This window comes from Maniola jurtina, chromosome 8, assembly GCF_905333055.1.
Source record: "Maniola jurtina chromosome 8, ilManJurt1.1, whole genome shotgun sequence".
Classification (NCBI taxonomy): Eukaryota; Metazoa; Arthropoda; class Insecta; order Lepidoptera; family Nymphalidae; genus Maniola; species Maniola jurtina.
This window is the reverse complement of record NC_060036.1, coordinates 14,761,703-14,833,791: the sequence shown is the minus strand read 5'-3', so window position 1 is coordinate 14,833,791 and position 72,089 is coordinate 14,761,703. Positions and strand designations below refer to the sequence as shown.

Genomic DNA, 72,089 nt, shown 5'->3' with positions numbered 1-72,089 from the left:
ATATGTCTATTTGTTAGGAAAATACTATTAAAGTCCGTACATACACGCATCACTTTAAAGCTAAATCTCATAAATATGGTACACAAAACGAACATACCTATTATGCTACAATTACATAAAGCTAGGACTAATTATGGTATGTAAACTACCTAGCTCTACTACATAATGTACTTGCCGAAACTCATACTGGAGGAAAAATCTTTTACAAAGTTTAAAGTTTAATCAAACAGTGTCAAACACCATAGATATCTTAGCTAGATGTAGGTATAGTTTGTTAACGAATATAACGTGTTTTGACTTTTTATATTATTGTATAGTCACCATACCTTTAAAGATTATGTTTTCTTCTATATTTATATTTAGAATCGGGAGCGATTCTTAATATGAATATGTGTAAGTGAACTTCTTGTCCTTTTGATAAAATAAACTCTCTAAACTTAAAGTTAATCGCCGCCAGTTCTCGATTTAAATCACAAAACATTTTCATACACTTTCAACGCAATAGTTTTACGCACATATTTTCTTCTTCCCTTCTTATTGGAAAATCGCGGATTCCGAGCCTTGGCGCGTCTCTCTTCTACCGGGATACATATGTGATTGTCCTTATTTCCCTCCAGATCCAAATTTTTAATGACCCTTATCCTAGGGTTCTTTCCCTCCAGATCCAAATTTTTAATGACCCTTATCCTAGGGTCTACCTCCTTCCTCCTATAGGACTTTTTGTCCATAGCCCGTAACCTCGGGGCTTTCCTTCCTTGGGACTTTGTGTCCCTGACCCATACCTAGTTTTGGGTCTTTCTTTTCCTCATTTATTCATTTCCAACATCCTTGGATCCTGCAAACATAAAACACTTTGAGTAGACCGTTCATTTAATTTTGTTTCATAAGCATCCATCATAATACAATCCGACCTAAGAGAAGTAATTTTACTTGGTAACCTAGAAAACCTATTATCATTATTATAATTTAGTTTTCTCCAGTTCCGTACCCCTCGAAGGGTGCCTACGAGACCCTATTTTCTAAACCTCTGCTCTCCGTCCGTCTGTCCGTCTGCACGTGCGTCACGGCCTGAACCGTGAACGGCGTATCGTAAACCGTGATAGTTAGAGAGTTGAAAGGAACGTGATTACGGATGTATGAAAATCCTATGCCTGGTTGCTTCCAATTCAAACTTTTTCTTTTAATGCAGATTACGCTTCCCATATTTCTTACAATTACTTTTTTTTTTTTTTTTTTTCCTAGCAAAATCCACATTCTGAAGTATTAATGGACAATGTTAAACAAACGCCAGGGTACAGTAGTTGCGTCACTTGTGCCTCTTAACCATATAATATCTACATGCAAAAAGAATCTTTGATTTATAATTTCACATGATACTTATATATTTTATTTTAGCCATAATATGCACCATATGGCGTACTTTGTCGTTTCGAGTAACATAAGCAGAACTACCAAATTCGACCCTGGGAACGACACAGTCGCGACTCGCCGCCGAATGATACCTATTAGTTTATCATTAATTCCTTTTCATAGAGAAAAGCGATATCAACATAATAGCAGGAAAAAAAATGAAATAAATATTCCGTTCGATACATCTCTATTCTCTACGACATCAAGATCTCTATCACAAGCTGATCGATCATAAAGATTAGAAGAAAGTAGGTACCTTATACATTATTTTATATGTTAACCGTAATGACCCGCATCTGTTCGATTTTCCTTTATTCGTTTCGTAAAAGATTCGTCCTCGTACGTCCATCATCATCATCATCGTCATCTACATCGTCATCATCATAAGGTCACTGTTGAACATAAACCTTCCCTAGTAAGCACCACACGTACTGTCCTCAGCCTTCCTCATTCAACCCCTGGTTCCTATTGATACAAACCACTAAACCCCCCCCCCCCCATCAAATGTGTACCTATCTACATCCATCCATCATACCCAAATGCAGTGCTGGTTGATGTGATGAGCGACAAAGTGTTAACCTCTTCAATACGTCATGGAACTGTAGGAATAGCCATGGAAGACCTCCAAACCGAACGTTGATATTTTGTGTAAGTGGTCCCACGAGTCAAAAAAAAAATATTCTTGTCCATAAAGGAACAAGCCACGATATAGATTCTTCTATCGGAACTTAAATATTCCAATCACTGCATGTATTCCAACTAATCAGTTTGCTACTGTATATTTGAAGTTGATAATAAATAAAAATGTTAGCTTAATTAAATTCCTATGATAATTCGATTTTTGGTGCATCAACCAGCTTCACCTATTATGTAAAATTAAATATATATATTTTTTTTAAATTACCGGCTGTGCATTTTAAACTAACCTAATCAAAATATACTTTCTTACTAATAACTTAATCTTAAAAATTTTCCAGAGGATCCTTCCGCCTCAAATTAACTCAATGATAAAAATGAACAGGAAACTTTAAATGTTGTAAAATCCAGCCAATGCTTCGTACCTTGCCTTATTAATCCAATAGGTACTTCTTTGGATTTTGTCAAAACAAAATACTTTTACTTGTTGAGTGTATAATAAATAAATAATGTAATAAATCAATTAACTGTTAAAGCTAATAACTTTTACAGAAAGCGAACCTCATGATATCTCTTATGAGTTTTAAGCGTAAAATTACCACGCCGAAAACAAAACATGAGCTGACAGTATTCTTATTTGATATACATAATCCAGTAATACTATATCTATCTACATAATTCGTAAATATGTATGTATAGTTTGTAAGTTACTATTTCACTTTATGCTGTTTCAATGCTTTAAGTTATTATTTTTATCTTTGTCTCATTTTTTTAGTTTAGCCTCATTCTATTTTTAAACTTACTATTTCGCTATAATATTTACAAGTAACCTCATCGAAGACTACACGGTCTTCTGATAACCCAACAAGCATTTATCCAACAGCTATCGCTTTCACCCGAACGGAGGTTCCCTGAAATATACTGAGATAACAATACCTAGTTGACACATGGATGTACAAGAGCGGCAACAAGCTATGACCCCCTCTAGTCATAACTATATCTTTATGATTGTAACATTTCAAACAGTGAAAGTATGTATAAACGATTTCGTCCATAGGACATGCGCTCTAAAGAATGTTAATATAATTATCAGCAACTAAAAGCTTGAAGAAACTAATAGGTACAACTTGTCTTTGAAGTATGAAAATATGCACATTTATCAAGTATACCAGTTCATCAAACATTAAAGTACGCATTTATAAAATGATAACTCACTTATTAATCAAGATAACTACCTGTTTATCAAACCTACCCTACCAAATATAAATAACTACTCACCAAATGTAATACTTTATAACTTAAGTAAAAATATGAAACAAATGTGCATCAACCACATACATACACTCTTCAAATTCATCCACTTATCAAAATGTTATATAATATAACCATTCACCAAATCCATTATATACTTAGTTCATTAAATAGCTTAGTCAAACTTTACTCCACTTGCCACGATTGCAAATTTTCCAAAATAGTCAGCCGCAAACATTGCAGCTCATCTCACTTGATAATGCATCCCTCCCTCAGAAAAACAGGCATTAGGAATGTCTTTCCAAGACGCGCGAGAGACAGCCACCGTGGCTTTTCGCGAGATTTAATCCAAATTGAACTAATGCCTAAATAAATGTTTTAATTAGAGGGCGATTGCTTTTGCAACCTCTAACCGTCCAATCAAACACCGAAAGTATTCAATAATCCGAGACGTAAATAAAAACCCGTCAGAACACCGTATTTATAAAAACAGAGACAAGAAAAAGATTCCTCCTCGCAATGAGATCGCGTGACATCCAACAAGTGAATTATCGACTTTATTACACAACTTATCCTCAACATGTTTTACATCATTTCCTACAATTGAAATCTTTCTATTTTAAATACCCTAACTACAACTTCATAATCCAACCAAAAATCACACTAGATTTATCCCTCGGTCCCACATCTTTAATGCTTTTTTTTTTCTGTTTCGGTAACTAAAACAAAAAAATATATATATACTCATGTTATAAAACGTTGTCAAAGCTTTCCTGAACGCGCTAAATAAGCAAAAACATAAAATCAGGCGAAATGCCAGACCAGCCGAAAAACCTTCAATGCTTAATCAGCCTAAAAAAAAAATTATGATCACTATTCATATTATCATGAGATACTACCGGCGCTGCTAAGCGAAATTTATAAGGCACCGCATTTCGATTTTATCAAACAGACTGATCAATTTCGAGAGCACAACAAACGTGGTTTCCTGAGAGTTTCGTTAACTAAATGCATATCGAAACTGAACTATCGCGAAGCGAGTCAAGCGAGCGTGAAATTTTTTTAAATATATTTCTGGGATAATGTCATGCCACAAACGCGAGCGTAGTGCAAAGATATTTGCCTAAAATTTCTTTCGTACAACAAAGAAAATAGTATTTTGGTAGTAGGTACTTATTATCGCGCCCTGCCCTAAGGGCAGTACTGTAGGTATATTACCATTAAAAAAAAACTTACTCTAATTTTAATAGAACATTTGCCAAGAATTTAACCCGCCAAGCGATGTTAATCCAATAAAAACAAAATCATATTGCATTTAAATGCGGCAGTACACAGTTAATTGCGTGAATACAGGTAAACAAAAAAAAAAACCCCGCTGCCCATATACTATACCTACCTGCTACTCGTAGTACTCAAATTATTGTGCCAGTATTAAAAGTAAATTAGCTGTTATCTAGCGTGGTAGACTACGGCCTAAACCCTTCTCATTCTGTGAGGAGACACTTGTTGCTCAGTAGTGGGCCGGCCATGGGTTGTTCATGGTGAGCTGTTATCAGCAAAGTTATGTTTGAAACTCAAACATTACGCGTTTCAAGTGGTAAAAATAGATAAATGAAAACATTTCTCCTCACTTTTGTAAAAAAAAAAAACACTTATTTATGCACCCCGTATTTTAAAACTATCTGACTACCTACCTAGTACCTACCATAATTTTAAATTTAGTTAAAGAATAACCAGATAAGATAAACCTACTTTTACACCCATTTTAGGATTTATATTTCTCAAAATGCTCAATTTATTAACCCTGGTCACTATTACTTTATTACAACGGATCACCTTCATTTTTATCAATTAACATTTTATATCCCCAATCACTTAGTAACCATTACAAGTAGAGACGGATTATTTCACTGGCAGGCGTAAAACGAAAAGCTATTTCATGTAACTTTTTCTACCTTATCCCAAAGCGGTTTACAAAAAATAATAATTTCACAAAACAACATTCAAGATGCCCAATGAGTGCTGTGTGATAATATCGCGTCACTGTGTGCTAGAAAAAGGAAAACATCTATCTATACAATGAGTGCAGCAAACGATTGAACCTAAATCCAGAACCTACCTTCCGTAAAACAAAACCACTATGAGAAAATAAATCCCTATCGTAACTCTTAACCAAACTAATTCGGCACACGATTACAAGTGTGAAGATTGAAATACCACGTTCCGTGAGATATTCACCTGTGAAATCATTTAATGAGAAATAAAACCCCGGCAGGACATAGTAGATACATCCTGAAAACTATTTAAAAGTAACAATAACGCCCATCATTAAGTAAACCACACTTTTTATATTGTTTAACACTATGTTCACTATCTATTCCATTGTACCCACGATACAGGATAACCTAGTGCGGGTACCACCACACAGACACAGGAAAATTGTACAAGACTGTATTTTGTAAATAAACATTTTTCATTTTTCATTGTAAAATAAGCCTTCTAAATACCTCAATGTTATTTAAACCACAATTTGAAGGTCGATCGCATTTGTATAACCAATATACAAGATGAATTATAAACATGTGGGTAATTCTAGGTATCATAACGTTATATAATTTCCATTCCAACTCGGAGCAAAGCTTTCTAACAAAATGATAACTAAATGTAGAACAAACAAAACGAAAACCCACACAAATAAAAAAAAAATTACCATTAATAGGTATCAATAAAAATAAAATCATGGAAAGATCCTACCCGTTTATCCAGAAATCCTTTGATGCCATGACTAGGTACTTTGATATATTGAGGCCCAAATATTGGCCTTGTGCTCCAAAATGTCTGTGGTCTACTAGACCTCCACTTCTTTCTCGTTCCTCTGTATATTTCCACTTGTTTCTCTGAGTCGTGAGCGTGACAAGAAAATATTATATTTTCTTGATGTCCCTCTTCTGACCTTTTGGGTAAGGTCTGACGAAATCACAAACACAATCGTTATGATAAATTATTATACTTTTATTTCATATTTAAATTTATTAACTTTTACATTTTGTGTCAAATAAATGTTGTTCCTCTTACGTTAGTATATTTTCGAATGTCGTCGTTTTAAAACCACTCTTACAGGTAACCTCTCCACGTTTATTAGCCACTCCCCTTTTTATCTTATCGTTATCGGCCAATCCAAATTGTACAATGAATAAACTTAGTGACTAATATACAAATCATCAAGCTCGTTTCACAAATCATCTAAGTAATAAAGATGTTTTCATCTTATATATTGATTACAAATATTATCCTTTATTATGCTACAATTCATCAACTAAAAACTATAAGAATTTTATATACAGTACGTTTATCGATCAGATGTTGAACAACTTCAGCCAATCAATGACGCCTTCTAATATGATGTTATGATTTGTTATGATTTGAGTGGCGCCAACTATGTTTTATAGATAATTAATATGGGCCAAGCTTACAATTCATTGGTCATAAGTTTTGCCAACCAGCAATGTATTCCAAACAAAAGATTGTGATGGTTTGTCCGAATTGGGGAGTTGAGGGCGAAATGGCAATGGAGCGGTAATAGGCAAAGTTAGTTTTGAGTTGGTTTTTCATACTACCCCCTAATGGTCTCAGGTTTGATGTACGACTAGAGTGACCACATTATTGCAGACGGTATGAATTTATACCTGTTTTTTATTGTGTTATCTGGTACTTAATAGCAATCATATTTTTTCGCTTTGTGTTGCAAATAGGTACAGCAAATCATAATAATTCTTCGGATGGAACACACACACATCACATTTTCCATCAGGTGTGATTGTGGTCAAGCGCTTGCCTATATTGTCTATACTAATAAATAAAATTGGAGTGTCTGTCTGTAATTTCGAAATAAGTACCGCATATTAAGGTCATATGGTTATTTGAACGATACTATAACTGAATCACACGTTTTTAAAATTTTTGTCTGTCTGTCTGTCTGTCTGTCTGTCTGTCTGTCTGTCTGTCTGTTTGAAAAGGCTAATCTTGGGAACGGCTGAACCGATTTTGACGGGATTTTCACAGACAAGTAGAGAATTGACCAGGGAGTAACATAGGCTACTTTTTAACCGACTTTCAAAAAGGGAGTTGTGTTTTTCTACCTATGTACACCGAAATCTCCGAGATTTCTGAACCGATTTGCGTCATTTCTTTTTTAATCGATAGAGGAACTTTGCGACATTGTTTCATAAAAAATTTGGAGTCGAACTCCTCAATCCTGATGCTGCAGGGGATCTGACCAATCCAAGCGCGCGAAGCTGCGGGCATCAGCTAGTTTAAAATAAAGTTGCTGGAGTCAGGAATATAGATGGAGAAATCTATGCTTGGAGTTTCTCCACGTATTACTTATATCAAAAATGAGGGGATTAGTAGGAGAACCAGAGTAACCGACTTAGTTAAACGGGTTGCGAAGCTGTAGTGGCGATATATTTCGATATCCTACTTCAAAAGACGTTGGGGTCCCAAGGCGCTACAATGGTGACCTTGCACTGCGGAAGCACATAGTTGGTAGATCTACCTCTAGGTGGACAGAGTTGACCACATCAACAATCAATCAAGTTGAGAGTTGGCCTGATTGAAAAGAGCAACCGCCGAGTTTCTTGCTGGTTCTTCTCGATAGGAACGGCATTCCGAACCAAAAGCACTTTTCTATTGTATTGTATTCTATTCTATTCCATTCCATTCCACTCTACTCCACTCCGCTCCACTCCACTCTACTCTACTCTATTCTATTCTATTCCATACATCAAACGAGCTGCAGGGAGCCGCTGGATGACAGGTGGATTCTCATCTCATCATTCTCGTTGACGACTCGTTTGATGTCGTCGGTCCATAGTGGGCTGGGTCTTCCAACTCTGCGCTGTCCGGTAGGTAAAACTCCTTGCCCTACATAAGCTACTAGGTGGGTACCTATAATAATTCACGTAACTTAATGCGTAAGCTATATTGTAACACAATACCAACAAGCCATCAAGCACAATACCTCTGCTCGATTGCGCGCAATTGTCGACAATCATCGTCAATTCACCCGCGCTCGCTCCCACTTTCACTTCTCACCGGTACTAGCGAGCCGACAAGTGTATTACCAACCAGTTTACTCAATGTACCTAATATTGTAACACAATACCAACAAACCATCAAGCACAGTGCCTCTGCCCCCACTTTCCCACGTTTGGGCTTTAGTCAAACAGAGAAGACCCACGCAGCAAGCCCCAACGACAACTGTACATAGTTTAATCACCATCGGATAGTAGGTACCTATAGTATATGCAGTAGTATTAGTATCCTACAGTAATACCTAGTGGTATTATGGTCGAACGCATAAGGGATAAACAGACAAAGATACATTCATTTTTATGATTCTACATAGATAGATAGATAGATGTTTTAGGTCCAATATTTTTCTAAAACACAAAACAAATAAACTTTACCTACACTGGCGCCAGTTGAGCTTACTCCTGAATTCATAATATTATTATTAATTTAAAGGTGGCTTCTCACGGTGCCTCAAACTTCAAACCAAACTTTTGAGCTAACAAAACGCCTTGTCATACTTTCGACGTGTGATCACGTGTTTAGAGTACGAAACGCTACTTAAGTGGCAATCTTCTCAATATATAAAAGGAAAAGGTAACTGACTGATTGATCTATATACGCACAGCTCAAACTACTGAACGGATTGGGCTGCATTTTGGCATGCATATTGCATATAGTTATTATGACGTAGACATCTGCTAAATAACGATTTTTGAAAATTTTACCCCTAAGGGGATAAAATAAGGATCGCCAGCACGTCACTTTTTGACGCAGTTTTGTACGTTGAGAGTGGGCGCAGGATAAAGATACTTTTTTATTTATTTATCCTACGCAAGCTCTTGACCACAATCACACCTGATGGAAAGTAATGATGTGACCTAAAATAGGACGCGTTTACCAAGAAGATGCCTATTCAGTCTTGTTTTAAAAGATACGCTCATATAATATCACGCCGTGAGAACCCAGCTTAATTTATACAAATACCATTATAATCTATCACGTTCGCGAAAGAAATGCTCGTTTTACAGAACACGTGTGTAAAATAAAAATATGTTGAGCAAATAAATACGCGCCTTCGTTGAACTTTGTTTATTATCTATACCGAATTATGTTTGTAAGGTGAGCTAGCATGTTTGCTCATGACATAAAATGGTTCCGTACCAAATTCAAGTTCAATTAAAATTCTTGGCACCATTTCATTTTGAACTGGCAAAATATTAAAACATAAACAGAATTCAATTACCTACGTAATCATTTATTGTATAATTATTGTACCTATCGTGAAATATGAATAAATTCGGTGTATAATATCTCACATATTTAAAAAACAGCACCCTGGATTGAATGCGCATTTCACGTAAGTAGATGCAGAGCAGAAAGCTGAGTTTTCTTTTCTTTACCTAAACCCATTCCGGGTGGTGTCATAAATAAACATATCTATACTATCCATACTATCTGTCTGTCTGTTTGACTGTCTGTCTGTCTGTCTGTCTGCTACCTTTTCATGGCCCAACAGTTTAACCAATTCTGGGTTAGCTTATATCTCGGGGACGGACATCGGCTACTTTTTATCCCGGAAAATCAAAGAGTTCCCACGGGATTCCTAAAAACCCATCCGCTTAACCGATTTGTATGAAATTTGGAACCGAGGTAGCTTGCGTCCCTATAATTAACATAGGACTTTTATCTTGAAAAATCAAACAGTTCCCACGGGATACTTAAAAACCAAAATCCATGCGGACGAAGTCGCGGGCATCCTCTAGTTATTATTAAATTACAATTATAACAGTATTGTGTTTGTTTATGACACAACCGTCAAGTAAATTCATTTTCTTTCTTTCTTTCAAATTCTTGTATTTACTCATAAGTCATAAGTTACCAGAAAATTGGTTGGGACTTTATACAATATATAAAAATATCAATATCAATGTATGTATATATATCTTTTATTGTGAATAGTGTTTCAAACATGCGGATCTCCAAAACATCTACCTATAAATCAAGATGTAGGTAGGTATGTGCGGTGGGAAAATATTTACGTTTCAGCGTAAACGTTACCTAATCGTGTTTTATTAATCCCTTATAGCTGTTACGAATATCATAATTAATACGACTTTCAGTGCGGTACGAGAAAACATTTTTTTTTCTTGATTTAGTTAGGGAGTTTTTTACTTTTATAGGGACAGTCAGCACCCGCCTATAGTCGCTAGTACTGGCGGGTGGGCGGGTGCAAACTTAGCTTTGTTGCTGACTGTACATGTCAGCCCCTTTATAATCTAAGAAGGTAAGCTAAATGAAAAAAAAACCTAGCAAAATAATAATACACAAATCTAACAAAAAAAACCGGCCAAGTGCTAGTCAGACTCGCGCACTGAGGGTTCCGTACTCGGGTATTTTTTCCAACATTTTGCACGATACCTAAATCAAAAACTGTTATACATAAAAATAAATAAAAATCTGTTTTAAGATGTGCGGGTAAAGCCTTTTCATATAATAACCCACTTGGTATAGTTACCTTATTTTGAAAATTGAAACAATTAAAAAAAAAAATGATGTAACCACAAACTCACAGTTTTCTGATTTATTCCTTCCTGTACTTATTCTATAAGATCTACCTACCTGCCAAATTTCATGATTCTAGGTCAACGGGAAGTACCCTATAGGTTTCTTGACAGACAGACAGACAGACAACAAAGTGATCCTATAAGGGTTCCGTTTTTCCTTTTGAGGTACGGAACCCTAAAAAGAAAAAGAAAAACAAGTTATCGTAAAACTGTGGTATAGGCAAATAATATTTTCAAAAGTAGCAAGTTCCCATCATTCTATTCTATTTCCAAAGCCGTATACCTAAAATGGCCACCAATACATCAGTAGCCAGTTTATAGGCACCATAATATAGGCACCATAAAGCCATACCGGCCATATTACCTGGCCAGTTAAAAGAGCCACAAGTTCTCCATTTATTCTTAACTCCCTGCGCTGATTTAAACCACTCGGATAACAATTTATAGTGCTCGTAAACCTTTGTCCGCTTTTATCTACAACTAGCACTTGGCCCTGACTTTTGTTTTGATGGATTAAAATTAAAACCCGGCCAAGTGCGAGTCAGACTCGCGCACCGAGGGTTCCGTAGTAGTTTCCGTAAATTAAAAACTATTATGCATAAAAATAAATAAGAAGCTGTTTTAGAATGTCCAGCTAAATCCATTATATTATGATACCCCACTTAGTATAGATATCTTACTTTTAAAATTGATATTGCTAATTTATTTGTTCATGAACATGTTTAAATTTTATTTGTTATGTAACCACAAGTAACCACAAATTCACAGTTTTCGGATTTTTTCATTTACTTGTGCTATAAGACCTACCTACCTGCCAAATTTCATAATTCTAGGTCAACGGGAACAACCCTATAGGTTTTTGGACAGACAAACAGACAGACAGACAAAAAAGTGATCCTATAAGGGTCCTTTCCTTTTGAGGTACGGAACCCTAAAAATATGTTCGATAGGTCGGTATTTTGCGATCTAGATCTCTACTTATTCTGAGAGAATAAGTCCTTGCTTAGCAGTGTAAATAATGATAGGAAACAGGATTAACAGGATTTACATGAGAATGAAAAAGCTGTTTATAGAAGTGTGGGTTGTTTGATGGTTTTATTTTTTCCATTCATATTAAATCAATAAACGGACATGATTGGACAACTCGCCAACCATACTGTAAGGTTATTTTTAAAAATTGATTTGAGTTGTCAAAAATAATATAAAAAATTATTAATTTATCTAATGCAGGTAGTTTGATAAAATCGATATTTGGCTCATTCGATGTCATACAATCTGTTGCTAGGAGGCCAACAAGATTGAACTTGCATAAATACGGGTGTTTCGAAGGTTTTAGTTTAGTCTCCTTCTGAGATTCGGAGCGATATCGCATATTTTCGGTATTTGGATTGTGAACTGAATAATTAGATGTTGTGATAGCAATCACGCTCTAGTTAAATTGTTTATTTTGGCATTAGTTTGTTTAGATTAAAACTCTCGGATAACCTCTACACATTGAACTTGTGTTTTTTGTGTTGGTTATGGGAGGACATTCCAATAATTCGATAAAAATATTTAAATAATACCGGCTTTTCTGAGTGACACCAATAATACGCACCTATTGTAAGGTATGCAAGTAGCGCGTGTATGTATGGAGGTACTACGAGTATGCAGTGTGCATTACTCAGTGCACACTTCAAAGACTTGTCGCTCCTCTCCGCGGCGATTGTTTATTGTGACGACTTAAGTTGCGGCGCGCGAGGTGCAGTATAATGGACTTGCAGTTAAACTCTACGAAGCGTTGAACGATCTGATAATAATGGGGCTTAAGGAAGATCCAGAAAAGATAAATAAATCCCCTTTTATTTAGGACTATAACTTAAGAGGGCTCTCTCCGTCACTCGTTTCATACCATTTCATACAATCGTAGTTCCAATTTCATTTGAATACTAAGCAACCAAAGTCCATGAAATTTTGCAGACATATTCTAGAAACTAATATCTATGTCTGTGGTTTTCCAGATTTCTGTTAAAATATTCGGTTTCAAAGTTACGCGGTCTTAAAATTTTCATACAAATCTGTGAGCCCCTGTAATTTTAAAACTACATATTTTTAGAAAAATCTAAAACACCACAGACACAGATATTAGTTTCTAGAATATGACTGCAAAATTTCATGGACTTTGGTTGCTTAGTATTCAAATGAAATTGGAACTACGATTGTATGAAATGGTATGAAACGAGTGACGGAGAGAGCCCTGTTAAACATAGCATCTAAGTACATCCTACTAATATTATACACGCGAAAGTTTGTATGTATGGATGTTTGTTACTCTTTCACGCAAAATCTACTAAACAGATTTGGCTGTTTTTAATGGAGATAGATTATGCCCTGGATATTAACACATAGGCTACTTTTATCCCGGAAAATCAATGAATTCCCACGGGATTTTTAAAAACCTAAATAGCTACTCTGGAACGAAGTCGCGGGCATCAGCTAGCTGTTCTACATAGTACTAAAGACAGAAACACACAGAAAATGTATATTCTTGTGTTTAACTCGTTCCTGAGGATGCTCCGGTGTCGGAGCGAAACGTTCGTCGAGCGTGGTGTTGCCTGGTAGTACTTACTAGGTCTTGCTTGGTGGCTGGCTTTTCCTGCATGCTTAGCAGTGGGAGGATTATGTTGTACCCATTGTCGTAGTATGCAAATTTGCCTTTTTCAATGGCATTTTTTGCATAGATAGGTATAGTTGAAGACCTGAAGAGTGAAAGTTCCCACGTAATTTTCGGAAACCTACATCCACGCGAACGAAGTCGCGGGCATCAGCTAGTAAAACGTACCTAACGGAATTAGTTACCAATCAAAATGTACAAGACAATAAAAACATCAGCTTTCGTAAGTCACTCATGACTATCAAACGTTTAATCGCCTCGCATGATATCAGCAATGAGCATTCATCTTGCAAGCGCTTTGATTCCCACTGGTACGCGCATTAAAGCATTACAACTTATGACTCTAATAATTTTTGTCCCTTATACCATTCGCTTTCATCGTCACGCGTGACGGATGTGTGGAACGTAGACCTAATTCTATTTGTTACTTTGTAACTAGATTTTATTACGATTCTACTTTATTGTGTGTAGTTAAATCGAGAGTCAAAGTTTGTGGCCATATTTTTCATACAAATAACACACCCAAGGAATAAAATGACTCAGAATTCCACCTACAAACTACCTAACTACCTAATGCGAGTCTAAATAACATAAAAAGTGTTTCTACGAGCATGTCCGTCATAGGTTTTGAAACCATCCACCAGATGTGCCCCAAACCGATTTTATTAAAAAGGTAATAATGCGAAGATAGATTAGCGTAGTAGCACACGCCGAGTATCTATCCGCTAGTTAAATTAGACAACTCAATAAGAATTATCACCTTTTGTAAGTCACTTACGATCATGATAGCAGCAATGAGCATTTATCTTGCAATCTCTTTGATACCCACTAGTTAAAACAACTTACGACTCTAATAATTTTTGTCCCTTATACCATTCGCTTTCATCGTCACGCGTGACGGATGTGTGGAACGTAGACCTAATTCTATTTGTTACTTTGTAACTAGATTTTATTACGATTCTACTTTATTGTATGCAGTAAATCGAGACTGAAATCGTCGGTGAAGAACACGTGTTGCCAGGTGGAATATTCTGAGTAACTCGCGTGAGAGCAGTGCAAACTTGAGACAGTCTTGTAGCATAAATTCATCATAATCACTATTGAACTCTACTCTCTCAGACTGAAAAGAGTTTAGGATACAGTCCGCCACGCTGGCCTTGTGCGGATTGGCCTTCAGTATGTAAACAATTAAATCAATAAAACCGAACCCCCGACCTTCAGAATAGGAGGCTGACATCGTTAACCACTAGATTATCACCGCTCTATAGCATAATATATTACCAAGCGATATTCATTACCTATATAAGCGGTACCTAATAAAAATCTTTGTGTTTCATCGGAATTCAAGGAAACTTCGCCAAAATCGGTTAAACGCCCTGAAAAGCTAGTAGACAGACAGACAGACACATTTTAGCATTTATAATCTTATAGTATGGATATTACTGGGTGGATGAGGAAGGCGGAGGACCGTGTTTGGTGGCGCGCTCCTGGAAAGGCCTATGTCCAGCCGGAAAGGAATATTACTGAAGTGAAAACCAAACAAAACTTCGCATAGTACTGCAATTCGTCTGCAAATGTTTTCAGGAAACATGAAATTAAGAGAAAAAGTGCAATTTATTGAAGTTTCATAGAAAACGCAGGTCTGTGGTGTTCTATAAAAGCTCTTGTAAACTACAGCGTGTCACGGGTAAGTCTTGTTTAGAGCGACAGGTGACTTTGTGCTAATAATATACTAATGCAAGTGATGCAGGAAGACGCTGCAGAGAAACTTACTTTATTTATACTATTCGCAGAACTAAATGCAGGAGCAGGTTTTTTTTATATTTTGAATAATCTACATAATAAATAGAAAATGAGAAACTGACTATCAGATTAACGTAGTAATTCGAATAATGAATGAATATATTTACTTACTTTTAATTTACACCACAAAAATCAATAAGTAGGTACAGAGAAAACACCTCGGCAATAAAACACCTACCCAGCTGAGTTTGTTGCGGGCTTCTTTTCCGACCAGGGCGCGTTTGGACCCTGGTAATCTAAGTTTTTTTACAAATTCCACAAATGTCAATCAAAAAATGTACAATGGTAGCAAGGAGCTAATGGTAGGTACCTATCCAATTTAAATAAATACATGCAAGACCAAAATATTGGCAGGTATGATTTGACGACCTAATGATTTTATTGCTACCTATCTCTAGCTAATGTAAGGTTATTTTTAAAAATTGATTTGAGTTGTCAAAAATAATATAAAATTATTAATTTATCTAATGCAGGTAGATTGATAAAATCGATATTTGGCTCATTCTATGTCATACAATCTGTTGCTAGGAGGCCAACAAGATTGAACTTGCATAAATACGGGTGTTTTGAAGGTTTTAGTTCAGTCTCCTTCCGAGATTCGGGGCGATATCGCATATTTTCGGTATTTGGATTGTGAACTGGATAATTAGATGTTGTGATAGCAATCACGCTCTAATTAAATTATTTATTTTGGCATTAGTTTGTTTAGATTAAAACTCTCGGATAACCTTACACATTAAACTTGTGTTTTTTTGTGTTGGTTTTGGAGAGGACATTCCAATAATTCGATAAAAATATTTAAATAATACCTGCTTTTTCTGAGTGACGCCAATACTAAGTATGTCCAAAGTATGTAGGTACCTACATTTTACCTGACAGAAGACTTATGCCCAGTAATGGGCGGCGATGGCGAATAATCAGGATGATGAATTTAGCTGCAAAACACGCAAACACATAATTCGGGAGATTCGAAGAAAAGATAATAATAATATTACGACAAAGTCACCAATATCTGACCTCACCTCAGCAAGCGAGCGCGAAATCAAAATAAAAGTCAGGGCAACAATAACATAAAATCCTCGCTCAATGGGAGTCATCCCCGAATCAGATGTAGGAGCAGCAGCGCGGGGGTGACGGCGATTGTCAGAATAACAATGGGCGGCGGGCGCAGACAATGCGCCGTGGTCGAAACAACCGGACTCTTTGTTGGGGAAATATGGGCAAAGATTATGCCCCAACAGATATGTATCTAGTTTCACTTATGTTGGATAATTTACGAGCGATTAGCGTAGTGTCCACGTTGGGGATCTCTCTGAGGGACAAAATTGAATAACGAGGAAATCCGTAGGAGACCCAGAGTGACCGACATAGCTCAACGAAATAACCAGCTGAAGTAACAGTGGGCAGGACACGTCTGTCGCAGAACTGATGGCCGCTGGGGCAGACTTGTTCTGAAGTGGCGACCGCGTATCAGCAAGCGCAGTATGGGACGACCTCCAGCCCGCGAGACTGACGATCTTAAAAGAATAGCAGGAAGTGGGTGGGTTTGTCGACGAAGAACTACAGTCAGTACTCAGTACGAGTTTATGATGATGATGATTTTGTCGTATCTGCACAGTTTCTTACTCTTTGCCAATGAGCCTCGGATGAAAGGTGCTACAGCGCGAATGAAACATACCTTCCTCGGACAATAGCAGGCTTTAATACGCCGATTTATCCCTAAACATTGTAGGCGTACATTATTCATTACAAAACAACTTCTATTGCATAGAAAAGACGGCTCAAAGTATATCAGCAAGTGATCCTTGGTTGAGTGACAACCTAGACGCTTTAAGCACGTTGAAGGTGCTCAATTTTGAATCTGTTTGAAATAGTTTAATCGACCCATATTGTGTAGGTAATAGGGGTAATAGGTACTATGTCTTTGGTCTTTGTCTATTATTTATTGAAAGTATAAAAGTAGTACTAGGTATCTAGTAGTAAGTAGAAACTGCTCATCGGTATTCCATTGGAAAATTACATACTTCAATTTATAGTGGGATCATTTTGAGAACTCTCTCTTCATAATAATATATGCTTTATGTCACGCCAAAAGTATGATTTTAGTCCTTAATTTAAGGATGAACCGAACTTTTGAAATGGCGTGTGACTTCTAAAAATGTTTGCATCATAGCCAATCAATCAATCAATCAGACTGTTTGCGTCCACTGCTGGACATACCTATGCCTTCCCAAGAGCGCGCCACCACACACGATCCTCCGCCTTCCTCATCCAACCACTTCCCGCTATCTTCTTGAGGTCGTCAATCCAGCGGGTTGGAGGTCGTCCCACACTGCGCTTGCTGATACGCAGTCTCCACTCCAGAACACATCTGCCCCAGTGGCCATCAGTTCTGTGGCAAACTTGGCCTGCTCACTGCCACTTCAGCTGGCTAATTCGTTGAGCTATGCTGGTCCCTCTGGTTTCCTATGGATTTTAACCCGCTCCATGGCACGCTGAGCGACTAACTATGCATTATAAACGTCGACAAAACTAACGAAAACATGAATCCTCATTCCCTTTTCCATAAACGTATGTATATTTTGCGTCATTTAATGAGACGGAAAGCCCGCTTCCGTGTCGACGCATATTAATATTTGTTTTTGCTAGATCTCACAAATGGCGTCGCACCTAACAGAACAGGTGTCACACGCGTCTCATCCCGCGAGAGATGTTTCCATAGCATTAGATTAGATTAGCATTTCCATCTCTTCTAATTTTAATTGATTTCTAGAATTCCGTACCACAAAAGGAAAAACGGAACCCATAACGGATCACTTTGTTGTCTGTCTGTCTGTCCGCCTGTCTTGTGGCGCAGTGGTAAGTGCTGTGGTCTTAGTAGTGGGCGGTCCCAGGTTCGATTCCCGGCAGGGTTTGGAATTTTATAATTTCTAAATTTCTAGTCTGGTCTGGTGGGAGGCTTCTGCCGTGGCTAGTTACCACTCTAACGGCAAAGCCGTGCCGCCAAGCAATTTAGCGTTCCAGTACAAGGCCATGTTGAAACCAAAGGCGTATGGGTTTAATGAAAACTGCCATACCTCTTCCAGGTTAGCCCGCTCCCATCTTCCACCACCATCATCATCTTACCACCAGGTGAGATTGCAGTCAAGGGCTAACTTGTATCTGAATATTAAAAAAAGCTACTGTATTATGACAGCGGAAGACCGTGTGTGATGACATGCTTTCCAAAAGGCCTATGTCCAGTTGTGGACTGAAATGAATTTGATGAAGAAAAAAAATTATTCTAATTGAAATCTTACACGTGTATACAACCAAACGCATTAGTAACAAAACGTTGATATTTTCGATTACCTCCACAAACCTTCGCTGATTAATTTCTTCATTTTGCGCGACTTTTCTAAATGTTTCTTTGATATAAGAGTCACCTATTGCTTCATACGTTGGCGTTTACTGAACACTGAATTCATCGCTGCGTCTTGATGGATGATGCTATTCGTTACACGCAATTTGTTTAATTCGTTCATATATTTCGTAACTCATTTTAAATGCAGGTAGGTATATTTTTTAGTGATCCGTACTTAAAAATAAGAATGGGAGAACTTAAGGAACAACTTTTGCCTGCATGTCTGTCTATCAAGTTCACTTGATTCAGAAACTGTATAAGCTACAAAACTAAAGCACAAGAATAAATAGAAACATGTTATCCAAATATTACATAAGTCCGTCAGTTAGTCTGCTTTTTCTTTTATACATATCACACTAATGTTATCCCCATATTACATATTACATAATATGTGTGTATGTTTGTTACTCCTTCACGCAAAAACTGCTAGACGGATTTGGCTGAAATTTGGAATGGAGATACATGATATCCTGGATTAGTGCATAGGCTATTTTTATCCCGGAAAATCAAAGAGTTCCCACGGGATTTCAAAAAACCTAAATCCACGCGGGCGTAGTCGCGGGCATCGGCTAGTATTTAGATAAAATGTTTAGGATTCCCAACACTAAACCACAATAAAACATCTTTGTAATATTTTTGATTTCGCTTCTTTACAAGCATGGGAAATAAGACCTAAGTACGTTCGACGGAACACGGATTGGGTGAATCAATTCGAACTTGTCCGTTTTGTTTAACTCATTTTAAATATTATTTTTTTACCGTGTTGTTGCCAATTTGTGGTGGAGACGGCAGGTGTGTGGTGACATTACAAAGTGCTGGTGGACTTTTATATCAAATCACTATTTAAAAATAATTTAATTAGCACATAATGCTAAGCAAGTCTAAGCTAAGCAGTGATAGCCTAGCGGTTAGAACGTCCGCCTCCTAATCTGAGGTCGGGGGTTCGATCCCGGGCGCGCACCAATAACTTTTCAGTTATGTGCGTTTTAAGCAATTAAATATCACTTGCTTTAACGGTGAAGGAAAACATCGTGAGGAAACCTACATGCCTGAGAGTTCTCCATGTTCTCAAAGGTGTGTGAAGTCTGCCAATCCGCATTGGGCCAGCGTGGCAGACTATGGCCTAAACCCTTCTCATTCTGAGAGGAGACCCGTACTCAGTAGTGGGGCGGAAATGGGTTGATCAGGCACATAATGCTACTCATCTGAGAGACTGCAGTCGGCGCCAAAATAATTCATGTGAAATTTTTATAAATGCAAATTTTCATCGTTTGCGATTTTATTACATGACATGATGAATAGATCTATCATTCATTGTCTTTTATGTTGAATAGTAGAATTAGAATAGTGGATTTAGTATTTTTAAAAATCTCCTGGGAACTCTTTGATTTTCCGGGATGAAACGTTGCCTATGTCAATTTCCGGGACGCAAGCTACCTCTGTTCCTTTCATATAAATTGGTTAAACAGATGGGTATTTATGTATCCCGTGGGAACTCTTTCATTTTCCGGGATTAAAAGTAGTTTATATCCTTCCCCAAGACGTAAGTAACGTAACTCTGTACCTTTATCCGTTGAACTGTAGGGCCGTGTAAAGCTAGCAGACTGACAGACAGACACACTTTCGCATTTATAACACTATAATATAGTATGGATTTGTCCTTTTTGTCACCTATGCAGCTAAACCGCACACATCACCTGCTAATGCATCATGTCAGTATGGCCGTTACGCTAAATCGGTGCCGCCCGTGGCGCATAAATCACCTGATGGCAGCTATGGAGAATCGAGTCAGTTGAGCGGCAAATATTAAACACTACACTTACTTGTCCTTTTGGTCCTTTTGCTGTAAGTACAAACGGCGCAACAAGAACCATTTATCACTATAGTTCGCTATTGCTTGACACACTCTGTTTTATTAATCCATACAAATATCCATACTAATATTATAAATTCGAAAGTATGTCTGTCTGTTTGGTAGCGTTTCACGCCTCATCGTTGTTTAAAACTGCAGAGTTTGACGAAATTTGATACAGTGATTGCTTACACCCAGAAGAAGGACATAGACTTTTTATATTGCCACGGGCTCAAAAACCCTAAATTAAGTGAACGAGTCGAGTCGCAGCTATTATCTATTTGGAAAAGTGAAAGCTTGCATGCCGAGGATGGATATTTTATAACAGAAAAACAAACAGTTCTCAGAGGATTCAAAAAAACTGAAACGAAGTCGGGAGCATGGTATATATTTGATAACGATTTTTCCTTTTTTAGGGTTCCGTACACAAGTAGCGGGCAAAAGCTAGTAGCAAATAAACAAGAAATTTAGTGCGACCTCACGGAACATTAATTTCTCCAAATCACAACTCCATAACTCTATAGCCATTGAAGCTATAGACACACTCATAAATACGGCCGCCGCTAGCCGTCGATTTGTCAGCTGTCAACCTGTTGTTTAATTGCGCTCCCCCCTCCCCCCACTCGCCCCGAGCACCTTGATTAAACGTCCGGGGACTATATTCGTACCGGGGACTTAGTTATTTTGTTTGGACTGCGATTTGCTTCTAAAATTATTTATTTTGCTCCAACGTCTGTCACTACGCTAACTTATTTTTAACTCCAAGTACCTATACCGACGATTACTATTGAGTAGTTTATGTCTTTATTATTAGCTGATAGTAATTATGCACTTTTGACTTATTTCGCGGTTTAACGACATAATAATATTGTAAAACTTAACTATTTATAAGAACTAAAAAGTAAACATTTTCACATTTGAAAATGATGTAGGTAGCTAGTGTTACTCGGGATGATGTAAGGATTCTAACGATACGCCATACATCCAAATCTGTTCGGGCGTTTAGAAGTTATGGTGAAATAAAGAAACGCACATAGGTACATAAAACCCTGAAAACATTATAACACTCCTTTTTTTGGGCAGTCGCATTATTCTGAAAAGACACCTCCTTACTTATGTCTGTAGCAATACCTACTAAGCTATATGTATGGAAATCTTTGTAATAGACCCCGCATGGCTTAATATTGCCACAACATGTGTTGTGGGCTCTTCTCAGACCTGGGCGCGTTTGGAACCCTCGTAACTTTAGTTTTAAGTTTAATTAATTAATTATCACCATTGTATCATCTTACATATCCAACAACTGAAGTTCAAAAAGTATACCTACCTAAATATTACCTATTTTGAATAAAATGATTTGAATTTTTTGATGTCTATTGCTAATTTTCCTTGGACGTCTATTGCCTGCGTAGACGATGTCTAGATGTCTTTTAAAACCACAAAAAAACTGGGAAAATATATATATTTTTTTAAATATAAAATTTGATATCTGCACCATTTACATTGAAAACCATTTGTTACACAAAAACGAGCATCCCAATGTAAAATGTACAAAGAATTTGTAACATCCGAAAATAGTATTTGTAAAAATATGAGACGCGATGAGCCGAATAGCGCCGGCCGATTTGTCACATTGACACACGGCTTCCTTGTTGCCGTACACCCCGCGACCGAGCCTCTGTACTGCCCTCAGCTAATTTAAACCGATTTCCAAAAAGGTGTATCAAAATATGAGACGCGATGAACCGAATAGCGCCGGCCGATTTGTCACATTGACACACGGCTTCCTTGTTGCCGTACACCCTGCGACCGAGCCTCTGTACTGCCCTCAGCTAATTTAAACTGATTTCCAAAAAGGTGTATCAAAATATGAGACGCGATGAACCGAATAGCGCCGGCCGATTTGTCACATTGACACACGGCTTCCTTGTTGCCGTACACCCTGCGACCGAGCCTCTGTACTGCCCTCAGCTAATTTAAACTGATTTCCAAAAAGGTGTATCAAAATATGAGACGCGATGAACCGAATAGCGCCGGCCGATTTGTCACATTGACACACGGCGTCCTTGTTGCCGTACACCCCGCGACCGAGCCTCTGTACTGCCCTCAGCTAATTTAAACTGATTTCCAAAAAGGTGTATCAAAATATGAGACGCGATGAACCGAATAGCGCCGGCCGATTTGTCACATTGACACACGGCTTCCTTGTTGCCGTACACCCCGCGACCGAGCCTCTGTACTGCCCTCAGCTAATTTAAACTGATTTCCAAAAAGGTGTATCAAAATATGAGACGCGATGAACCGAATAGCGCCGGCCGATTTGTCACATTGACACACGGCTTCCTTGTTGCCGTACACCCTGCGACCGAGCCTCTGTACTGCCCTCAGCTAATTTAAACTGATTTCCAAAAAGGTGTATCAAAATATGAGACGCGATGAACCGAATAGCGCCGGCCGATTTGTCACATTGACACACGGCGTCCTTGTTGCCGTACACCCCGCGACCGAGCCTCTGTACTGCCCTTAGCTAATTTAAACCGATTTTCAAGAAGGTGTATCAAAATATGAGACGCGATGAGCCGAATAGCGCCGGCCGATTTGTCACATTGACACACGGCTTCCTTGTTGCCGTACACCCAGCGATCGAGGCGAGCCTCTGTTCTGTCCTTAGCTAATTTGAACCGATTTTCAAATACATTTAGCCCCTATACTGCCCTTACAATCAGTTTATTTTCATCCATAGGTCTTGAACAAAGGATTTTTCGAGGGCGCGCTGCCACACACTGCCCTTTTTCTTTATTATTCAGTCATTTTCTACCTCCTTAATAAGGTCAACGGGTCCTAATTTTAATCAATTGTTAAATGAGCGGATGTCTTTGTGTGAGAACATATGACATGCTTTGAGCCGAATAGCGCCGAAATGTCACGTTGACACACTGGTCAGTCGGTCAAATCGGCCCGTGTGTCACAGTGACAAACGTCACATTGATCTACTGACCGATTTGTCACATTGACCGATTTATACCTAATCAGGATGGTGGATATTTTTATCCACAAAGAGCCAGTTTAATAACTTATTGTATTTTATTTTATCACTCTTTATCCTTTTATGCCCTGGTTTTCTCGCAGCATGTCGGTAAACTCGCGTCGCCGAGGGTACAGTCCAGTATGACACACTGACCGTTCCGATCTGATTTACAGTCGGCGGCTGGTACCTCCATAATTCAATACTTTTGATTATTCCCATGCACAATAATCGTTACCGTAACTTTAGCAGTTATACAATATTGCAATATACATAGTTCTAAAGTTTAATATTGACAAGGAGTTTTATCCATCCATACTAATATCACTGCGAAAGTGTGTCTGTCTGTCTGTCTGCTAGCTTTTCACGGCCCAACAGTTTTTAAACGATTTTGATGTTCATAGGCTCTTATTCCGGAAATTCAAAGAGTTCCCACGGGATTCTAAAAGGTCCATCTGTTTAACCGAGTTATATGAAATTTGGTACAGAGGTAGCTTGCATCCCGGAAACTTTGTATCCCGGAAAATCAAAGAGTTCCTACTGAGCTTTTGTCTTTGTCGTCTGTATGGGATAACGTAACGTAGCCCTATACTAACTTCTCTCCATGGATAGAGTATTGGTAGGTACAGTCAAAGGCCATAACTCGTGTAGCACCCTAATGATCATATTCGCGTGGCACGGTTATTAAAAAGGTCATAAGTGCGACAGGTTTTTTAAGCAATAGTTTCGCGGAATTGCTACTCGACTTGTGAAGCCGACCGTACCTACTTCACGGTTCTGAACAGTTCCAGTGGATATTTGGGTCACTGATCGTTCCTAATATCTCACCCTGTATTGTATATTTACGCTAGAAACGTGCTCAATAGCTCAGGTTCATTTCCCGGTTCATAACTTTCAGTTAAAGAGGTACTTCGCTTGATGCGGATTTGTGCTCTAGATTTTTTAGCCTCACCGATAGCATAAACTCATTTAGTCTCATTTTACTGTATTTTAAACTGTATTTTCTGGATCTTAAAGTCTATATTCTGTTGATTGGATTAAGTACAGTTTGTTTATTAGGTTTCAGTGTAGAGTGGTGAAAGAGATGTATTTATGATAATGAGTACTTCAAAAATCGCTGGTAATCCAAATTGGTGTTATTTATACATAAGTGGGCAGTATTGGATGGTGTTGCAATTTTTCATAAGTAAGTAGGTACCTATATTGAAAATTCTTGGTGGTTTTAGTAAATCATTTTTAGGGTTCCGTATCTCTAGAGAACCCTTATACGATCACTTCGTTGTCCGTCATTCGTCAAAGGATTATTTAGAATCATGATAGGTAGCAATGTCTTATCCATCCATACTATCTATTCATCCATACTATCCAATCATCCATACTTCCATAGTAATATTATGAGATAGTGTGTCTGTCTGTCGATCTGCTAGCTTTTCGCGGCCTTACAGTTTAACCGATTTTGATGAAATTTGGTTCAGAGTTAGCTTACATCCCGCGGAAGGGCATAGACTTTTTATCCCGGAAAATCAAAGAGTTCCAACAAGATTTTTAAGGAACCTAAATCCACCCGGACGCAGTCGCGGGCATCACCTAGTAGCACAATAAATTGAAATCCGTTTTGTAACATCACAAAAAGATTTAAAAGTGGGTTTTCTTGTACGATCGTACGGAACTCTTCGTATGCAAGTCTGACTCGCACTTGATCAGATTTTGTTATTAGACTGTGGTGTAAACAGATTGAGATTTAAGAGTATTATCATGGGTGGTGTTTATTTTTGTTTCCCGATAGATCACCCCATATAAAGAGATTAACTAATATATTTGTAGATATTATTAGCCTTAGCCTAGCCTTAGCATTAGCCAGGTAGTTTAGACGTCCGCCTCCATTCGAGAGGTCGGGGGTTCGATCCTGGGCACGCACATAACTTTTCGGAGTTATGTGCGTTTTAAGTACCTAGTTAATTAAATACCACTTGCTTTAACGTGGAAGAAAACATCGTGAGGGAAACCTGCATGCCTGAGTTCTCCATAATGTCCTCAATGGTAAGTATGTGAAGTATACCACACTGAGCCAGTGTGGTCTAAGCCTTTCTTAATCTGAGATGAGACTCAGTAGTGAGCCGGCAATGGGTTGATCATGATGACGATGATGACCTATAAACATTTAAACCAAGACCTCACCCCCAAAACTCCATGGTAGTTTATTACTTTAGATAAGTCTAAGAAGAAGGAAGCGTCGAGCTTGTGTCCGGACGGCCGTGTCCGGTCGGAGTCCGGTTAGTTTCCGGTCCCTGATTACCTTAGCCTCATTTGGGAGCCTCGCGTGACCTCAGATCTTCTACTTTGCTGAAAATGTACTTACTTACCAAGGTTTTAGGTAATGACGTCAATAGTCATTACAAAGCCGAGTTGGTATCCAGAGTTATGAATAGGTAAATATTTATTGAAAAAAATCAGATTTAGATTTATTAGGTAGGTACCTAATCTAGTCTCCGTGATAGAATGAAATAGGTTTTTATTCAAGTAGACTTTTACAAGTGCTTTTGAATCGTCAAAATAATTTACCACTGGTTCGGAATGCCGTTCCTACCGAGAAGAACCAGCAAGAAACTCGGCGGTTGCTCTTTTCAACAGGTTAATTGTTAGGTCTTTTAATAGGTTAGTTGTTAAGAGGTCTACCTTCTATTCGGGTGGTTGGGGGTTCGATCCCGGGCACAATTAAAATAAAATTTCTTTTGCTGTAACGGTGGTTTGGAAATTTATAATTTCTAAATTTCTAGTCTGTTCTGGCGGGATGCTTCGGCCGTGGCTAGTCACCACCCAACCGGCCAAGCCGTGCCGCCAAGCGATTTAGCGTTCCGGTACGATACCGTGTAGAAAACAAAGGAGTATGTATGGTTTTGACGAAAACTGCCATACCCCTTCCAGGTTAGCCCGTTTCCATCTAAGACTGCATCACCACTTACCACCATGTGAGATTGCAGTCATGGACTAACTAATTGTATCTGAATTTAAAAAAAAAAAAACAAAATTTTCTTATGCACCTATCAGAGTAAAAAATAACTTTGATGATTCAACTCATTAATTTAATACTTTATTACAATAAGTAGCCTTCAGAATTCAACCTGGTCAGTTTTGACGACGATTTGACGATTATTTACGATCTGGGTGTGAGCCAAGCAAAAATTCCTGTAAATCCATACTAATATTATAAATGCGAAAGTGTGTCTGTTTGTCTGTCTGCTAGGTACCTTTTCACGACCCAACAGTTTAACCGATTCTGACGAAATTTGGTACAGGGTTAGCTTATATCCCGGGGACGGACATAGGCTACTTTTTACCCCGGAAAATCAAAGAGTTTCCACGGGATTCCTAAAAACCCATTCGCTTAACCGATTTGTATGAAAGGTACCAAGGCAACTTGCGTCCCTGTAATTGACATAGGCATTTTATCCCGGAAAATCAAACAGTTCCCACGGGATCTTAAAAACCCTAAATCCACGCGGACGAAGTCGCGGGCATCCTCTCTGGTTAGAAATTTTTGATTTCTTTGTCACACTCTGTACACCTACCGAAAATCTAGAGACTAGATCTTGGCTGCAATCAGACCTGCTGACAAGTGATGGTGGTGGATGTTGAACAGACACTTTGGTTTTTAGGTACCTATAATTTCATATAAGCACCTAGCCATATTAAGTATAGTAAGATTAATAGTAGGATCTTAGTAGGATTTGAACTTGTGGAATTGAGATCATACACTTTTAGTCCATTTTCTGTTTATAAATGCTGCGTCGGCGCTTCCCGGAGTCCCGTAGGAATGTCATTGTCTCCACTATTTATAGATCGCACATGTCAGGCCCGCTTATAACACTCGCTATTTTTATTATGATTTATTTCGGTGTCTCATCTTGGTTTTAGCTAAGCGCCTCCTACCACGAATTAATAGTCGCTTTAGGATTAATTGCAGATGTTTTTAATAGTCTAATCCATACTTCCATACTAATATTATAAATGCGAATGTGTATGTCTGTCTGTCTGTTAGCTTTTCACGGCCCAACAGTTTACCAGATTTTGAACATACTATGTACTTTTTATCGCGGAAAATCAAAAAGTTCCCACGGGATTCTTATAGACCCATCAGCTTAACCGATTTATATGAAATTTGGTACAGGGGTAGCTTTCATCCCGGAAATTGACATAGGCAACGTTTATTCCAGAAAATCAAAGAGTTCCCACGGGATTAAAAAAAACTAAATCCACGCGAACAAAGTCGCGGGCATCATCTGGTACTCCGTACTAAGTAAAAATTCCGTAAAAATCTGTAAGTAGGTAAGTACATTTGTATGGACTGAGTACTATAATTATGTCGAATGTGTGAATATCGCCAACTTCACTGTAAGTGTCTGTTAAGTTAATAACTTAGGTCTAAATACACTGGTTTTCTAGACCTATAAACCTTTTTTGGAATTAAATTCTTTAGAGTAGGTAAATGCGTAAAATAAAGATCTTGTTCATTAAACAACTGATGCTATAAGCATTTCCCCCGGCACCGCGTGCTATTATCATATAAATGCTTCACTTGGGCACAGGGACCCCCAAATAAAAACCCAATCGGTGCGCAGTTAAACGTAGAGTAGATTTCATCAGAGGAAATTGACTATACCTGTGCAGTTATTACGAGTATTCTTCATTATATTTACCTTACGTTTCATTCTTTTTTCCTTTCCGGCTTCCAGAGAGGGAGGATTTGGAAAATTCAGTTTTGAAGCGATTCTACGCTGAAAATTGGTCGACTGCTTTTATACTCAATCGTCAGCTTTTATGTGTATTATTAATTTCTCATGTTCGATTTACCAAGATGCTATAGAAGGAAAATCCTGATTTCTGTTTTTCTCACTGATTAACGCATTAATGCCTAGCCCAAACCCTTGGACCTAGAAGCCTAAAAACTTGCACAAAAGTTCTCTTTTTTGCAAGTTTTCAAGAAGAAGAAAGGAAGAATTTTTGGAAATTTTCCCGGGATTGGAAACTTCTAAATCCTCACAAAACAAAATCTAAACCGCGGGCGTTTGATAGCTACTACTATTACTCTGTGGCAGTATTTTGAGATAAGGGCTGATCTACCGGCGCTGAGGGAGTAACTTGATTGACACGTGTTTACCTTGTTTTACCGGTTTTGATTGGATCGCAATTTTCTTATAGGAGAAAAATGACTGAGATTTTGGCATTGATTAATGGCTTTTGATTGAGTACTTTTTGTAACTATTTTTGGCTACTCTTTAGTGTTTTTTTATGGGGAAACTGGAAAAGAGAGGTTGAATATGACCCCTTTCCATTATTCACATAGTGGTAGGAGTTCTGTTGGGATAATAATGCAGTTGGTTCACAAATCCTTCCGCACACAACTCGACTCAAGAAAACGAAATTTCGATTCTTATTTTTACGTTCCTAGGAATCGAAATTTCTTTTCAGTTATTATTAAGTTAGTTAGCACGGAGGAAACGAAAAGTCCAAATTCGAACCTCCAAAGTCGGTCACCTTTCCAGTTACCGACTTGGGTCAACGTTGCTCAACTATCGCAATCGATTGATAAGTAGTTAAGGAAGCGTTGTTACAACTAGGCAATACCTCCGTACCTCACCCACAGAATAAAGATGTTATGTCACGTAATATGAGTGAACTAGAGTGAAGAAACTCATGGTTTTGACCCTGTCAAAATCTGTCAAAAATAAGGGTTTCCTACGTAAAATCATAGAGACCTATTTTTTTTAACAGCCTACCTAGCGTCAAATGTAGCTAACATTTGACACCTGCCAGTGTAGGTGAAGCCTCGACGTTTTGTTACAAGTTTCCCAACTATCGTGAACCGTGCTATAGATCCATACAAATATTATAAATGCGAAAGTGTGTCAGTCTGTCTGTTTGCTAGCTTTACACGACCCAACAGTTGAACCGATTTTGATGAAAAGTACAGAGTTAGCTTGCATCCCGGCAACTTTTATCCCGGAAAATCAGAGTTCCTACAGGATTAAAAAAAATTAAACCCAAGCGGACGAAATCGCGAGCATCGTCTAGTGTTACAATATTTAAGAGGCCGGTAAAGGAGCCATTAGGAAAAGTAGCGGGGAGTGGCTAGTATTGGTACCTATAACGTGCGACGGATGCGCGTGAGCAGCCATAAAACCAGTTCAAAGCGCTGTATACCGCTTTACGACGGTACTAAAGCATTTGATGCTACACGACACTTTCCTGTCAGCTAAGAGCTTGTTGAAAACATTGTAGCCTCGTAAATCATGAAAAATTGGTGGATATGTGAATTGTTACACAATCATCATCACGGTATAGTGCCCGGCAAACAACTTGAGCATTGATGCGATTGGCTGGCGAATGGCGGGTGCACGCGATTGGTTGATCAGTCTGCGCGGGTGCACGCGATTGGTTGATATGTCGACTTTCGCTTCCCGGATTCGTCAACTTTTTCCCACTACACTGCTTCAGGTCCAAATTATTTGCCGGGCACTATCACGAAATAAAGACCGCTGACAAACAGACGGACGGACGGACGGATAGCGGAGTCTTAGTAACAGGATCCCGTTGGCACCGTTCGGGTACGGAACCTTAATAATGACCGCTAAAAGTTTTCAGTAACTGGCATGTCTATGAAGTCTTATCATTATCCGAGTTCTCTGACACGCTCTCTAGTTTTTAAAGTTCCGTACCTCATAAGGAAGAACGGAACCCTTATCCGATGCGTTTTTTGTCTGTCTGTCTGTCCATCTGTCATGTCTGTTTATTAGGTACTTATTTCTCATTGCACTTCGAGCCAATATACTTAGATACCTAACTATACTACCTAGGTAGGTACTTACCTACATTGCAGACGTAGGATTATTAGATTTAGTGCACCGGGTATATCGGGCGAGATTTAATGATTCCACGAACCGCACCGGATCTGAATATATTGAATTTACACTGTAAATGTAATAAACTAGTCTAATTTGTGTATTTAAGCGATTTTGTACCTTAACGTCTAGTGTGTAGAAATTGAAATAGAGTAAGCGGTTATTATACATATAGGTAGTTTATTATATAGATAGTTAACTGCGTGGAATGACTCAATTTGATTTCTCTACTTTACTACTTATTTAGTTATTTAAGAAGGTTCAGTACATAATTAATAAAGACGTTTTAAGGTCCTGTAGTAAAATAAGGAACCCACAGTTTCGTCTAGTCCATCTGGCGTTCTTTGTGAAAGTGTGTTTGTTTATTCGTTTGTTGGTTTATGGTTTGTTCTTCAGTCACGCGCTAACAGATCGACGTGTTTTTGTACATGGTTATATTTAAACACCTAGAGAGTGAATTAAACTACTTTTATCTCAATAATCATAGAGTTCTTACGGGATTTTTGAAAATCTTAGTCCAGTTTTCCCCTCAATTTTAACTTTCAAGTCAAGTGTGAATAGACATTTCCTTCAAAAAACAAGCGCGCTTCATCTTAGGCTGCATCATCACTTGCCAGCAAGTCTAATTGCAGTCAAGTGCTAGTCTATACTTACCTACCTTAAAAAAACCACGTGAACGAAGTTGCAGACATCAGCTGTTAGTTGTGGTTAAAGAATTTATTATTTTAAACAAACCTTTGAGCGTTTCGGCAATGAAAGTGTATGAATTTGTTAGTGATTCTCTCAAATTGTTGTAGTTTTAGGTGTATACCTAGTTTAATTTTAATTTAGATTGTACCGATAGGGCTGGCATATAGGACACCTATAAAAGCCCCTTAAAAATATTAGATAAAAAAAAAAAAAGAATTTATTCTCACAAGATTTTTTTTTTTAAGTCGAGTTTTAAAGTAGTATTAGCATGAATAGCGTAGGAGTTCGCTCCATCACTCCTCCTACACACCTGTAGTCTACATACCTACTATATCCCACAAGTATGTATGATACCTTTACAACATTTTCCAGCGCTCTGATTGGTGGAAGGCTCTCTCACCTGTGCTACCTCAGCGCTCCACCAATGGGGAGGCGCACACCTGTCGGATCGATAGCGAGGCGTGGCGCACCTGGAGTCGTCGCGGTTGAGGCGATACGTGGCTTTGGAATAAGGCTTTTGTGAAGAAAAATATGGTTTAGAGTCTAAACTTTAGACTTTAGACCCTATGTGATACGTTTTATCTACATTTCCCATTCTTATCCACGCTAAGTTATTACATATATTCTAAGTTACATTTTCCATTGGACCACTGTTGCCGATACTGATGATTTTTCAGAGCTTGATGGTGCTTATGTACGATTTCGTCTACGTGGGTTTAGTTTATATCAGTAGGTAGGTATTTAAGTTGTATAGAAGTGTGGTTTGATGTGTTGATTGATTTGGAATGGATCAATCTGAAATGTAGATTCTGATATTTTTCTCTAAATTGACGGAACTGCATTTCTCCTCATAAGGTATGTAAATCAAAATCGAAATCAAAATATTTAGTTTCAATTAATCGCCAAATACATGTATGTACTACTGGTTCGGAATGCCTTGACACGCACTAGGTACTTATAGGTAAGTTTAAGGTATATAGGTAAAGTAAGGTACCAGTTTTTTCTTTTTGTACCTAGGTGAATTACCTAGGTAACTGAAAATCTGGTGACATCGCCACCCGCCAGTGTGTACAGGCCCTAAAATGTAATGATCACGTCACACGATATCCGCTAAACGCGCCTACACGACACGGGCCTCAGGCAGATGACATTAGGAATCTGTTAAGGTCAGGCTTTCATATTATAAAATAATATTTCGGTCCTATTATATTATTATAATAGATTATATTATAGAAGACTACTGGAATATTATAGACTACCTAGTATAAACTAGTGGAAACCCACGGTTATTAATTTTTTAGGTAAGTATGCATATCTGCCACCTATATTTCTCTAGTTTAACGATGTTAAAATAATTAATTTATGGTTTAGGTACTCATTAAACACTAGCTTATGCCCACGACTTCATCCGCTTGTCTACACAAATTTTAAACCTCCATTTTACCCCTTTAGGGTTTGAATTTTCAAAAACCCTTTCTTAGCGGATGTCTACGTCATAACAACTATCAGCATGTCAAATTTCAGCCCGATCCGACTAGTAATTTGAGCTGTGCGTTTATGGATCAGTCAGTCAGTCAGTCAGGCTTTCCTTTTTATATTATCTAATTAAATAAGATAATTAAGATTGAAATTGAAATTTTTAGTCGAAAGTCACGGTACAAGTAGGACTTGTAAATTTTTTAAGCCGCAGTCTTCGCCTTAACGTATTAAACTACCTCCGCCCCAAGGGCGTTATATTTTTTCCCCGATCCCGATCCGCCGGTAAATTGCTATCCGATAGCGGCCAGGTCGGGAAGGGCAATTAGAAGCCGCCTGCTTCATAAATCCTAAACTTTTATATTTTTTAAAGCCATAATTCCGCATAAGGACCAGTAAAAGCCATAAAATGATACTGATAGGTACTTACCTGAGTATGAGTGTTAATATGTGTTATCTAAAGGTTATTAGAGTCTTCATTATTGGTTTCAAATTACCTAGATCTAAGTCTATCTAAGTAAGTACTTACATAATGTTGAGTGAGTTTGAAATAGGTACCTAATGAGCTATCTAAAATTATTAAGACATGCAAAATAAAATTTATTACATAGTTAAGTAGGTACTTACCTACCTAGATACTTAACAAGATAATGCCCGAGACTGCGTTTTCGTGTACCTATTTTAAATCCTAAGGGAGCTTTTTGATTTTCTGGGATGAAGAGTACCTTATCCGATGAAGAGTACGGGATGCAAGCCATCTCTGTATCAAATAGTTGATAGATAATATCCGCGATTTCGTCTTCGTGGAATTAGGTTTTTAAAAACCTAGTGGAAGTTGTTTAAATTATCGAAACAAAATGTAGCCTTTTCTGTACCCGGGATGCAAGCTACCTGAGTAGCAAATTTCATCAAAATCGGTTTAACGAATGGGCAATGAAAAGATAGCAAAAAGAGTAGGTAGGTAGGTAAGTAGCTGTAGAAAGATGACTACAAACTTTCACATTTTTAATCTTAGTACGGAAGTATGGATGTCAACTATGATGTTACCTGTTCAAAATGTCGATCAGTAACCTGTCCATTTTTCGCTTCCACAGTAGGTATAGAGTAAGGGAGACGTCCACCGTCCACGTGCCAAGTCTAAAAGCGACAGAGATGCAGTTAGCGGCGTCAAGGTGTGCGGAGATGTCGCGCGTCTCAGATGACGGCAGTTTGTTTTGGCAGTCGTGGCGCCCGACTTGGTAGCGCTGTGATTGGTGCTCTTATTGCTGATATCGATATTTTTTTAATTTACCTGTAGGAGATTCTACAGGAGCAGGGAGAAAAAATGGCGAATGCTCGGGAGGCGTATAACATCTGCCCTCAAAGACGTTGTTTCGTGATGACCACGACCGCTCTGTCAAGAGTGATACGACGAAGACGGAGATTCTAAAATAAAATAAACATATTTTTTATTCAATTTAACTTTTACAAGTACCTACCTACTTTTGAATCGTCAAAAAAGAGGCTACAAAGCTAGTAGACAAACCTAGTCAAGGGAATTTCTAAATAATTTTAAGCGCATACCCATCATAAATGGCAGAATCAGTAGGCTTCAAACCTGCACGCGATAGGTACTTGAGAGAGATTGTAGGTTTGATTACTGCCGGTACAGTAATCGATAAACTATTAATAAATTACTAATCAGTAAATGATTAGATAATAATAGAGCTCTTTTTAACAACGGAACTGTATTTAATAAAGGTAATGATAAAACTATCGATATCGGCATTTACTTTCGCTATATCTGCCACACACTAACCTACAATCGCACGCAGCTTAGGTAAGAAGTCCACACGTCGTTTGTGCGCCGGATTTCCACCGCGTGTTAAAATACTCTGTAATGTGCTTTAGATAACACGGGTAAAAAAACAAGTAAAATGCAAGTCGGACTGGCACACGAAATGTTCCTTACCACCGTACAAGAAACAACAATAAGTATTTAATTCTTTTTAATTTACATGGCGGCCATTTTGAAGTTTCATTTACACATTCTGTGAAAATTTCAACTCTCTTTCTATTACAGTTCACGTGATATAGCCCACTGACAGACAGATGGACAGACAAACAGATCGGCAGACAGACGGACGGACAGCGGAGGCTTAGTAGTTGGGTCCCGTTGGCACCGTTCGGGTACGAACTACGGAGCCCTAAAAACGTACCTCAAATAAGACAGTAGGTACAGTAATTAAAAAAAAGAAAAACTAAGTATCGAGTATCGATATAGATATTCCTCCCTCTCTCTAACAAGTCGCACGCAGGTAAGACGTCCACACGTCGTTTGCGCGCCGGATTTCCGCCGCGCGCTAAAATACCGTGTAATGTGCTTTAGATAACACGTGTAAAAAGAAATGTTGGCAAGCTGTCCACCTATCACCTGGTTCTGGGTTTTATCTTGATTTTGTTAATGAGAAAATGGTTTTCAAGACTTTTTGGCAAGCGCTGCTGTTCCGTGATATTTGAGTGATGTTTGAGATAATACCTTTAAGCATAAATAATGGTAGTTGGCAAGTCTTTGTTGATTTTTTATCGGCGCTTTATATTAAGTAATACTAGCTGATGCCCGGACTTCGTCCGCGTGCATTAAGGTTACTAAAATCCCGTGGAACTATTTGGTTTTCCGGGATAAGCCCATGACACTCTCTATGTCCTCAACTATATCCATTCAAAAAATAACGCCGATCCGTTGCTCATTTACGATGTGATTGAAGGACAAACCAATAAATAAACACACTTTCAAATTATGATAAGACTTCGGTCTCCTAGTCGGGGACTCCAGAGTTTGGTCTCTAGCTTTTTGGAGTTTGTGCGTTTTGAGAAATTAAATATAACGGGGAAGGAAAACATTGTGAGGAAACCTGCATATCTGAGAGTTCTCCATAATGTTGTCAAAGGTGTTTGAAGTCTTCCAATCCGCACTTAGTTAGCGTGGTGGACATGGCTGGCCTACTTATACAACTTTTACTACTAATTAGAATAGATAGAAATTCATGTGGTGGAAGCCTTTGGCCATGGCTAGTTGCCACCCTGCCAGTAAAGATGTGCCACCATGTGATTAAGCGTTCCGGTAGGTACGATGCCGAGTAAAAAACTTTTAGGAGTATGGCTTTATTAAACTCAAACTCAAAATCTTTTATTCAAAGTAGGTACTATTTATTGTACTCCTTTTAATGGTCAGAATTGTTAGATTTGTAAGATGATAATATAGTGGTAATAATTAATTACACAAACTTAAAACTACGAGGGTTCCAAACGCGCCCAGGTTTGAGAAGAGCCCACAATAAACTCATACCCCTACCAAGCCCGCTTCATTAACATTTACCAACAGGTGCAGAAATCGCAATTCGCGTTCAAGAGTTAAACTGCAGTAATCAAATATTATAAAACATATTTGCGAGTAAAGTCTCGGGTTGGAACTTATCTTAAAACGTCTAGTTATATAAAAAGCTATTGTTCTAGAGACAATGATTTTTTTTCACATTTTTAAAATGGCATAACATACTTTTCGAATCAACGAGAAATTCGATACGCGACAAAAAATACATTCAAGAAGTAGGTATTTGCCAACAGGAAGATGAAAATTTGAATGAACAGAAAAACGATAGAAAAATAAAAGGTGGATGTGACGGGTCTGCCCGCGAAATTCAAATTTCATTTGGTTTTTCGCAATTTGTAAACTAACACGACAAAGTAGGCTTATGACATTCTATTTGCGACAGTAACAGTATCATCACCTATTTATATAAAAATCTTTACTTGAAAGGGTCCAGTTTAAGAAATTAGCTCTAGTATCAACTCACAAATTAGTCGATACTAGAGCTAATTTCTTAAACTGGACCTTATCAAGTAAAGATTTTTGTATAAACACGTGGAAATGATACTGCCATTGTCGCAACTAGAATGCCATAAGCCTACTCTGTCGTATTAGTTTACAAATTGCGAAAAACTAAATAAAATTTGAATTTCGTGGGCAGACCCGTCGCTTGCCCCTTAACCTATAATACAATACAATAATATGAAATAAGTCTTTTGTAAATAGAGAGTTGTCTAGTGTATATCAAATTTTAAATAAAAAGAATAACCTTTCCTTTTGGTTTTGCCAAGTTGGGTAAAAAAGTTCCTGCTTTAAGTCTAATAATTGACTTTATTAAAAGCAACAAAGTTTATCATTTGGTTTGATTTCAGTGTCTAAGACTATGGCTTAAAATCCTTTTTATTCTGAGAGGACGTGTTAGTAGGTACTTACTGTAGGCCGGCGATGGTTTTTTTTTTTTTTCACAATTAGGCAAGCACTAATCTCTATAAGAGATCTCTACCAGTGACTCTTACCTTACTCTTAGAGGTACCTAGTACCTACTATAGGAAGAAAAAAAGGTAGGTACAACAAAGTTAAAAGGTGATTTGAAATGATGATGATGATTAATTTCAAGTGCTGTTACGCATATAGGAAACCTTTACGTCTCATTGCTAGGTCTTTATTTCTAGTTAATTAGAATGCCTAGCGCTCTAGCACCCAACATTGTTATCGGCAGTTAATGGATATTGCCGATTGTCAGAATACATTACAGTTCGTTTAATTGTATCTTAATTTTAGTGACCATTAAGAAGATATGCACGTATCCAGCGCGCTAGGCGTGTCTAAGCGTCAGCGCACACCAAAGACTTTCTATAATTGCGACAGAAACTGCAAGAAGGTTTGACGACCTCCCTGGCGCAATGGTGGGCACTTATAAATTGGAGGTCATGGATTCGATTCATTCATACAAAGTATATAATAAATTAACTTAAATAAAATAATTAACTTAAATTTGTGCTTACATCACGAAAAAATCACACTACGCTTAGTCACACATCAAAAGTGCCTAAGCGTAGTCCCAAATCGCCATTAGTAAACATTCGTGCATAAATACAGCGCATGCGCACACCGCTGGTGACCCGATTAGTTATAGTATAATAGCTACATTTGAATAGTTGATGTCAAATTGTAGAGCTATTAAATTTATTGTAAACATGGCCAAAGTTGTCTAAAAGAACGACCCGATTTCGATACTTTGATATAAAGACATAACTTACATTCTAAAAAAGAGTTAAGCTACTTATCACATAAAACTTACCTCATATTAAATGTAAATTCCCTCAATGTAGCTAGTGTGCGCATCCTCTAGCGTCTAGGTGTGAACCAAAAGGTGCCAAAGCGTAGTGCCAAATCGCCGTTAGTAAACAGACGTACATAAATACAGCGCATACGTGCACCGCCGGTGATCCCATTAGTTAGAAAGAGTCTAATAGCTACATTTGAATAGTTACATTTGAATAGTTACGGTCGTTGCGTGGTGAACTAGATAGGTATTTTAAATTGTAGAGACACCTTTGTGCGTCGCGATACATTGTAGCGATTGGTAGTGATGTATTTATTCACTTAAATATTTAATGCTCCTACTGGCTTAAATACTACTTATAGACTATGATGCCAGCGATTTCTTTCGCATGAGGTTAGGTTATTTATAAGGCCCGGAATCCACCAGAACGAAGATGGGTGGAAGCACTTTTAATATATTTTTTTAAAATTTATGATAAACTAGCTGATGCCCGCGACTTCGTTCGCGTGGATGAAGGTTTTTTAAAATTCCCGTGGGAACTCTTTGATTTTCCGGGATAAAAAGTAGCCTATGTGCTAATCCAGGTTCTAATCTATCTCCATTCTAAATTTCAGCCCAATCCGTCCAGTAGTTTTTGCGTGAAGGAGTAACAAACATACACACACACACACACACACACATACAAACTTTCTCCTTTATAATATTATGATAAATGATAAATGATAAATATAGGCTACTGTTATTAAGGATTACCATTTCTAACAGAACGGGAGGACCATGGGACGCATTTTCCAAGAGGATGCCTATTCACTATAATTGTTTTATACCAAAAATCACAAGCGTTTCCAAAAATGTTTTCATGCACAATAACAGTAAGTCAAAGACAAGAACCACTCTTTCCAAAACGTCCTAATGGCATTCCTTGCATTTTATTAGAAATAAAGAGTAACAGATAAATTACGACGAGACGGGCAAACAGCTGCCCGCGTCGTGTCCGTGGCATACGACCGACAGATTACCTGAGAAATATTACTTATAGGCCAGGAGCTAGTGGTCATTTCAATTTAAGAGTTTATACTGATCAATAGTTTACCTACTTAAACTACGGCGAGACGGGCAAATTATCAGCCCGCATCGTGTCCGTAATATATGACCGGTAGATTAAATGAATTTTTTTTTCTAGTTAGACAGGAAGTGTTTTTTACCTGTCTAAAAAGATTCCTATTGTTATAACAATCGGTTTTTCTGTGACCTTTCAGGTTTCAGAATTTTCCTCGAACTATTGAGGCTCATTAACATCAACATAAACCTAACTGCATAGTGCAAAAGAAGATTACAATCAATTTTGAGCTTCAGTACGAAGTTGCATAGTAAATATTAAAAGTTTAGGTATTGCTTGTGAAAAAATGTCTCTTTCAGGTAAGAACCAGCCCCTTGTAAAAACATTGGCATTAGTGAAGTAGCATCAACCAAATAAAAAAATCATGATATTGTTTCGTTGGAGCAAGTATTTAAAATCTTGTGCTTTGTCTCGCTTACTCATACTGACAAAATTACGCAATGCCCAGCCATTAATATTCGTTTCTCCAGTTTCGTTTTTGAGAGTTAGGTCACCATTCAAAACGGTCGTAAAGAAACTTCTCTTCTCTGGAAAAACTCTGGACCCTTCATCGACTATAACATCGGACGGCTCCTTGACTATAAAGTCGTCTTGAGAAAAGTGTCGAGAAAAATGTAAAAAAGACGGCATCGTGCCAAAACTGTCCCGAGCACATCAAGGTGTTTATTAAAGTCCGTTCACGCGAGCAGTGTGCGTCAAAACGATCATGTTTAATTTGCCCCACTTCCATGTCGCATTGATAGTAATAATTTACACTAGCTGATGCCCGCGACTTCGTTCGCGTGGATGTAGGTTTTTAAAAATCCCGTGGGAACTCTTTGATTTTCCGGGATAAAAAGTAGTCTATGTGCTAATCCAGGATATAATCTATCTCCATTCTAAATTTCAGCCCAATCCGTCCAGTAGTTTTGCGTGAAGGAGTAACAAACATACACACACACACACACACACACACAAACTTTCGCTTTAATGATATTAGTGTGATTATGCTCATAAGTTTTTCGAATTCTATGATTTCTATTAACCCGTAATAGAACTTATACTGATGTATGGTCGGTGCGCGTAGTGGTTAATACGCCGGCGTCGTACCTATATTTTGGATAGTCAGAGGTTCGATTTCAGGAATTTTTAATAATTAAATATTGCTTGCATGAACGTGGAAGGAAAAAAAGAAAGAAAACTGTTTATTTGGTGCCACAAAAATAAGATAACAATATGATATGTAAAATCGAAATAAAATGAGATGCGTGGTGTGTGGTACCAAAATGGACTCCATTCAGCATTTGCTGCAACATCTTGACATCCAACATCTTGACAAAACCTGCATGCCTGAAAGTACTTTATAATGATGATGATGATGATGAATAAGTTTTATTTTACAAAACTTAAATCCACGCAGATGAAATCGTGGAAAAAAAGCCACCCACAATATCAAGTGTAAATTACACAATCCTACACCTCTTTCATAACAGAAAAATTAAAATTTTCCTTTTCCCTCCACGCACCTAATAGCTTTGTATCTCGCCTGACACCAAAGTCACGCCAACAAAGGTGACAAATCCCACATCCCGCAAGAATGAAAGCGCCGTGATTAAAAACCGGCGAAAAAAGGTGAGCGCGGAAACAATGGCCGCCGCGGGCGCGCGACGCTCAATCTGTTACCGCCGCGTCGCCGCGCCGCCTGTCACCCGCCGCGCTGACACTGACAGCTGACAACACCTGCAATTCATTCAAAGTAAAAGTCCAACGCATTTCTCTTTTGTTGAACAATTTTTTAGGGTTCCGTACCTCAAATGTAAAACGGAATCCTTATAGGATCACTTTGTTGTCTGTCTGTCTGTTTGTCACAAAAGATTATTTCAGTAACTATCAAAACTATCCGCATGAAATTTGGAAATAAAAATTTGCAAAGAGAAAGAGGGAAAAATTAGGGGTTTGAAATTTCAAAGTAAGATAACTAAAAAAGTAAGGTAAAGAAACAGATTTTATTTATTTGTACGCATTATACCTAGTTTTTGATTCATCGTGCAAAAAGATATACCTACCAATATTTTTCATTATCATAATCACACACACTGGTGGTTGTGAAACAGGCCTTAGGTCAAACATTTCCCATGATACATAAAAGCCTTTTTCACTCTCAGAGACTTTAACTATACCTACCCCATGGAAAAATCAGCCAATCGATTACTTATCTTCTCCACTTTCTATTTCCCAAAAATCAAAATAGGTAAAACAGTTAAAACTTTACAACACGTTTTTCCTTTTATCTCAATGTTAAAATACCTACCTGTTATATTTTTCTTCTTTTTCGAAGTATTGTTAAATTTATGTAGAACTATTCCATGAATAAATAACTTTAATATTTGGTACACAGATAGTTAGTTTATATTGTTGTAGGTTAATGAAGCTATAGTGTCCTTTGATGTATGAAGATGAAGAGTCGCATGCGATCACAAAAATGAAATCTATTGCTCAATTACGAAAGAATCTACAACTACAAAAGAATCTTTGAAGAACACCTCAAATTAACGTTCCAGTTTCAATCTACTCTTGTATGAAACTATTTCGTCCTATTTATTTTCATTTTCAAAATTCCCGAATAGAATAGATTTTTTTTTTTCAAATAAATTTTAAGGTACAAGTACATATTTTTGAATCGTCAAATACATTTACCACTGGTTCAGAATGCCTTCCCTATCAAGGAGAATCAGCAAGAAACTCGGCGCGGCGGCGGTCCAGTAGGAACTTGTTGATTGTTCAATGATTTTCCAGAATAAAAAATATCCTGGTCCGTATCCAAGATACGAGCTATCTCTGTTCCAAATTTCATCAAGAATAGTTCAGCTGTTGATTCGTGAAAAGGTAACAGACAGACGCACTTTCAAATATTAATAAATGGACTCTGGATAACAGCTGTTTTTGTGTTTGTTTTGTAGCATTAAGGTTTAAACTTTGATCAGTTAAAGGTACAACTACTGTTTCACTGAGAACATGAAGTAGGGCGCTGATTGCTGGAAAATAACAGTTTAGAATTTCGCTTGTTGTTGATATATGCTTAGTTCACCATCATCATCATTATCAACCAATAGACGTCCACGGTCTTAGGCGACGCTGCCGCCATTCACAGGCTCCCTCCAATTCGTTTGATGTCATCATCCCTCTAGTGGATTCTTCAACGCTGTGCTTTCCAGCGCCATTCCAGTACTTTGGAACTCCAACGTCTATCGGTTTATCGAACTATGTGCCTTGCCCATGGCCACTTCAGCTTCGCAACTCGGTTACTCTGGTTCTCCTACTCTAAGTTCACTCTATCGCTATACTGTATCAAGGAGAAATAAAGGTTGATGTAAGAGGTACCTACGAGTAGGTATGTGTAAATATCGAAGAGGACATGTGGCCAGCGTGTCGCGATATCCGGTCTCATCAAACGAGCGATCGTCCACAAAATTGTTTACGATTCTTTGATCTCTGGGCCGTAAACTTTAATTGACTGGAGTACCTACCTTGGTTCGGGAGAGACATTAATTTGATATGATTGTAAAATCTGGTAATTGCTAGACTTTGAGGTAAAAATAATTATGATCATAATAATTACTCATACATTTGATTTTAGCTGGGCTGGGTAGGACCAATTTGGACCTCATGAGAAAGAAACTACAAGTTTCTCTACGTGATTAAATCAGAAATAAGGAGATCCATCGTAACAGAACCAGAGTAAAGCTAAACGGATTGCAAAACTGAAGACAGACATAGTTTGAAAAGCCGATATAGACGTCCAGTCTCTCGGTTGACAATGATGATAAGAATGGCTTAACCTGTCATCGGTTTAAAAGATATGAATCAATTTTCCTTGTCATTTTGGTACCACGACCAAATATCTTAGGATGTTTATAAAATATACTTCCCGGAAATTGGGTCAGGCGGTACTTCCGATAGCCTGGAGCCTCGCGCGCGTAGGAATGGGCAAAACGGTTGCATTGTGTGGTGAGGCATGGTGGTCGTGCGTATTGCTTGCTTAGTGGCTCGCTTTTCCTGTATATTTAGCAGTAGAAGGGCGGGCAGTGCATATCGCATCATGGTTTCAGCAGATTATAGCAAATTAACCTTTTGGTTAGTTTAAAACCTGTCGTTGGTGTATAAAAGGTAGCTTTGAATGCATTCTACCAGTTTCCTTATCATTTTGGAACCACGACCAAACATCTTAGGATGTCTGTGAAATATACATCCCGGAGATTGGGTCAGGCGGCACTTCCGGTCGCCTGGAGCTTCGCGCGCGTATTTCCGGTCCTGCCGTCCGCACACCTCCCGATGTTATCGGTAACCGAGCTCAGATTGCTTGCAGCTGATTTAAGGTCCTTTAAACTTTATATTATTTTCTTTTTATTAAAAAAAAAACTGGTCAAATGCGAGTATGACTCGCGGACGAAGGGCTCCGTAGGTACCATCGTACAAGAAATGACACTTTTTACTTTATTTTTATTTCATGGCAGCCATTTTGAAATTTTTATTATTTTTTGTTATAGCGGCACTAGAAAACACACCGTGGAAACTCTATCTATCATGGTTCATGAGATCACAGTCCGCTGATAGACAGTCGGACGGGCGGATAGACGGAGGAAACAGCAGGTCCGAAACCCTAAAAAAAATTACAAAATTAAATGTACTAAAAATATTATCATTTTTTAAAAGTAATTTAAAAAGTTTTAAAGCCGATTCACACCAAGCACGTACACGTCACACGTGCGTAGTGACGCGTGTAAACCCCTAACACACCGGGTTACGCATACGTCTACGCTTTACGCAAGTGGTGTGCCATGTTTTATACAGTTCCATACATTACAACGCAATGGCACGCACTACATCTACGCTTACACAGCCTGTGTGAACGAGCTATTACAGTTTGCGCTGCATATTATCTGTAGCAAACTTTGAAATTATGTAGTTCAACTAGGTACTTGCTTAGGTAAATTACATAGCTATTGGTATACCGAATAGGAACCCAGATCTAGTCTCCTTTATCACTAAAGTCAGGATATTGAGCTAGTGTAGGTCAATTTATTTAGTTAAATTAAATGATGTATCTAATTAGGGGCGCATTTGCGGTGCGGTGGGACATTAATAGGCAGTTATTTTAAATAATACATCCATAGATTCGGTTTTATCGCGCGTTTGTTATGCCACCTCTTATATGATTAGCTACAAATGTACCTAACGACCTGTGTAAGTTATGGAAATAGGACAGAATTGTAATAATTTGAGAATAACTACGAGAGATTGGACATTAGGTAGATACGTGGAGATTTAGCTTGTTTATGTAAATTAAGTTGGAAATGGTGGAGTTAGCTTTTACAAGATAAAGTTAAACAGCACTTAACCCGACTACTACCGGCGAACTGCCGATAGATAGCGATAGATGAATCAGAAGCGTTTAAGATAATAGTCTGCCACGCTTGCCAAGTTCGGATTGGCCAAAATCCTTCTCATACTGAGAGGTTCCTGCGCGCAATAGTGGCCCAACGATGGCTTGATGATGACGCCGATGATTTTGAAGCTTGGCAAGCACACGGAAAAGTCCAACGTTAGACTTAAAATTTCAATTCTAAATAGATATATAAAATGAAAAGCTAACTGACTGACTGACTGATCTATCAACGCACAGCCCCAACTACAGGACGGATCAGACTACAATTTGGCATGCAGATAGCTATTACTAGGTACGTAGAAATCCGCTACGAAAAGATTTTTGAAAATTCAACCCCTAAGAGGATAAAATAGGGGTTTGAAATTTGTGTTGTACACGCGAACGAAGTCGCGGGCCTAAGCTAGTACTAAAATAAATGAAAACACAACTTTTCGCCCCTTTTGGAAATCGTCTGAGCCACAACACTCAATTCCACCTTTAAGTGATAAGGTAGACTAACTCGACGAGTAAATAAAAACCTAATTTAAATGCCATTAAAACTAGATGCGCCTGAAGATTTAAGACATTCGGAGAGCTCATTATTTTTGTTTGGGGCTTCAGGGACGGGGGTGGCACGGTAAACCTGCGTTTTATGGCGGCGGCCCTGTTAATATGCTAATTAGGTTCTTTCGTGGTAAAGGTATTTTTGTTTAGAGATTCATATACCTATCTACTTATAGGCGAAAATTGTTAGCTACAAACTCGATATAGGAACAAACAAAAATATTGTAAACAAAAAAACAATAGTTATTTCACTGAAAAAAATTAATTCAGTAGATGAACAAGAAGAATTTTATGTCATCAAGTCTCTAGGGAAATCTTTTACCATTGTAAATAATAATTATTGTGAATTTCATAGGCATTAATAATAAAAATTCGTGTGTCTGTCTTTCTGTCTGTTACCTTTTGACGCCTCACAGCTAAACCGATCTGGACGGGCACAGAGATAGCTTACATCCCTAAGATATACGACACTTTTTATCCCAGAAAATCAGAGAGTTCCTAGAAATTAAAAAAAGATAAATTCACACGGAAGAAGTCCCGTGTACCTACTGCATATAAAGTCATGTGTATGCTTTTCCTTAGCATTTCATTTCTCATTGCTGAGGGTCGTGATCCCTTACCATTGATCAAATGGTTGCTATGTGTGTAGGTACTTATTGCACGAAAGAGTATGGCCATTATGCTTTGTTTAAAACACCATCTATACAGCCTGTATTTCTAATACACTTGCAAAATTAACTAACCCTTACAGTCAATTATGCAAAATTATCCGAGCAGTGAACGCAGAACGCAGAACTAAAGACCGTTGGCTGTGAAAGCGAAACCTAAGAACACGGAAATAGTTACGTGTAGGTAGTTCACTCATATTACATGCCGGATATCTATTTTAGTAAAGCTAACCCGCCAGGTATAAACCCGTATAATAAAGTTGAAAATAAACGGTGTTTTGCTTACAGCGAATTAGCATTATCTCTAACCATCAGCGTAAAATATATAAAATATTGTACCTACGTCCCGCTCGTCCAATCTATTTAAAGATTTGGATTAGAGTATTAGGCCAAATAGGTAGGTTATACAGAGTGTAACCAGAACGCTAGCAAAAGATACCACAAAAAATATGAAAAAAATAAAATTAAAAAATCCTTTTTTTTAAGTACAAAATATATTTCAAATAAAAATCTGACTGACACTAGAGGTCAACGAACGTTCGTAAATAGGCCACTCGAAGTAAATGCAGCGTCATAGGAGGGGCATTGACCCAAGTTTTGCACGCTAAACAAAGCCCTAAACCCTAACCTAACCACTGTGCTCACCCGTGGCCGGTCGTATCCCCATGGATTTTCCTCACGAGAAAAAAAGGTACCTACGTCCTACATGCTCAAATCAGGGAGTTTGATAACCCTATACAAATGTTGCGTAGGCATAAAATATCGAGGTTAAACTTTTATGTATTCTTTGCCGCTATGGCGTTACGAGTTACGAGCGGAAGTGTTGCGTTTCAAAGGGGCATTCTCGTTACCTGTGCGTTGTGCGCTAAATATAACGCGCGACGGACACCGGCGCGATTAGCTACGCCGCGCCTGTCCGCCTTTGATCTGAGAGGCGTTGTCGGTTCTTTATGCGAAACTTTGAGGTTGAAACAAACAAAACGGAGAACTGCAACGTGTCCAACGCGACTTCCAACAGTTCTTTTAACCCGACTACGTCAAAGCCACAGGAAGGGTTATGATTACCTTTAATATCTATAGCTATGTCCTTTGCACCATTTTTGTTGCATGGAAGAGATCACTAGGTAGCTATAAGGTCGCGAAAAACCTACCTGTGCTTTGTTTTGCTTTGGATGTGTTTTTCTGTAATAATTTTGTGGTGTACAATAAAGGTATCTTCATTCATTCATGTGTGTGTTTGTATTTGGGTATGTTCCATCATAGCGTCTAACCTACTGAACCGATTTTGATGAATGAGATGTCAATCCATTTGTTATTAATTATTCGAGGGGTGGATCAACAATTTTCTGAAAGGCCGGTAACGCATTGGCGCTTCCTATGGTGCCATGTCCATGGGCGGCGGTAATCACTTAACATCAGGTGACCCACCTGCTCATTTGCTCGCTATTTTTATTTTGAAAAAATGATCGCATTAAAATCAGTAGATAGTTCAAATACAAATACAACCGGTAGTAATGTAACGAGACAATTTAATGTTAACAATTCAGGTCAAGAACGCAACATCCGTTCGCCATCGTTCCTGCAATGTATTACCTAGTAATTATTACAAGCACTAACAAAATAGTGTCCAATAACTAATACGCTTCCACCGATATCTTACTTCAGTACGGAGAATTTTCCGTTTTGGTGTACATTGCTGTTGTTTCACACAACTTATCTCTAACCATTCCTTAAAAGTAAGCAATGGTAAGGCAACAAAAGAAAATGATAGAATTTTCGGAGTTTGTAGTAGGTAAGTTTTGCATTAGTATTAATTTTCGCGCGTCTGTCCGTCATCGACACGATGGTCATTTCCGCTCGCTTTAGTTACACTATTTAAATGTTAAAGATTAGCTAATTTTCTCCAACACATTATCAACAACATTTGAATAATAATATAATAATTGTTTTCAAACTGTGTTTGGAAATTCAAGCCATTCAATTCAAGGAATTTCAGCATATTTCGTGTTCAAACTTCTGATTCCATAATTGTTCAAGTGAATGTTTGTCTATCGAGTATAGAGATCGCCTAGTTGTAGACTTTTAATTAAGTATGACTTGCTTTGAAGGTGAAGGAAAACATCTTAAGGAAACCTGCATACCTGAGAGCTCTTCATAATATTCTTAAAGTTGTGTGAATCTGCCAATCCGATCTAGTGGTAGGTAAGCATGGTGAACTTTGGACTAAATACTCTGATTCTGAAAGGAGATCCAGTCTCAGTAGGTAGGTAGGTACCTACCTAGTGGGCTGGCAAATAGATTGATAATGAATTAGGCACAATATTTTAATCCTAAGTACATATTTTTATAATAATACAAAGATTCAAGGCAATTTCAAAGATGGCCATGATAGTTATAAAGAAAATTTACTCAGGTTACTTACGAAAATTTATAAGTATTGGGTAAAAAGTTGGAGCCAATATTTGCCACAAGCTTGGTAATTATTTATTACTTCACAATATTTTTGAAAAAAAACATCAAAGTGTAAGGTTAGATAACGTTTAATTTCAAACATAAGACGTTTGCAAGTACATCAATTATCGTCAGGTATTGGTGCCAAACTTCCAAATACCTATTAAATCTATTAAAATTAATTGGGAATGAAGGCAAATATGACAATGTCTTATTGTTTTGTCCTACTTATTGTCATAATGAATTATTATGACACTGATATACTATTTTGTGGTTTCAAACTACAATGTTGGCGCAACGCCTAATTTTTTGTAACGGGTAAAACTTCTTCAGTTCCTCTATGTTATAAATGCGAAAGTGTGTCTGTCTATCTATCTGTCTGTCTGTCTGCTAGCTTTTCACGGTCCAACAGTTTAACCGATTTTGATGAAATTTGGTACAGAGTTAGGGAACATCCCCGGCACGGACATGAAAGAGTTCCCACGGGATTCTTAAAGATCCTTCCGTTTTACCAATTTATATGAAAAGTTCAGAGGTAGCTCGCGTCCCGAAAATTGACATTTGCAACTTTTTATCCCAGAAAATCGAAGAGTTCCTGCGGAATTTTTTAAAAACCTAAATCCACGCAGACGAAGTCGCGGGCATCATCTAGTAATATTATAAGTATAAGATATGATAAACAATCTGACCAACAATGCTGTCCGCGCGAACCATATTGGTTCATCTGCAAATACTTACCATAAACATACCTCAGACAAAACACTTTAAGCCCGAACATATAGTCATTTCCTTAAATACACAGGTTGGGAATTCCTTTCTCCCCTCCAGTCCCGACAGGACCCACTAAATCTGTCATTATAACTAACACAAAGAATCCGATAAGTCCTGCTTCACATTACTCCAGTAAGTTTTTACCCTCCAGATCCAATCCAGTGATACTTATAACTACTAGATTTTTTTATTGCGTGAGCAGCTTACGGTCGCGTCTTTATCAGCGTGGATTACACAAATTTCAAACCCCTATTTTACCCCCTTAGGGGTTGAATTTTCAAAAACCCTTTCTTAGTCCACGTAATAACAGCTATCTGCATGTCTTTCAGCGTATCCGTCAAGTAGTATAAGAGTCAAGTAGGTAGTCAGATTCAGCCGCGTGGATTTGGGTTTCTGAATATTCTGTAGGTACTCTTTGATTTTCCGGTTTAAAAACAGCTTATGCCCGTCTCCAGGATGCAAGTAGACGATGTCCACAACTTTGTCCACGAGAATTTGGGTTTTGTAGAATTTCGTGGGAATTCTTTCATTTTCCGGGATAGAAAGTAACCTATGTCCATCAATGTAAGCTACCTCTGTACTAAATTTAATGATGGGTCATTAATTAAAAGTAGAACGGGCCATTCATCGAGTCTAATGCTATAAAATGAACTTAGTCAGAGCAACTAGAGTGAGGGAACTCTGGGTTTGACCCTAAATCGATGATATTATGTCAAAATATTAGGCTATGGTGACGTGAATTCATAGAAAAATAGGGCTACCTTAGGGCCTGTGACTAACATTTGAGTTTTGACGTCAGCCAGTGTCGTCGAGGCTTCGTTTTGTAAGGAGTTCCCTAACTATCATGAACTTAGACTCAGTGGAGTAACGTAAACTGTCCATAAGAACTAACTGACCCATATAAAACGACAAAGACACTTCACACCTAACACGGCAACTGATTTAAAATACACCGTGATTCAGAAAGGAATTGTAGCAATTTAATTTAGACTTTATAACAAGGTGTTAAAGTATAAAATGTGTTTGGTGGTTTTTAATCTGGAAGTTTAAGGTGAATACTAAATTCTTTACGTAGAGCTGTAAAATTGAAGGCAGTAATGAGTAGAGTGGAGTCTAGAAAATGATTTAATGAAACAATATTGTTTTCAAGGCGAACAAATAACATTAGAAGTAGGTATGTCTCTGTACTATATTATATACCTACCTAGTTGTTGGATTTTGAAGTACCTACCTATAATTTTATTCAATACTTTCATCGAATAAATTAAGGGTAAGACAGTAAGATGAAGTAATACATATTTTTACTCAATGTTTAATTTTTATGATGCTGAAAATTATATTTTAATTGTTACCTACCACTAATGATTCCCCTTAAATAACAATAATCCACAAAAGTATTTCTTATTATCCAAAATGTTACAAAACAATTTCAATCTTATACAATAACTAAAATAAGGCAGAATTTCAAATGACTTTTTACACCAGGTGGGTTAAAACTAAAGGGTGGACTGTATTCGGAACACGTGTCCCATTCTGTACCTGCCACATCTGAAATAATCACAAAGCAATGCGCAGGCGCACAAAGAAATAACTTTACGTATCAAAATGCTTTTAACTGAATCACTAAAGAGGGAGTTAGTTATTTATTTTTGCTTCCCTGGACAGTTTGTTACGCCCAGTAATTTTTAGATTGACTGAAGACTGACGACCTCACTGGCACAGTGGTGAGGGCTGTTGTCTTATCAGAGGGAGGTCCCAGGTTCGATTCCTGGCAGGGGTTTTTTTTTAAAAAGAATATTAGCCAATCATGACTAATACTCCCCTTTCTCCTCCAATTAAGCGTAAGGCTTGTGCCAGGAGTGGGTACGACAATAGTGCAACGGGTGGGGTTTGAACTGCCGACCTTTCGGAATTCAGTCCGCCTAAAGTAAAGTTTCGGAAGCCTAAGTGATACGAGTAGTGTTAACCACTGACTTTCAGCCTCCTTCTCGGGCAGTCCGAATTGAATAAAAAAATTGTTTTTTTTTTTTAAAACTTTTCGGAGCTATGTGCGTTTTAAATAAACTTAAATTATTTATTATTATTTATGTGCGTTTTATGCAACTAACTTGCTTTAACCGGACTGCACGAAGTCGCGGGCATCATCTAGGAGTATAGTAGAACATAAACGTAAAGTGACGAGTTTAGTTCGCTAAACTTACTAATTCAAAGTACAGGAAACATTTCTCAATATAACACTTGGACAGATAGCGTGGAGTTTTACGACTTTACCTCTAAAATAAAATAGGTCGAACAATAAAATCTCTTATGAACGTTAATTGTTTAGTTAGTACACTACCGAATATTTAACACACGTTCATTAGCGTCCCAAAACACAGTAATTTATTTTCTGTGTCTATGCTTAGGTACACGTAATATATGGCATTTAGGGGAAGAGCACACTAGGTTTTCTTATTTTAAAAGCTTTATTTTGTCTTGACGACGAAAATGGTAATTTTATTATGTTTCAGAGAAACAGAGACATAATGTACATTCAATATCAATTCAATTGTAATTTGCATTCAATTTGTTGCAGCTTAAATTGTTTTGTTCTTGTGTTACCTCGGTTAGGTCCTGATTGACTTACAATGTGATCAACTTATCTGTGAAATATCAAAAAGCAAAACTACGCCAGGCATCTTAGAACGTTATTCGACTGCAGTATGATATTTTGTGAATGATTTTGGGTTGCTGTATTAAAAATTAAAAATTGCATATTGAAATTTTTTAAAAGATGCCATAATATTTTTACCTGTCAGCCAGTATTTTGAAAACAAAGGAGCTATTATGAAAATTAGTTCTTAAATACATCTTTGACCCGTATAATACAAATAATGTATGTATTAAATAATATAATACAAATACAGAAGATTTTATTTTGAAGAGGCTTGCAAAAAAATTTAACAGTCCTCTTCATGTCTATTGTGAATTCGCAACTATTTGTCGAGTGACATGTCGCAAGCAAGACCCAGCACTAACTCCACCTGTACATCTAATTCGCAAACATTCCGGACGGAATAATTTACGACTACCGTCAGTTATAAAGTCATAAGACGTACAAGAGTCTCTTTGATATGAATCAAGCTTCACATTAACATTGTAACATGGTGCACTCGCGCAATGAATGATCTAGAACTGTAAACTTTTTACGACGCAGTCAGAATGAAAATACATAAAATTCGTGTTGTAAGTTTGACACTGCGATTCATGAATCCACTGGTTTATGAGATCGGTTTGTCTGTTGGGGAGGACGTCGTTTCACTAATTTGTAAAAAACATAACACCACAAACCACACACGTTACACTATCAGGTATAGTAGGTACGCGACAGATTGAGACAGCTATCGGGGTATGAGGTGGGGGACGCCCCGGTCAACTGCAGCGGGTTAGAGCAGGAGTGTGTGTGTGTGAGTGTGCGGGGCGTCCCCACCCCGGTTGCCATCCTAACCTGTCGCGCACTATAGTCGAAAGGCCGGGAAAGCATTGACGGTTCCTCTGATGCTGCAAATGTTCATGGACAGCGATAATCACTCAACATCAGGTGACCTGCCTGTTCATTTGCTCGCTATTTTTATTAAAAAAAAAGAAAGTATATAGAACAACAGGTATGATAAAGAGTAGATGGAATTCTGAAAGGTCGGCTGTTCAAACCCCCTTGTTGCACATCAAAAAAACTAAGTAAACATATTATTGTATATTTCACCTTAGTATGTTATACTTACCTTGTATAGCATAGTTTTGTTGAGGGCATACAATAATTTTTTTCCTTTTCAGTTAGTAGGTACTTACCTATCTATTTAAACATACATTTACAAACTTATTCAGTCATCGCCATCGTTTCACTCTCAATACATCCTTTGTATCAGGATCGTAACTCCTTGAATCGATACTTTCATGCGCTGGCGCCATCTTTTTATAGCTATTTAAAAGCTGTTAAACGACAATTTTATTGGACCACACATGCTTTTTAAAAATGTTTAATGAACATTTTCAGATTTTTTTTCAGACATTTTTTCACGGAATATAAAACAACACCTTTTTTTGCGAAAAATTCTTAATAGTAATTATCTTAAATATCTATTTGTATTAGGTAGATATGTATTATTATTGTAACATCTCAAAAATTGCTAATAATTTTATCTTTTAAGTTGGTCGGTGAAATTGTATTTTAACTAACTTAACTAATGTTCTTATTTTCAAAATCAATGCAAATTTGTTCTAATTTTGCCTTCGCTAATTTGCTCTTGAAATTATTTTCTACTGTGTACTGAAATTATACAGACTATTCTCATCATAAGATCTCTAAAAAGTTGCCAAAATATTTATCCTAATTTTCCACTCTTGTTAGTAAAAAAGTTTAACAAGAAAGTAATTTATCGTATATACTAGTCCAATCATTTGGTAGTTTTAGTATAAAACGTACCATTCAAAATTTAGATTTATTTAAGACCTGGCGAATAAAACATAATAAATTTTAGTTTACATTAAAAACGACCTACATCGCTGTTAAAATAAGCAAACTGAATGAATTAGGTCAATCTTTTCGCGATACTAGATTTTCAATAACGTTCAGGAATATTACGCTCAGGAAAGTTTTATACAATCAATACTTAAAGTCATATTATAATTTTTGTAGTTTAAATCCAACCATACTCCATATTTCCATATTACTAATAGGTATTTTGTTTGTTTTAGGTTTTTTAATATCCCAAGAGATCTCTTCGATTTGCCGTGATAAAAAGTAACCTATGTCCACCTCCAGTAATATGCAAGCTATCTTTGTGCCAAGGAGATACAACCTACACCGAACACCCTGCTTGGTACGAAGATAATGTACAACTTCATCCATGTGAATTTAGGTTTACGAAAAATTCCGTGGGGACTCTTTGACTTTCATGCCCTTCCCTGGAAAAAATTTCGACAAAATCGGTTGTAGAAAGGGTTGAAAAACTAGCAGACAGACAGACACACTCTCACATTTATAATATTATTAAGTATGGACTAAAAAACCTCTAATAAATAGAAGTACCTATGCATAAAAATAATATTTAAAAAGATAAGTTTATCGGAAGCATTGTCATCTCGACCTTTTTCTCAATAAGCGAGGCACAAGCGGACAGTATCAAGTATTTTTCAATAAAGGCCCGTGTACAAATGTTACAGCCAAAATGCGACTTTCCGTTTAAACTTGAGGAAACCAGAAAATAATATTTAACTAATAAGCAAACGTGAAAAATTGGTAATTACGTATTTTATAAATTCTTTATCGAAGTATTATTTACAATAAAAGCAAATTAAGTATGATATTATACTGCAACTCTATGTATATTATTTTTGTATCAAGCAATCCTTTCGTACCTACTATGGAACACTGTTATAACTTTCGGATCTATCAAATATTTTTTGCGATTTTTGCAATTTAATACTAGAAAATGCCCTCGTTTTCATTTGGGTGGATTTAAGTTATTTTAAATTCCGAAAGAACTATTTAATACTAAGGATTTCATGTCCATCTTTAGGATGCAAACTATCTCTGTACCAAAATAACGAATATAGTAAAGATAAGATCAGCAATTGAGGCGTGCAAAGGTTACATACAGATAGACACAAATTCGTATATGCGTCGCTACGAGGTTCATTTATCACCTGTTATAATAATTATAGTTAGTTTGGAAAGTGTCAGTTTTTGTATGTTTTCCTGTAACGGAAACGACGGCAGCTCGTTGTTTAGCGTTATTAAAATATCTCGCAGTGATTTCCGCAGCTTTGGAATTATCCCCAGTTTGTTCATAAAAATATTCCTCCGTTAACAGGGCTCTCTCCGTCACTCGTTTCATACAATCGTAGTTCCAATTTAATGTGAATATTAAGCAACCAATGTCCATGAAATTTTGCAGACATATTCTAAAAACTAATATCTGTGTCTGTGGTGTTTTAGATTTTTCAAAAAATATGTAGTTTTAGAATTACAGGGGCTCAAAGCTTTGTATGAAAATTTTCAAGACCGCGTAACTTTGAAACCGAATATTTTAACAGAAATCTGGAAAACCACAGACATAGATATTAGTTTCTAGAATATGTCTGCAAAATTTCATGGACTTTGGTTGCTTAATATTCAAATAAAATTGGAACTACGATTGTATGAAACGAGTGACGGAGAGAGCCCCCTTAACTCTGATGGATTGCCGTTTACGGAATTTTATAATTAAAAAAAAAGTAGTCTGGACTAGCTGATGCCCACGACGTCGTTCACGTGGATTTAGGTTTTTAAAAATCTCGTGATTTTCCGAGATAAAAAGTAGCATAAGTTACTTTCCAGGTCTTTAACCCATGCATGTCGATCCGTTGTTCCGTTGCGACGTGATTGGAGGACAAACCAATAAACCAACATACAAACACACTTTAGCATTTATAATATGGGATGGATCTCGCGATGATTTCCGTAACTTTCGGAATTATCCCCAGTTAGTTCATAAAAACATTCCTCCGTTAACTCTGATGGATCGCCGTTTGAACCAGATTTATTGTAGTTTTACTAAAACATCTCTGCTACAAAACAGAATCATTAATTATGAATTTTATTAATTTAGTTTTCATTTTATTTCGTGGTCAGGTTTTAGTTTAGCTGAGGTTTTTACGTGATAAATTTAGCCATATAATATGGCACAGAGTAGGTCTAATTCAAATTTCTTTATTGGGAATTGCGGTAAATAGTGCAATAAGCAAAATTCTGCCAAATTAAGCAAATAAAATAAAATAAATTATTTACACGCATTGGCATGTATGATAATATAACTACTTTTGCATAGTTTTTACCCACGTTAAATACTGTCACAAAAATATCTAAGTATTTATAATATTAGTGATAAAAAAGTAAAAAGAAAACAAAATCTTTTCTAAGAGATCGAGTAATAAAATTGTCTTTTCTAACAGCAATTTTTTTTAAATTTCATGTGAATAGTAGTATCATTTTTTTAACACTACCTAATACATTTAAAAATATTTTTTTTACAAATCAATAAATAGTTATGACATAATTTGTTTAACTGCTTTAATTGAACCCATGTGTAAAGTGCCCGCTATAAATGTTGCCAGAAGTAGTAGTAAGTCTAGAAATATGACTCTATTAACTACGTATGATAGAGCTAGGTATTCCTGGAGAGCTGAAGTCGACCATGGCACATAGAGCACTATTTTCTGCTATAAACATTAGACCGCAAGCCGGCGTGAAGTTTCGGAGATGAGTCGATATCAAAGTGTTAGTTAAACGGACCGTATCACACAACAATCATAAACAACATTACCTGTGAATTATAGGCTGTAGCGAGCTGTGCCGTTTTACGTTTGTGTAAGGTTACCATGCTTCAGGTGTTTGTTTAGGATAATTCCTTTGTTATATTTTTTATTTTTATTTTTTATTTTTTATGGAGACACACAGTATTAAAAATAAACAAAAGGTAACACAAATACAAAGCACACACACCACAACAGTCTCCAACGAAAAGTTATTACAAAATTAAAACACACAATAGCCGGGTATAAGAAGGTACATAGGAAAAGAACAGAAAAGTATAGTTAGTTATTGTAAGTATTAGGTTGGTATGGCTCTACTCCACGCCGTTCCTGCCCGGCTAGCATGGGCAGTAGATAAAAATTATATCGTCGATTATATCCACTGATTTCTATGACATCAGTGGATATAATCGGGGGATATAATTTTTATCTGCTGCCCATGCTAGCCGGGCTGCGGTAGAGTAGAACCGCAAAAGATAGAGAGTCATGGAAAAGGTTTGAGGAGGCTTTCACCATCGATGTATGAAAGGGTACCTGTACATTCTAAAACAGATTTTTATTTATTTTTATGCATAATAGTTTTTGATTTATCGTGTAAAATAACGGAAAAAATACCCAAGTACGAGACCCTCAGTGCGCGAGTCTGACTCACACTTGGCCGGTTTTTATTCTATTACAAGACTAGCCATTGACTGAAATTTCACCTGCTGGTAAGTGATGATACAGTCTAATCGCTTTAATCCAGCTCACTTGTCTGTATGGTCATTGGTCACGCTTCGTCGTCATCCCTGGCATGGCATCACATCAAGCTTCGCTATTTGCTTATAATTCCGAATCAATATGTTAGCACAAGGACATCTCACTATTTCCCTCATAAACGTTATAATGACCGCTGTAAGTACCATAACCCCTAGCGTGGCACGTCGCGCGTTTTTAACCCCCGACCCAAAAAGAGGGGTGTTATAAGTTTGACATGTGTATCTGTGTATCTGTGTAACTGTCTGTGGCATCGTAGCTTCTAAACTAATGAACCGATTTAAATTTTTTTTTGTTTGAAAGGTGGCTTAATCGAGAGTGTTCTTAGCTATAATCCAAGAAAATCGGTTCAGCCGTTCGAAAGTTATCAGCTCTTTTCTAGTTACTGTAACCTTCACTTGTCGGGGGTGTTATAAATTTTTATTTCTGGCATATATATTCAATGATTCCAGCTCACCTGTGGGCATGGTCACCCGTCGCTCCGTCGTCGTCATCCCTGGCGTTGCGCCAAGCCCCGCTATTTGCTTATAATTCCGAATCAATATGCTAGCACACGTGCATCTGACTATTTCCCTCATAAACGTTGTAATCGCCGCTGTAATTCACGCACTATTGCAATTTAGGCGGTGCGCACACCCGCGCGTTTAGGATATACGTTATTGCTTATTAAAATTATCTATCTATTGCGCGGTTATGGTTTGGGACTGTAATTAGTTGGAAACGTGGTTGCAAATGCTAAATTGTCAGTATGAACGATTCGATTGCGATGAATTTAAGTTCAAAATTATGATAACTTACATCGGTGATAAGATAACTTAGTAGTCAAGATATTGGCTTCCTATTATGACGGTCAGGGATATGATTCCGGATACTTCTCGGATTGATGTGCGTTTAAAGCAATTAAATATCCTATAAAATAATGTTTTCTGTACTTAACAAAAAACATTCGAAATCTAAACTGAATAGGTAGATACCTAAGTCCGTTTGGTTGGTGACTCAAAATGGTTAACGGTCACAAAGTTTTTTCACATTTGTATAGGATTACATAACAGAGAAAGCGCTACACTAACTTCCTTCCGTGTATAGAGTAGGTATATAGAAATTTTCACTACAAAAACGTAGACTTCGTACAAAAAATCCATACTAATATTATAAATGCGAAAGTGTGTCTGTCTGTCTGTCTACTAGCTTTTGACGGTTCAGCAGTTTAACCGATTTTGATAAAATTCGGTACAGCGCTATTTTACATCCTGGGAAAGGACACAGGCAACTTTTATCCCGGAAAATCAAAGAGAGAGCTTAACGTTTTCATATAAATCGAAATTTCATACAGACATAGGCAACTTTTTATCCCGGAAAATCAAGGATTTCCCACGGGAATTTTAGAAAACATAAATCCACGCGGAAAAAGTTGCAGGCAACATCCAGTGTTTAAATAAAACAGCAAAACTGAACTAAAGTCTAAAACCATAAATAGGTTGAGTGCTCACGACAGACGGGATGGCTCGCTGCAGATATCACAGGTTGACAGACGGACGGACAGACTGAGATCTCGTTTAGATGTCGCGGGCGAATTGGAAACGTTATTATACGTAGTAGATCTTAGATCTTTTAAAAAGTTTTCGTAGTTATTTTGTGTGCTATTTCAATGGTTCATACTTGGGCGCGTTTGGAACCCTCATAACTTTAGTTTTAAGTTATGTAATTAATTATCACCACTTTATCGTACAAATTTAACAATTCCGACCATCAAGAGGAGTAAAATTGTACTTACTTTGAATAAATGATTTTGACTTTGACTTTTTGACTTTGACTATAAACTAGGTCCGTCATTGGATATAGGAGAAATCTAGGTTCGTCATATTAATTTACGTTTTTCTAATGGAGCTGTTATATTATTTTGTTTTCATAAGACAAGCCTTTTTTTTGGTCTCAACAACATAACACAAACATAACTAGACATGTTGACTTAAATTAGTTGAAAAAAAAAAAATGCTAAAAATGTTTAAATGTCAAAATCAAAAACTATTTGCGCTAATAATACTAAATAATAAACCGCTTAGCTCGGATTAAATCAATAATTTTTGTACCTACTAATAATAATACCAATATAGATAAGTGCTTTCCTATCTATTTCTATTTATCTTTTTCTTTTTAATGTTACTTTTTAGTACAAAAGAATAGAAAATAGCTACATTTTGCAATAAATTTATAGGTACATTATTATTATTAATAATTTTTTGGTTGGTTATTTTAGGAGATCTTAAAATCTCCTCAAAATTGGGTAAATGATGTTTTATTACATCCAGATTCTACGAAAGTTTTTTTGAGTATAAGAATGTTGTTCCTATTTCTGTGTTCACCTTAAGCTTCAAAAATAAATCAAGCTGAAATATTCTTTGAATTCAGGTATATAAAAATATTAAATAAATTCCGTCCAGTAAGCTGCACTTTGTTTACAATTTATATTAATAGCCGTACGTTTAAATCCGTGAAAACTTTTTTAGCCATCAATATCACCCACGTTGAGTCCCTAATCTTTTGGCAAACTCTCAATAGAAACACCTAGCAGTTTTATACGTTACGATGTATCGGAAAGTATTTGATAGTTGCCTATTAACTTTTGCATCTCTCTCTACATCGTATTCTCTATTAAAACACCTAGTTGTTTTATACGTTACGATATATTGGAAAACATTTAATTATAGCAATTAACTTTTATATCTCTCTGCATCGTGCTCTGAATAAAAACATCTAGCAGTTTTATACTTTACGATATTTCGGAAAATATCTAATAGTCGACTATTAACTTTTGTCTCTATGCATCGTATTCCTTATTGCTGAAGGCCGTGACACCTTCCTATTAAGCACAATAGTAGAGTTTTCTTGAAATACGGTAAGAATAATGTGATGTACCAGATCCTTCTGCATATGACCTTGAATCTATGAATATTTTCCGAGTCTTGTGCGTTTTAAGCATTTAAATATCCCTTGATTTAACTGTGAAGGAAAACATGCAGGAAACCTGCATGCCTGAAGGCGCCATAATTTTCTCATAAGACAGGTGTGTGAAGTCTGCTAATTCGCACTTGTGAAGCTTGATGGACTGTGGCCCAAATTTTTCTCACTCTGAGAGGAGACCCGTGCTCAGTAGTGGGCTGGCGATGAGTCGACAAGATAACCATCATCATAATTACCATTATGATTGTGATGAATCACAATCATAATGGTAATTGTGATGATTGATCAAGAAGACTAGAGGTTTAAAGTATCTATGTTAAATGATACAAATCGGGATTTGATCAACTTAAGGTTTTTAACATTTCCCTGCGACATAATTATGCTCTTCTAAAGGATTCTATTAGTAGGTATTTATGCGAAGGTGACCATTAGTAAAAGGAAGTCAGTTAATTAGTTAAAAATCGTTTCGTAACTTAACTCGTTAATCGTTTATCGTAACCGTTGCGTGGTATCGTAAAAAGTTCAAAACCTAACGGGATTGTTATTTTTTGATAATATAGTTGAAGCTTAAAAGCTTATAAACTCTACAAGGATATGGCTGAAAATAATCTTCAGATGGCAGATCACGACTACAACCAATTGGATTGTTTTATTAAAAGCAATATAGAAAATCATAAAACTATCAAGTTCAAAATACAAAATCTACCTCAAGACGACTGGATAAATAAACAGATATTGGATGACATTAGAAATCGTAATGTGTTGTGGAAAAAATTAAAACAAGATATTAATAATATAAAACTAAAGAATGATTTTAATAATATGAGAAATAAAATTGGAAGTACTATTAAGGACACTAAAGATAAATATTATTACACAACTTTTATTAAATGCTATAACGAACCGAAAAGAATGTGGGACCTGATTCATACTTTTGCAGGAAATAAAACTAAAAGTGGTAGTGCTCCCCCTAAACTTATAGTAAACGGTAAAACTATTAATGATGGTACAGAAATATGTGACAACTTTAATACCTACTTCTCTTCAATAGGTCCAATTTTAGCTCATGATATACCACAAAAATATCATGTTAATACAACATATAATGCCCACACATATTCAAACTCACCTACGCCGATTAAAACCCTCACAGAATTTAAATTATCTACAAAAGATGAAATACAAACAATCATTAAAAATTTAAATACGAATGCAAGTTCAGGTATCGATGGTATAACGGCTAAAGCAATTAAATGTATTATTGACATAATAAGTGAAAATCTAAGTTTATGTATCAACAAATGTATGAAAGATGGTACATTCCCAGACAGCCTAAAGATAGCTAAAGTTAGCCCTATTCACAAAGCTGGCTCTAAATCTGACCCTGGGAACTATCGTCCCATATCGGTTTTGCCCGTATTATCAAAAGTATTTGAGCGGATTTTATATATACGTCTAAATAATTATCTAACAGAAAATAAATTTCTTTTCAAAGACCAGTATGGCTTTCGTGCCAAATCAAATACTCTTTCGGCAACAATGGATCTGATTACCAAAATAAAAACTAATATTGACCAGAAAAAGATAGCTTTAGGTATATTCATTGATTTAAAAAAGGCATTTGACACCGTTTCACATACTATCTTGCTCAATAAGTTACAATGTATCGGAGTATCAGGATCAGCTTTTAAAATTCTTGAATCTTATCTAACAAGTAGACAACAAATAGTAAAAATTGATAACTTTAAAAGCAAGCCATGTAACATTGTTTGTGGAATACCTCAAGGGTCCATCCTAGGCCCTTTGCTATTTTTGATTTACATAAATGATATTGGAAATCTGGGATTGATCGGAGAGGTATCCTTATCCGCTGATGATACATGCTTATTTTATTTTGGAGAATCAATCCATGAAATTATGTCTAACGCACAAGCAGATCTAGATACACTAAATGAATGGTTACAGTACAATTTGCTTACTATAAATGTTGCTAAAACCTCTTACATGCTTTTTACTGCGAAAAACAAAAAAGTTCCTGATTTCGATCCCTTAACTATAAAAAACCAAGAACTGAAACAGTCAGAAGCAGAAAAATATCTTGGTCTTGTACTGGATTCTAAATTAACATGGCGAGCTCATTTAGATTACCTGCAGACAAAAATCACATCATTGACTGGAGCGTTGCGTAAATCTGCACGCTGTATACCGCATAAAGTCCGAAGAATCATTTATAACTCATTAGCCAAGCCTTTACTGGAATACTTAATAGAGATTTGGGGATGTGCATATAAAACTAATTTAAAGGATCTTCAAATATCTCAAAACAAATTGTTAAAAGTTCTGTTTCATCTAGACTATCGCTTCCCGACTAAAGAATTATATAAGAAAACTGATGAACTATCTATAAGTCAATTATACAAATACAAAATATGTTTACTAGTTAGAAAAATACTTTTGGACTCCGTACATACACAAATCACTTTTAAAACAAAATCTCATAAATATGGTACACGTAACAAGCACAAGCTACAATTAACTAAAGCTAGGACTAATTATGGTACCAAAACTATACAGTTTGAGGGAGCGCTACTATATAATGACTTGCCAAAACACATATTGGAGGAAAAATCTTTTCCAAAATTTAAAGCTGAGTTAAAAAAGTATTGTCAGACATAATAGATAGATAGATAGATATATATTATAGTTTGTTAACTTAGAATGTAGCATGTTTTAAAATATTATTATTGTATAAAGTCACCGTACCTTTAAAAATTTATGTTTTATCTATATTTATATTTATTATTCTCATATAAGTGAACATTGTTCTTCTGAGAAATAAAAAACTCTTTAAACCTAAGCTTATATCGAAACAAGATCCACGTGTTTTGATCGTGGGTAATCTATTTATTTTACGTTTAGGATTTCATCTTTAATACTATAAAATATAAATATGTTGCCGACATTTTATACGTGCTAGTTGTAACATACTTTGGCTTTGGAATAACTAAGCTTAGAGCTTATAGTATGTATGTTGAAATCACAGTACCTATATATTTAAACTACATGATGCCCACCAATTCATCCGCGTGGATTTAGGGTTTTTAAAAGCCATGGGAACTCTTTAAATGTATTTGGGATGCAAGATAACTTTGTACCGTTCGTCAAAATCGGTTGAACGGATGAGCCATTGAAATCTAGTAGACTACAGGCCCATGTTTAAAAATGGGTGGGTCATATGAACCACCAGGTGACGTATACAGGACGATATAAGAGCATAAAATAATAAGTTTCAGCACTATGCCGTCACTTGTAAGCTGTCCAACAGAGTGCTGGTGAGAATTGAAAAGTGCAGGTAGAGTGAGTACATTTTGGTCATATATTTTTGTACGGCATTTTTACCATCGATAGATCCATGAAAAATAATAAGAAAGCGCGCAGTGCCGTAAAAAAATGGTGCGCCACAAAGTCAGTAAATGTTTTGATTTTCTGACAATTTCCGGGGTCAATTTGGTCATTTAATTCTGTACGGCACTAGTTTCATACTGTTTCAATACAGCCTCTAATCCATTATTCCGCAACGCCGTACAAAAATCATGCGACAAGGGGAAAAAATTGAGGGTAGCAACCCCCTCTCTTTCCGTGGTCCGGGGGGTGATTTGAAACAACATAAAATTAATTTATTTTGAAAGTGTTTTATGCATAGATAATATTTTTTTACATGCCGTATATTTTCGTTGGTCCAAAGGTTTGTAGGGGATGTGGATATTATATACACACCCGTTCACTTCAGTTAGACGGCATAGTGATTTTATCATATTATCAATTGTTCTCTTCAAAAATATGTTAATGCCGTACAGTATCAGATGGCCATAAAGTACTACACCCTTAAAATGGTAGCGTCATTTTCATCAGCCTAAAAGATATGGTCTGCATTAAAATGTACGGCATAATTTTTTCCTAATTTATTTATCTTAATACTATTTAAAACAAGGGAAAAGCGTAGAAAATTGCTATATTTTATTAATCTATGAATATTTAAACTTTTGCAATAATTTGAAAAATTTCAGTTTTTGTATTTATCTATAATTTTTTTTAGAACAGTTTCTTTTGAACGGCAATACTATATAACAATAGTATTTTACACTATCATGTTAAAAAAAAAGTTGCCGTACAGAGTCAAATGATTTTACAGCTTTAAAAATTAAGTATACCATGAAATTAAGATAATTATTGATACACATTCAAATGAACACTAATTTTTTTACGGCATTATTTTTAATAGTACTTTTGAGTGCTAGATAATGTTTTGGAACCAAAGCCGTACTTTGTCAAATCACCCCCCGGACCACGGAAAGAGAGGGGGTTGCTACCCTCAATTTTTTCCCCTTGTCGCATGATTTTTGTACGGCGTTGCGGAATAATGGATTAGAGGCTGTATTGAAACAGTATGAAACTAGTGCCGTACAGAATTAAATGACCAAATTTACCCCGGAAATTGTCGGAAAATCAAAACATTTACTGACTTTGTGGCGCACCATTTTTTTACGGCACTGCGCGCTTTCTTATTATTTTTCATGGATCTATCGATGGTAAAAATGCCGTACAAAAATATATGACCAAAATGTACTCACTCTACCTGCACTTTTCAATTCTCACCAGCACTCTGTTGGACAGCTTACAAGTGACGGCATAGTGCTGAAACTTATTATTTTATGCTCTTATATCGTCCTGTATACGTCACCTGGTGGTTCATATGACCCACCCATTTTTAAACATGGGCCTGTAGTCTATAGTAGACAGACGGACGTACAGATATTCACATTTTTTCGCCACTGCAAAAACAGACGTTCTGATTTATAAGTAGGCTAATACTTCTACGTTTTTGTGTTTTAAATAGAATACCTATTAGCAAAGGTAAATTACCTAATGGATTTTCACTGAAGTCTAAACAACGTGACATTAGAACAAGTCTAAATGGCCTGTAAATCAGGCTTGATGGTAATTTACAGGCCATTATATAGCCGATAGATCTTACTATAAATACTTATATTTCGTTATCATTATGATATTACGACCTGATGCCCGCGACACCGTCTGCGTGGCTTTAGTCTTCTTAAAATCCCCTGGGTGCTCTTTGATTTTCCGGGATAAAAAGTAGGCACGGTTACTCATATCATGCTCAAAACAACATACAAAACACATACAATATACATATTATTATACATGCTAAAAATCACGTCTATATCCGTTGCTTTTTTGCGGCGAGAATCGGAGGAAAAACGGAGAAGCTGTGAAAATCTAGCAGACAAACAAACAGACAGAGTCACATTTGCCTTTATATTAACTCATTCCACTGCATAAACCGACCGCGACGTTCTGATTTATAAGTAGGCTAGGTACTAGGTACTTCTACATTTTTTTGTTCAATTCAATTCAATTATCTTTATGTTTTAAATAGAATATTTACCTATTAGCAAAGGTAGGTAGGTACAAATGGATTTCACTGAAATCCAAACAACCTGACATTACGAAGTCTAAATGCCCCGTAAATCAGGCTTGACAGTTATTTATGCCGATAGCTCTTACACTATAAATTTTACTATAAGTATTTCATATCATTACAATATTAAAATACCACTTTATATTTAACTATGAATTATTATTATAGCAATTTAGTGACTTATTAAACTAACATATTTTCAAACAAAACAATATGTAAGTAAATACATAAATATTAGATTTTTTTTGAAGTGTTAAAAATTGTGTTTTGAAAAATATGTTGATTAATATTATAAAGGTCGGTTTTCAAAGTATATAGCCATGCTAATCATGAATAATACTCCCCTTTCCCCTCCAATCAAGCGTAAAGCTTGTGCCAGGAGTGAAACATCAAGTACCTATTTATTTTACAAAGTAAGTATATTTTTTTAATATCAATAGTTATTTACTTACTTGATAAATAGAAGCAGTACTATTAAGCCAACCTTAAATAATTACAAATGCAACGAATGTTTCAATTGCACCCTGGTCTATGGAAAGACCAATCTTGATATCAAGAATTGAGTAATAATTATAAAGTTGCAACCTAAGATAGCAACCAAAATAACAGTCTCTAAGCAATTAGTTGATTAAAAAATAGCTTTCTGTAGGTAAATACCTACATATATTTATAACACGCAAAACCAACATCCACGTAGGTGTAATAAAGAGAGATAAAAAAACCGATAATCACCGCCAGGAATCCCAAAGCAAGATTTACTGCAGCGTCTATGATACACGTAGTCCTAGATATACTTACCAACTTGTAGGTACCTTTTCGTGGTATCACATCATTGTTGCTCGAGCTATGGCACCTATACCGACTTCATTGGCTTCCTAATTGCACTCTTGGATAATAATGGTCAATGGGATCCAGTCAATGACGGGTGGATATCGTTGGTTCAGAAGTTACTGAATGAACAGGGGCATTCAGTGCTCTCAGCGTACATTCAAAATCCTTTGTGTCATTTGTTTTAGCTTTTCGTATTTTTTGTTTGTATAATCACACTAATATTATAAAGGCGAAAGTTTATATGTGGGTGTGTGTGTGTATGTTTGTTACTCCTTCACGCAAAAACCACTAGACGGATTTGGCTGAAATTAGGAATGGAGATAGATAGATAGATCCTGGATTAGTACATAGGCTACTTTTTATCTCGGAAAATCAAAGAGTTCCCACGGAATTTTGAAAAACCGAATTCCACGCGAGCGAAGTCGCGGGCATCGGCTAGTAATTTATAATTAATCATCTAGTTAGTGTAAATGGCATTGCCGTTCTAACTAGATTATAAGATGTGTCGTGTGGCATAATAATTTAAGAAATAAACGGTTTTCTCTTTTTCTTTCTTTTTCTTTACTTGGTAGACAGACGCCATCAATATTACCGCTGGGAGCCGCTGAATAGCTATTTGCATGCTAAATTTTAGCCCGATTCATCTGGTTGTCAGTCAGTCAGTCATTTACTTAGTCAGTTCGTCAGTCAGTCAGTTTTTCCGTCTATACTATAATATATAGAATAAGAAGAAGATTGCAAAAGTGTTTGTTTGTTGGCTTGCCCTTTAATCACGCGCAACGGATTAACGGATCAACGTGATTTTTAGCACGGATTTATCTCGGGTATCTTTGAATTTCTATATCAACGGTTAACGATAAAACCGTAACACCTTCCGACACCTGTTCGTACTCGTAAACCTAGTTAACGTAATTATTGTTGGCTGGATTACCTGATTTTAATTAAACAAGCGTTAGACCCAAAACAAAATAAAAGTTTATACGATTACACTTTTATTGGGCTGTCTTGTAAGGGAACACATTTATTTTGTTTACGGATCTGACATAGAATAAGCAGCCAAATTTCTATTCTTCTATCGCATTTTTCATACCTATCTATCTATAAACTATTTTTTAGGAATGATTAAATAAAGGGTCTTCGAAAATTCTTAAAATCCATTTCGATTTTACTAAAGAAGTACGTCAAATTATGTCCAAATGTTTATGACGTCACATCTGTGAATATCATGCAAGCTCCCACAGTAAGCGAGCTTTTTGACGTTTGATAAAAAGTCACTGATTTGACTAGTAGTTAGTATCTCGAATGTAAAACTCCAAATTTTCGGATCTGGAACACGCTTTTAGCTCCCTGTGTACTCCTCAAACATTCATTTTTAATCATCATCAAAGGGAATGGAGAAGGAAAACGGAAGTCAGTCAGGTGTCCAGTGCAAAGTAAACAACAGTGGGCAAGGTAAATGAAATCGCACGACCGAATGTAAACATGACCGATTAAAGCGTGGCTGTTCTGCAATGGTGTCCGTTTTAAATAAGCTGCGAGGGTTCCAAACGCGCCCTGGTCGTCACGACACGACAACATTGGTCGGCTCCTTGCTTCACCGGGGACTATGGCAGTTATGGCACCCTATCTGTTTGTTATTATCATATTATTTTACCTGTAAACTTTTGGCTGAATAAAGGATACTTCTCTCTCCTCTCTTTCTCTCTCTCTCTCTCTCTCTCTCTCTCTCTCTTTCATAAGAAATAGAGTTACACGAAAGCCGTCCCAAGGGGCGCTACCACATATTTCTTGGGCCACGTGACGAAGTGAGCGTGAGTCTACTGAAAGCCAACAATCTTAAGGTTTCCAATTACGGTACCAATGTCTCATACAAAGTTTTCGTTAGCTTATTCAGTGGAAATTGCGGCCACTGTATCAGCGCCACAGGGGCCCGTATATCCGGTGGAATTAAAAACTGCTGTCAGCCGAGTGACGAGACATGTTTACCGCGCCGCTACCGGTGTGTAGCCGCCCGTTGCGTCATCTTCTACTGCTGACCCACATGCTGACCGAATTACCGACTTCAAGAAAACACTGAAGCTTTGTAGGTACTCTTAGTACGAAGCTTTAGTTCTTAGGTATAACATGGGATGTGTGCCACAATTTCAAAAATAAACGTATCATTCTTTCTTTTTCTTCTGCGTTCTTACTATGACGAACCGTCTGTTTTATCAGAAATCGTCACTCGTCACCGATTTTCTTATTGGTTCTTCTCGATAGGGAGCGTATTCCAAAAATTTAATAGACGCCATGATCGCCGGCCGTTGATTCATCATCTACTGTTGACCGAGTTACCGAAAAAACTGAGGCTACTTCCCCGCTTTTTTAGGGCTCCGTCGGCAGGTAGTAATGTCTATAAGTAAAGGAAAGATCCGAAAACAGCGAATTTGTGGTTACATTATAAAACATCAAAAAATTGTTATTGCTTGAATAATGGTACGGAACCCTTCGTGTATGAGACCGTCTCGCACTTGACTGTTTTTTAATTTATAGACTAGCGCTTGTCTGCAATCAGACCTATCAAGTGATAATGCATGATAGTCCCCTTCCATCTAAGATTGCATCGCCACTTACCACCAGGCGAAATAGCAGGCAAGGCTCATCAAATAAAAAGGGTGTGAATTGTTGATCCGAATTTTGCGCAGATGATGCAAAGGCTAGTAATATTTAAAAACACTTAGGTAAAATTTTGTTCTTATTATTTTCAAAAACACATAACACCCCTGCGGCGACGCCTGGGGTCACTTTGGACCCCGTCGCGATCGCCCGTGGTCAGATAATGGCTACCTTTGTTTACATCCATTCTAACCCCGCACTTAAGAGATTGATTTCGCATTCTAAAAAAAACAACCCAAAGAGTTGAATGAAACTTAAATTGATTTTTTGAATTGAATGCAAATCGAAATATTAATTTCTAAAAATGAGAGTTTATAATGGCTCTTAAGTTATTAAAAAATCCATGGGAACTCTTTTATTTTTCGGGGTGAAAAGTACTTAGCCTGTCTCCAGGTCTTTAATTACATTCGAAGGCAAAAAATTGGTTGTCTGTAAAGTTGGTTTACTGACGATAGTTGAACGTGACAACAAAGGCCGATTGTGCTTCTTTGTCGCTCGTTCCGCGCTCTCGCTTGCACTTCAAGCCTTACATGGAACGCCTCAGAGCGAGGTAACGCCGCATGAGTAATGTTTTTTCGTGCGTGCAGCCGGCTCTATCGAATTATAAGACGTTGTCACGTCAAAAATCACGTCAATCCGTCGCGTTGTTCCGTTCCGTCGTTGAAAATCAGTTCACTCTACGAATTTTTTAAGAGCCATACCTAGTCCCGCGGTAGCTTCATACAATACCTACATAAAATTGAAATAACATTCAAAAGCAAATACGGTTCGAGGAAAGTTGCCAGCTATAATAAATATTGAATATGGTAACTCTAAACAAAACATGAACTAAGGTCCATGCTCATGTCGCAAACAATTTTCAGTCTTATTGGATTACAATAGGGTTGGAATTTAAAGTGAATGTTGACATCCGGTGAGCTAGGTCATTTCGAGTAACGATTGTATTGCTATTTTGATAGGTTTTATATTTTCTGACCGCAGGAATCATAAAATAGAGGTTGGCTCGCTTCCCTGTGAAGAATTTTATATGTCAGTAGATAAACCATCTTGTACCTAAAGATTCTCTAACTTTAAAGTAACTACATTAAAAAAATTGCCAGCCTTGAAGACTGCTGACAGAAATGAAAACTTAAAAGTATGAATTGAAACAGTTTTTTTGGATACCTTAATAATAAGTATATCTACTATTAACATTAGCATGTTGATGACGGTAGTTTTGAATTCTAAAACAACTGGGTCTTTCTACAAGTCGATGCACCAAAGAAGCGATGAAAACATTTGCCTCCAGTATTTATCAATGACAAAAAACCCAACCAAATTGCAAAAAAAATATGTCTTAAACTCTTTTGATTTTGCTGCAATTAAATATTTAATCCAACCAATTCAAATAATGTGGTAGGTTTTCTTTAATGTACAGATTTGGTCCCTATACATTTCACAATTTTATTGAAACTCAAATTCTAAAGTAGGTAGTAACTTACTTAAAGGTACCATTAAATTAAGTTTACAAATATGGACGTTTATTATTCGTCTAGACATGGCAATTAGGGTTGTAAAGTGTTTTATAAACACAATTTAACCGACTTCAGAGATCAAAGGCCCCGAGGTTTCCATCGTCAAGCGTGAGCCGCTCTCGTCACCTCGACGCGGACGGCGCCGGCGCAGACAAAACAAAATGGTCATCACCTAAAATAAAGCACTTAAACCGCAATCTATCATGTAGGTAAGCTTTTCGCGGAATTAGGGTTCCGCACGATTGTTTTAACTTTTTTGAAACATTTTTCCTAGATTGAATAGAAACAGGCGTTATTTTACCAAAATCCGTCATACACAGACAGCATACATAATCCTACTGACAAAAAGACGACTTTTTACGACTTATTAACCGATTCACGACTTATTCACTTGACCGATTTTGACGAAATTTAGAACAGAGATATAGATAGATGTATCTCAGAGACCGGCTATGTCCGTGACCGTCACCATGCAACGACATAAAATTAGTAAAATAGTCGTGTCATATAATAAAAATATTACTAAAACATTTTTTCGACATTCCTACCCAATTTTTATGTACAGAACCCCGTGAAAATCGAATGTCTCGTGGCTGGTCAAATAATTTTATTTCGATATAGTACCGTTCTAAACTAACAACGTTATGAAAAAATGCAAACAAATAGTGGGCGTCGGATTAGCTTGGCCCGCGGTTCGAAATAGGAGTTTCGATCGACTTGCTAACTTTTGGCACTTCTAAGGGTTAGGTCATACTAAACAACTTTTTGAGGCAACTACACCTCTGTTATAAATTATCCTACGGCGACAGGCGTCTGGAGGTCTTGGTTCAAAGTTGCTCTTTCACTTTTAATAAAGGTACTAGATGATGCCCGCGACTTTGTCTGCGTGAGTATGTTTAAAAAATCCTATATTTACGGAATATGATTTTTAACGGACTATGATTTTTTTCACGGAATAAAATGTAACCTATATGTTAACCCAAAGTAAAGGTGCAATCTATTTCCATCCAACAGCCTTTGTCCAGTAGTACACACACATTCAAGCCTATCAAATAGATTAGTAAGACACATAGAACTTTCGATCAATGTATTGACAAAGATAATTGTAATTACTTCATGATATTGCATATGTGTTAAGTTTTTTTAATTCTTGTATTTTGGGGTTTACAGTGAATAGATGAGTAAATATGTTTCAATCCTAAGCTACCTGTCCAGATGGGGACGTAAAAGGGATCCTCTTCCTTATGAGGTCGAAGTATGCATCATGAAGTATGCTTTAGAGGGTGCGACAATATTGTAGCGTTACGATATCGACTAATGTAAATGTGGTCTTATGTAGGTACAAGTGAAAAGTAATGTGAATTGGCATAGCTGCCCCAGTTTTCATGGCAGGTGTCACAATATCGTTCAAAGATATATTAATCGTGGTCTAGGAACGATGTTGGATTTACGATCGTGGTTTCTTAATACTATTTTAATTTCGTGTTTTTTATCGATGATATATTCAGTAGTCTAAAGACTTATCTAAAGATATTTGAATTTGAGTTTGAATTTTAACAACGCTCAGCTGATCGCATATACATATATCTTTCATTTGGGCCTAAGTAGACAAAGGATAAGCCCAGATTTTTGTAATTTTTCTCAAATTTTTCAGAATTTCCCTGGCAGCGAAGCCGCGGGTGGTCGCTAGTT

At 37.0% G+C, this 72,089-nt stretch overlaps 1 long non-coding RNA gene across 1 annotated transcript; it reads left to right on the top strand.

Moving 5' to 3' along the window:
- Positions 1–23,800: 23,800 nt before the first annotated feature.
- LOC123867361 lies at positions 23,801–44,737 on the top strand. The gene is made up of 3 exons (XR_006796397.1): positions 23,801–23,811; positions 33,237–33,242; positions 44,601–44,737. It is a non-coding gene; the product is annotated as an uncharacterized LOC123867361 (long non-coding RNA).
- Positions 44,738–72,089: the final 27,352 nt, after the last annotated feature.